Here is a 72,089-nt window from a genome sequence, read left to right as displayed (position 1 = left end):
GTAATTTTATTAGCGTAATAATCACGTGGCTCGAAAATTATCGACCAAATTTTTATAATTTTTAAACGTGCTTCAACGTGGCTCAAATAGTGGCCGTGTCTCTAAAATGTTTAATAAAATTATGAAATGTATGTAAAACACATTAAGAAACAATGAACATTATAGTACACGATAAACAACGGAGGTTACGCGACGACACAGTTATTGGTGCAGATGTTGATACAACCAGTTGTGGGCCACTGTTCATAATATATTATTATCTCACCACTGCAAAATATTATTATCGCCGACCGTTCCGATAAACAAACGTATCAAAAAAGGTGCCGTGGCTTCGAGAGTGATGATATCCGCCGGGTGGTTATGGTACGTAATTTTATGTGACGAGACCGCAGCGGTGATGGTGACGATGACAAAAAAATAAATAACAAAACGCGGATCCCTGAATAACTGATACTCTCTATATTATGGTTTTCGCTCTGCATAATATACTGTCGGTGGGTTAGGTGAAGGAGGTTAGGTTAACCTAACCTAGGTGAGTGAGCGACTTACCACCGAACTACGTAACCTGCAGTCACGTATCTCCGCAAGGCATTACGTCGCTATTATTTGCCTGGCAATAAAAGGTAAGGACTGCGCAACGCCTTGTCCGACCGCGTGGGGCGTTTTGCGCAGATCGAGTGTTGCTTCCGGATCAGGTCATAATCGAACGCGTTGCTCACTTTTATACACATCATCCGGTATTGCATCTTTTAAACTACTTTTACGTCTTTTACGTATATCGTCTGTTTAACTGCATCAAATTATCGTACATCAAATGCACGTCAATATTCCGAACAATAGAATGGTATTACAGATGTACATTGTACACTATTATATAGATAATAAATAATTTTAACTTAAAATAATAAACTCACATAAACATTTAAAGTTCAAATTTTCTCGAAAAAAAAATCAAAAAAATCTCGAACATGTAAATCTACAAAATTACATTTGCATACTTGGTACATTGTGATGTCTCATTATACCCATATGATATTTGAAAATATTTAACATTATAGATGAGTAAATTAAGAAATGAGCAGATTTTAAGACCAAAGTTAGAAAACAACTATTGTGGTTTTGCAGGTACACCTTTTTTTTTCATTTATATTATTAAATAATATTGATGCGCAAATTATGTATGACCTATTAAAACAGTCGATGCGTAAACGATGTATTACCTAAAAATAGAACGATCGAAATGTCTTACAAAAAAGGTCAAAATTAACAATAGTAATGCGCAATCGACCATCGTAGCGTTCTACACGCCGTTCGGTGTGTTTATGACAGTCGATTATTGTTTCACAGTAATTTCACCAAGCACACTTCACAACAAAGACAGTGCTTTCACATTTTGTGTCAGTATATTATTCTAAACTTTGATTTTTAAAATTCAAAAACATTAAGTTTATATTATATTTAATATGACGTACCAAGGATTTATTTATAAGATATAGCAATAGCTATATTACCAGACATCAAGGAGTTTCCCGCGCGTGGTTAAATAAAATCGAGACAGGCAATCCTCCTACCGGACCTACATAACTATAATATTATCATTTCGTATAGTCGTGTGTAATAACAAATAGGATTTTTGAAAAGGAAATTAAATTATAAATTGTGCAAAGGATACCTATGTATAAATTAACAAATAAAATATGTGGTATTAAAAACATTCGGCCAAGGGTATATTTTGTTTAGTAAAAATAAAAAATAAAAATTCGAGTCCGAATCATCATCATGCATCCATTATAATAGCGATAGGATCGTTTTACATTGTGTAAAACAATGAATTATTATTATTTATATGTACAACAAAAAATTTGATCGATAATAATATTTTTATTCTACGGCTAAACAGCCGTTTTAAAAACATTGCAATGGTATACGTGTACGTTTAAAACCATACTCACACATAAAAAAAATTGTAACGAATGTATATAGTTATTGAGTAGTGTAGTATGTATAGTATGTATAGTGAATCCGATAACTCATGTAAAATATAGATAAATAGATATACGAATACAAAAAGCCAACGCCGTTTGCCCGCGTTATATATGGTAAAGGGTTTTTAAGGGAGCTTTTGATCTGTAAAAAAATCAAACATGTTATTTCAAAGTGCTATTGTTAAAAATATGCATCAGACAAATATCGAATTAAAAATATTTAGTGTTTAGTTGTAGCCTTGCAGGTATAGTATTATAAAAATATAATGGAGCACTGCACAGTTGTCTGGAAAAATCTGCGCACTGCCAAATTGTACCAGGTTAAATATATATTATACCGTGGTTATTGGTTGAATAATTTTTTTTTTTTTGACATTGTATCGTGTTATATATTTGAAAACAATTTAGATAACATTTCATTTGTACCATCAGCACGCATCTCTAAATGTTCAATTTTTATAGCAAAAGTTGTTCTGTCAAAAATAAGGAGAATATACATATACTATTATGCAGGATTACATTAAATCTTGTTTTCATTCTTAATTTATTCAAAATATTATGATAGCACGTTGTAATGAATTTTTAAAGCTAACAGATATGAATTTCAACTAAATACATTTTTATAGAATTATCGCGCCGTGCGTTTAATTGTGTTTTTTTAAGTACTAGTCGATTGAATCAACAAGTGTTTTATAAATGTATATATATTAGAATTATGCATGAAACAAATAATTATGCACCTAATCATGAAATATTCCGTAGTACCTAACACACTTTAAAAATCCATAAATTTGTGACATTTTCCTAAACTTATACAGCATACATATTTTGACTTTTAATGTACAAATTTAAATGTGTACAGCCGTAGATGGCTGTTGTATATCCAACACGTTTCTAATACACAATTGTAGGGATATACCTTCCTTTCTTCTCATTTCTTCAGGAGGCTTTGTATTTTAATTGGCGTAGACTTTGCTGCCATCACCGGCCAATACCAGCGTCCAAAGTTCGACTACATTTTGCCGCCGAGGGAATAATGTTGGCATCATTACGTTTAAAGATCGCAATATACGGCTGCTTCTCGTAAAACATTGGCGATTAAAACCAACAGGCAACAACTGGAGTTAAGCCTCCAAGACAATAACAATTTTGATTTAAATGTCTATATAAATATAGCTCAAAAGTTTCAAAATATTTTAAAATGTTATCATAATATACGGAAGCGAAAAATAAATAAAACAAACGACCACACTAAAATAAACTTGTGGTGAAAATGCAGTGTTTACGGATATTCGTTTTTGAGAAAAAAAAACAAAAACGAAACTAATTTTGTCAAAAAATGGTTTTGTGTAGTTCTTAATTATTTTCCTCGGGAAATTTTCAATTTTGACCTCTCTCAGAATTCGAAACATACATGTCAAAATCCTAGTATAATATAGTATATACTATACCTATACCAGTTTATATTGACGATCGAAAAATGATTTACAATCAATCTCTTTCGCGTTACTCTATTTCTCTCAATCTCAACGGGCAATTATCAACGTGTCGTTATATTCGTTAGTTATATTATACTGTACAGTCGTGTAGATGTACGATCCGATTTATTTTTTCGAAGGTTCACTCTCTCGGGAATACCCATCAATAAACGGTAGCGTCGTACAGACAGTAACCGTAGTAGTTTTACTATATAAACGCTTAATAAAAACTGTCAGAGGGATAACGCACTACTTTTGTGAACTTATCGAATGTATCTACAACGATTGTAAATTTGTAGCTGTGATACATTTGCTTATTGTGTATATATATGGGCAGACAACGCCGATTCATCATATACTCATATATTATATTATACCACGGTTGCAGAATTAATGTGAAAAACGACACGGGACGCATTATATATTATTATTATTTATCAGATACACCGAACAATTTTTTTTTAACAGAATTCTTTTCATCATTATTTGAAATAGCAACCGATTATTTTGAAAATCTGGTTACCGGTATTTTTCCCGATTCGAAATTTCTGAATAAACTTTTTCTCGAACGGTATTTTTTTCCGAAAGCCCGTATATCCTAAATCTTTTTTATAATAATAATTCTTGTTTTGCACTCTTTCCTACGTAATTTTTGACATTCCCAGTACCTATGTTTTTCCGTTGACTGGTAATTTAGAACGCACGTAAATAAAACCACCGTAAATTAATTTTGTTTCACCCAAAATTTTAATTTCAGCCATAATGGTAATCGGTAAAATAAAAATAAAACTCACTAGTTCGAAGATGGAAGTAGAACGACTGCCGATAGTACGCGAATAACGCGAGTACGCGACTACGATTACAATGTAATTATGATATCGGTGTAAAATAGCGTAAAAATACAAATCAGATGAATGTCCATGTACCTTTTCATAAATACAATCTTTATCGCCGCACATGTCGGCCCGGGCGGTGGTAAACTCTCCCGATTTTTAAAACTAGTAAACTTTCCCGATGGTAAATATTATGTTTACCCGAAAGAAATGTGTAAACTCTCCCGGGTCAATATTATGTTTACCTGAAAGAAATGTGCGAACTCTCCCGAGTTATTTTAAATGTTATTGCTACTCTATCAATTGGTAGAGATTGTGATTATAATTTTTATTATGAATTGTATTACCGTATTTAATCTGTATTTATCTTCTGTTAACCTGTATTTGTCATTTAAATATTTAATTACCGTTAGGGTATTTTTAATTTAAATATTTAAAACGATATCGACTATAATGGCTCAATCAATTCTAACTGTGTAAAACGAATAATACCCCATGCGCCCCAGCTAGCTTAGTAGTACTAAAGTAGACCCGGGAGAGTTTACATGTTTTCTTCAGGTAGTACTGAACTAGACCCGGGAGAGTTTACATGTTCCCGTCAGGTAGTATTGGACTAAACCCGGGATAGAGTTTACAATCGCCCGCCCGCGACAATATGCTATTAATTAAATTTTGAAATTTTTTATTTCGGGACCACAATAACCCTCGGGAAAAAAGGTTTCGGGTTTTTGGATTTTCGGGTAAAATACCATTCGGTATTTTTTGGATAGTTTATTAAGGATTCAACAACACAGGTTTTTAAACTAAAAATGGAATATTATTCTGATAATAATTTAGTTTTACATAAAGTTAAATGTCAAACGAGTTAATTATCTAGTCATAATAACATAACTTATAAGGATTTCTATAGTTTAACCATTTATTTTCAAATCAGTGGTTTAACTAAATAGAATGGAGCGTAACACTGCTAGAGTTTGACGTGAGGCCTTTATAAATAACGTACGACCTGGACGGTAACGACAACAGCTTACTGCTTGCTGTGGTGGCACCTCGCTGAAAAGGGCGACAGCGGACAAGTATCGTTTTGCCTCTAATGCACTACGGTGGGCGAGAGGAAACCAATACTCGACGATAGCGTGTATATACCATTGTCACGCAAGTCGAGGACACTTCCAGCATACCATGTACTTCGACGATGACCAAAACCGCACGCTATGACCCGCACAACAGTCGACGAATAAATGTCTGAAAAATTAAGCATGTCCACTGATCACACGAATGACACATACGAAATTTTAACTCGTGATCACACGAAACGTTGCGCAACGCTGCGTTGCGGTTCACCGTAATTAAAACGGAAAACATAAACTCGATATTCGATATCTCGCTTATAGGAGTCAATTCTAACGTTGGAGCACTGCAGCAACGACAAAAATACAAATCTCTAGTTCACATCATGAGGTTTTCACGGTGGTATACACAGACGGTAAACGAACGCGAAGTTTCGTTCTGTTCAACCGTAGAGTGGGGGGGGGGGGTGGCCCATGATACGGCCGACGGCACAACCACTAGTGAACTTTCTGTGGTGGAACGACAGAGGAGGTAACAAATCCATTTGTTCGTTTCTGCGCCCACCATCGTGGCTTGTAGCGAGCCGAGTTTGGCGGAAAAACTGTTCCGCGTTTAAGCAAAAAAGTTGAAATCGCAACACACATATTCTTAACAAAATATGGTTTTTGGTATATTATGTTTAAGAATTCCAAAAACCAGATCATGAATAAACAATCCATTGTTAGGTACAGGAAAAATAATGACATGCTTGCACGTGAATCACTCGGTACATTAATTATAAGGTGTGAGAAATAATGGAATAAGAGTGTTTGACGAATGAGTAAGATTTATATAAATCATAATCTCGGATCAAAAGAACAAAATGAAAGGTTCCGAAATAATTATTTCATACAATTTCGTAATGTAAATTTTAAGTGAAAAATAAGTATTTTTAATGTAGTGAGTTCATGGATGGAAAGGACCGCTAAGCTGATAAAACAAAAATGTAGCAATGGTGAATTTATTATGAGGTATCGTAACTGCAGTTATTATATAGTGAAATGTTTTACATCTTACGAAGGGAATTGAAACGTGCCATCTGAAGAAGTTCTAGTTGGATAAAAAATATTTATGCTAAATTTATATAAATTGTTATCACTTCATACCGATAGGATCGATGATAAGATTTTAATTTTCAAAAAGGATTTTAATGTTTTATAAATCTGTTTACTTTGGAATCTATTATACTAATTATTTTTTTTCTTTAATTTATCTGAAGAAGATTCACTGTGTAATATATTTTATTACTTTTTTTTTTATTAATTAACCCGTACAACATAAGCCATTGAGTGGATATTTTTATTAATTATTTTTAACAGTTTTGTAGAGTATGGTTGGTTTAGAACACGTGTATGTTTGGCAAGATTCTTACCCCTTAGAACCTGATTAGCTTAATAACCATCCGAGAACTAATGACAGCGGGTAATGCGTATACTCAATCACGTTGTATGAATAATTGCAGCAAGCAAACCACGCCAAATTAAATTTTATAATTTATATTGGTAAGTGCGAGTACATTAATATGTAACTTCCCTCACAATGTATTGTGTGGGTTGATGTTGTTAATAACTACTGAACTTTTAAAGAGAAACATTTAGCTCCATAAAATATTTTTTCCTTAACAAATTATATACCTATATAACAATATTATAATTAATATTCAATGAAATTTTCAAAAAAAAAATAATAATAGCAATAATAAAGAACACTGTCATAGTAAAAAGTTGGAAAAGCTTCTTATTTTTGATAGGTATTTGTAATCAAAATATATAGTGTAAATAATGCAATTTACAAGACCTAATATTTTCAAGATGATAATATCAAACTTCTCTTTTGACAAGCAAATATTAACAATACAGGCACATCGTGAAATAATATGTAAAGTGACGTTACCAATCTACTTTGTAAATGTCGTTCAAATAGGTATATAGTTTCTATACATTAGAGAAGAAGTGATTTGCTTTCACAGAATTTCATATCCTCACAGAATCAGTTTATTTGTCAAGAAATAGTGATGAGATAAGATTACATGTTTTGAATATTTCATACACGTATTACATAATAGTAAGAAACTGATATAACAACACTGCCTAACACTAACATCTAGACAAATAGTATTACTTGGTGAAATGAGCTGTACAACAACTACAACATAACTAGCTGACTAATAGGAATTAGTTGAATAATATTAGAGCTTTAATATAGGAGTGACTGGGCGAACTTGGGGGGGGCTAATCCCTCAATGTGAATTTAACCCCTCTCCCTATGTCATAATTCTTAGTCCCACCAAAGATAGCTATAGATATTAACATTTTAAATTAAAATATCGTTTTATTTTTTTTATTAATATCTTGGAAAAAAGCTTATTTTTTTTTGGCCAGCCAACTATTTTATTGTTTGTAATGACCTAGTATAAAACGTATCGTGTCATGTATTTGTCACTACATTTTAAATGCAAATACTACTTAGAAGTTGTTAATAAACTAAACACAAGAATAGTAGTAAATGATGGATGATTTTATTTTTGTTACATAAATTATTGATAAATGGCGATAACGATTAACGAGAAAATTTAACTGATATATAAAATAATACATAATAATATTTCAAAAACTTTTTATATTGGTATTTTATCTTCTGTGATACTTAATATAATACTAATACGTTTAGTTTAACTAATAACTTGTGATTTGTGTCATAAATATATTTTAACCCCCCCACCCCCAGAAAAAAATCGTATCTACGCCGTATTAAGCCTATATAGTATATACTTGTATTATTTTTACTTTTCTACCTCTAAGTTTATATAATATAAGCTAACTTTTTTAGTTGAACCATTTTATCAAAAAAAAATGATAAACGCATTGTGTTTTAAATATTGCAGTAATCAACCTGTTTATTTCCAACTGTATTCGACAAATTGTCTGTTCATAATAAATAAAATGTATAAATAATAAAAAAGTATTTTTTTCTGCTTATTGTTTTTTTAAATTTATTCTTTCTAATTGTGCAATCTGCAGGCTTAAACGATATTGAATAATATAATCGGGATGTTAAAATCGTTATACACACGACGAGTACGAATCGTAATTTTATAACGCAGATTTCTGTTTTTAAAAGTCCCATTAATTGCATCGAAAACACAGCAGCCGTCATGCGAATTACACGATTACACAGAACAAGCCCATTAGCACATAACATATTGTTTTATATTAAAATAATTATAATACGGCATAGCCATCGTTAAAGACGAAAATCATATATAATTTTATTGCTGTGCGGTTTGAATTGAATTTAGGGACCTCCGCTGTGGCCTACGGCGTGTTCGTTTTGTATGTCGGTTAACTTCAATGCAATCGGCCGACAGTATAAAATGACGATTAGAGTATTGGACTTTAATATTATTAAACTCATACGGTGCCGGCTTTTGCGAGAATTGTTAATCGAGTACGATAGTATTAGGTATGTCAGTCGAAAGCAACTAAAAGTAGGTATTGTGTCGAAGTGCGGCAGTTTAAATTATTACGGAACTCTGTCGGGGTACAAAGACAAAAATTACGTCGATAATGATTAGAAGTGGTCAGAGGAAGGGCTATAAAAATATTATGTCCCGTGCAGGATTTGACTGTGCGTGTGTTTTGGTTACGGCCGGTGAAACGTTTAAAAACTAAAAAATGAGGAAAACAATAAAAAACGTAAAACGTGTTATGCTTAGGGCTGCCATACCTTTGAAAATAGCAGACTACATAGAGGCAGGCCCAACAAGCAGCAACAATATATCGCCAAAATGTCTTTTTGTTGGCCATAGATTAGACTGCACCGTTCCTAGACTATAATATTATCAGGTGAATTGAACGCGGTACGGGTTCTACGAGGATTGTCAATCGGGTACGATATATCGGCCGAAACCAAAATCAGAAGTAGGTACCTGTTATGTATTGTTGTGTCGTAGTTTGGTGGTGAAAATTATTTATAAGGAACACTTTCAAGACGCAGAGAAAAAAATTATACCGATAGGAGGAGTACCTAACATTACGTCGATAGTGGTAGAGGGACACCTATACGTCTATAGTATTATAACGTCCCATATTGGACTTTACCATGTGTTTAAATTTAGAAACTAAAAAAATGTGAAAAAATAAATAGACGTAAAACATGTTATGCCGAGCTGGTGAGAATGACAACAGCAGTAGTGGTGGAAGAGGGTATATAAATAATAATAATAATAATAATAATTAATAATAATATATTATTATACATAATATAACAACCATGTAAAATGTGTTATCCCGCTGTTTTATGCACATAATGTACGTTAAACACTAATGACGGTCAGTCTGCGACAGCTGCGCAGTTGGAAGTGTGCGTGCCATTATAATATATTATTATTGCTATTATTATAACTGCGAGTCGTCATTTTTGAAATACAATCCCGGAGTTAGCGACCGGGTAAAAAAAATAAATAATGATTTACACTTTTGATTAGTTCAGAAAAAGTCTCGGAAAAGTCTACGGTAAATATACACAAAGAGAACGGTGACGGTTGAGTTTTTCCAGCCGAGGGAAAAAAATTCAGTCTCTCTATAGAATTGACAGTTGCAATTAGCGTATCTTTTTTGTCCCTGCTATTACAAATTTATAGTTATCCGTACCTACTAAGTCCTTTTCCGCTTGTAATGATGCTTTATAGCCGTGCAGTAGGATATTTAATGACGATCCTAGTTATCTAGAAGGTTGGATTTTTCTTCAACATTCCAGTCCAACATATTTATATATTATGATGTAATAAATAGGTCACTCGTGCATCCTTCGTAAAGCCATAACTACTACATAAAACGAATGAAACACAAACGTCACAAGAATAAAATTGTGATTTAGACTTGTAATAATAATTATTATTGTTATTAATTCTTTTTCTTAGATACATTAAAAATAGTCCAATATACTCAGAAGTATATAACATTATATTAATATTATTAAAAATATTAAAAATATATAATAATTTATCATATAAATGTTTTAGCCTGAAAATAAAATTTTGAACTCATGGGTAAATTTTTATTGTGAAGATCTAAACGCTAAGTACTCATTCAAATTTTAAGATTTTTATAAAGTAAAAAATATATTTTAGAAAAATTAAAAGCATATATATGTAAACACATTTAAATACTAATTCAAATTAAATTACAAGTAAGTTTTAGGTACCTACGTAAATACAAAAACAAGAAACAACAATTCATATGTCCGCCATAATAAGAAAGAAACTTAGATCATTAATACAATTTTTATGTTTTTAATATAAAGTTTACTAGAAGATTTATTCAATACATACAAACAATGAATTTAAAAACAAAATTATTTGTATCATAGATATCAAAAAAATAAAATTGACACTAATACTTATCTTTTCACGATAAACATTTAGTTTTTTTAATTAGGTGATTATCAACCTATCGAAAATTAAAAAACAACTCATAAATGAGTGGGAAGTTTTCGATTGTAATCCAATTGAATAATGTTATAACACAATTGATAAGTAAGAATGTAGAAATAATTTTATTCAATTAAAATTATGATCACTATTTTTGTTAAACCATTTCACTATCAAAAACGAAAGTGTCGGGGAAAAAAATGTAGGAAAAAAATGTAGGAAAAAAATGTATTGAGCGTCGAGCGTGTGTCCTACATTTCCTAAACAACAAAAAGGCGGTTCACCCTGATTGTGTATACGAATACTGGGATGCCTGCTGGTCGACTCTGATTTGTATTTTTTATTTTTTCATCACGATCAATAATTAATTACCCGTCTAATTAGATAAAAGCTTAAGTTCAATGAAAAACAAAATTAACTGTTGTGCATATATTTTATATATGAAGACAAGTCACTAAATATATTATAATAGATCCCTTTTTTAGATTCTGAGCGGAGTGGTATAATATATATTTTTTTTTCTTAAATTATCTCCATCGTGGAATCTTCGACGTCATTCACCATAATATCACGGTATGTTAAAATAAAATGAAAAAATAGTTCGGTGAAATACCTTATATAGGGTCGGTACAAGCAATCGACTCCAAAAATATTACACGTTTTCTTGAAGATTTCAATTTATATACAACTTTATATCATGAATATTTTCACGATATTTCAACAGAAATTTCAATTTAAATTAGCACGTCTTGTATTTTCACAACACACAAAGTTTAATAATACTATCAAAGTTTTTAAAAATATTTACTTCGAATAAGATTTTTCAGAAAATCGTGACGACCGACGGATATCATAAGTAATATTTAATTTATGTTTTCTTCTCTCATGTTGAATTGAAACATACCAAACATAATATAATATTATAATAGGTTCTAATGTGATTATATCATATATTATATAATTGATATACATTACTAACGTTGCTCCCTTTCTCATGTAGGTATATTATGTTTATTTGTTTCTATTTATAAATATCTTGTTCTAATCCATTTGATTTACATATTTTGTTTTAAAATAAATATAATTAATAATAATTGTATTATTTACTAATATAATATAATATTAATGTTATTACTATATTATTAACTTGCTGCAGCAGATATTTATAATTATTCGTATTCAACAAGTTCATATACAATTTAATAATTAACTATATATAAATATATAATTATAAGTAATGAACTGTTTTAAAACTAAAAATTTGTAATAATTATGAATACTAAACTTTGACATATGAGTAGTGTGTACATCGCAGGAAATTAAATAGGTACCATTATATTCTACCTATAAATGATTTTTGCCGTATTTTGTGTTACTCGCCCGTTAAAACTAAATAATTTTTTTCCAATCTCGTAGTTGTTCAATATCACAAAATACATGACGATTTAATTCATCCAAGTTATTAAAGAATCACTTTTTAATGTAAACTACCTAATATAGGTACTAAATATCCGAAAACGCTCATGTTATATATAATATTAGTAAATTATTGAAATTAGTCGACTCCATCAACTACTAAACTACTTACATCATATAGTAGGTATATTATACTATATGGTTCATTTTTTTTAATTGAGAAAATAATAATTGTCATATACATTTATCTGGCATTAATAATACCTATTTATATTATATAAAATAACTATACATATAGTATGTCACTTCTCTCCAATAATTTTTCTCAGTTATGAATACATTTGGAATCAAATTTTGACACTCTCACATAATCACACAATTAAAATACTATACTTATACCGATCGTATTTATTAAATTTTACGCTTTTTTTTTTATACATTCAACCATCACAATTTGTACTTATCTATATCAAGATATTTAATTGAATACATGATAATTTATAATACTGGAGATATAATATTGGTCGTTTATAATTGTTTTGAAATTTAAATTGTAATAACCATGCACAATGCAAAATACAATAATTAATGCATTTAATATAATATATAATATTGTAACATAATAATTCTGACCACAGTATCTTTGGCTGGCGGCTGCCATATTATTATACATACCTATTATATAAGGTCTTATAAGTACATCACAATGAGTTTTAAAATCTTAAAGTTTAGAATGATTTATCGTCATATCTATTTAAGCGGTCTGTGTAACATTTTTTACGTCCAAAGTGGGGTGGTGGTAATCATTCACTATGTTTGTTTCTGTTTTGATTTCTATAGTTGCGTGATTTTGAGGTAGCGGCTGATCTCCATTGTTCAATACCTGCACAAAGAAAATAAATTCAATAAATTTTCTTTCTTTATAATTATTACTTACATTACCCTCCTCCATATGAATTTTGCATTTTTTTTGTTGCACCAATGATTAGTACCTACTTAATTCCTGTGAATCTCTGATCAGTTTATTATAATTCCTAATTTGGTAGATTTCCCGGAAAATCCCTGGGTGGGGCAGAAATTATAAAAAGCTGGCCAGGAATTCACAGGAATTGAGTACTAATTATTGGTTTAAAACAAAATTGCAAAAAGTTAAATTTGGATGGTGGGTGGGACTGGAATAACGTTACCCCAGTTCTACCCAGGGAAAAATGGATTTTCCAGAAAATCTATTAGAGCAGGAATTACAAAGAGCTAATTAGGAATTCACATGAATTGAGTACTAATCATTGGTACAAAAAAATCTCGAAATTTAGATTTGGGGGGGGGGAGGTGGTGTAATGTACGTGTAATTATTAATATTAAATAAATTATCGTTTATGAATGCATTTTGAGTACTTACGTTTTGATTATCGTTAACTGTGGCTGTTGAAGTCTCATCCATGTAAAATTGATAGACGACGTATAATTTATATGATTTTGCAACTATAGGCAATCAAATGAAAAAAAAGGTACTTACAAAATATTAATTCAAGCTCGTCATGGTCATATTATACGTTAGTCGATTAATATGAAAATTTATTATCTCTTAAGTATACTTACAGCATCCAATCAAGCCTGTAAAAAATATTGCAAATTTTCCAATTCTCCATGCAGCAAGTATGATAAACGCGACTGATGTGAGGAAATTTAGACAGTTGAGAATCATCCAAAAATTGATGTGCATTAAGTTGTGCTGAAAAAAATAAATATTATATTTTAATGATATCCATACCTACATGATGATTTTATTACCAATTAATCTACAATATTAACTAAAAGGAAAATAAAAAAACCATAATATATTATATTATAACTGACCTAACCTAGCTGGTGCTTGCCGTGCAGTATAGATATTGATTTATGTTACAAGTAAATTATTGCCATTTTGCCAATAATAATTTATTGTAGCTGGATTTTAAATTTTTACACAATGTGAAGGTACAGATCTGATTGATCATCAATTATTATATAATATATTATGTAATTTGTGTGCAACTCGATTAAAACTTATTTACCTATGAACAATATTATACAAAATACATTCAGTAGACAGTAGGTCACCTCCAACGAATGATTTGACGTTCATTTAAGTCGTACAGCACTTTATTTAGATAAAACTATCAAGTAAATGGGTCTATAAATTAGGATCGAATTTATTATAATTTATAATAATGTTTTACTGTATATATTGTTGAATTATGCTGCTTTTTAATTATTAGGTATCAAGTGTTTTATTGTTTGGTTTTAAAACGTTTTTAAAATATGTTGAAATCTTATCACTATATTTTATTTATTTTTATTAGTTTAAGTACCTTCCTATTTTTAACAATTTATTATTGAAATAAATCAATTATATCAAAAACCAATTGAGAATTTTCGCGTTGTTGGAAATAATTTACTTGAAAAACTAGCTCTTACTATGAATTGCTGCGTATAAATCATATAACTACTGTGGATATTGTACAAATATATTTTTAGTGACGTTTACAGAGGTACACGTATATTATATCGTTTCAATGCCATTTCGGACATTTCGTATGACATAACATTATTTTATACATCGCTATAGTCTGATTTAAGAAGTTTGTATTTTATTTTTATAAAACTCACATACCCGACGAAAATAAAAGACCAATTATTGTTAAAACTATAATAACTCATATTAGTCTAGTTGCTCTATTTCTTTCCATCTCTACACGCCTTTTAAGAATCCTTACCTAAATATAATGATGATTTAATGATAATTACTCTATGGCTACATTTTAGAAATAAATAAACAAGATAACATTCTTTTCAGCAGGTTTGATAACAATAATAATAATAGCAAATATTTAGCATTAATTTTTATATTTATTTCTCTTATCTTATCGGTTGATATGTACAAACACTATATCCTCGTCTTATTTACTTAAAATTGAGATACTTAGTATGTAAGTGTGTCAAATTATGATAAAGCATCAGTCTCGATACCGAAAAAACTTCAAAGTAATCTTTTTATGATTTCTCGACTGAATTAACAAACAACGGCGTCGTTTAATCGTGATAAAGCTATATAATATATAATAGTTTTTTTTTACTTTTGATTGTTACATACAATATAAAATTAACATAATTTGATATTACAATAAGAGTATAGGATAAAATCAACAGATATGACTGGGCTATATTATTTTTATGAAAGAAGTCTACCATTGATGACACTTCCTATGGCTACTAAGTACTTAATTATAATAATATGAACATTTTTTTATTCATTATTATAACAGGTCACGACACTATACGTACTTGCGTTTTAGGCGTCTTGGGAGATTACCAGGTATAGTAGCTGAGGCCAAGCTTTTAATGAGGGGATTTGAATGAGTACTTAGGTGATACTGGAATCTTTTGTATAAACATTTAGCCTATATAATATTCTATACATATAATTATACCATCGATTTTCCTATTTTATGAAACACATTCATACGTAGGCGCACATGGGCAAGGAGCTTGGGGAGGAGAGAAAATATTTTTTCATGTATTATATATTTATATCATTAATGTAATAACTTTTTATGATTATTGTTTAGCTACTTATTGAGTATTGACTGTTAATTATAAATAATTAGACTTATTAAAACATGTTTTAAAATCGTTGCAATTTAAATTAAAATTAATATTTTACCTGCTCCATAAAAATGTTACCTTATTACTTCAAGTAAATTTACTTCATCACACTAGTAGCCTGTGTAGTCGAAGAGGAAATTTATTTATGTAAATTTCAAGATCAATAAAAAAAAAAAATTTACTTAAATAATATTCTTATAAGTTATTAAATAGTTTATACTCATTTTCGTTTTTTTTTTTTTTTAAATACGTTGAGAATAAAATCAATACATTTTGTCAGTCAAGCGTTTAAGCTCCTCGTGAATATTTGGCCGCTAAAGTACATTATATATCTATGCAATTAATCTTATGAGTTATGACTATAAACAAATTATTACCGTTTGACGAAATTATAAAAAACGACCGGTGGGGCAACGAGTGCCTAGGTATAGATTGTTAAACAGTCCTTGGAGCAGACGTTGTTGCTTTGGTGTGACGAGGAACGATTGTGGTGCAAGTTTCCAGAAAACTGACTTTCCGAGCGATTTAATAATACTGCAGTATATTGTGATATATTATTATTTATTGTATTGTGCGACGCGTTTCATAATTTCACACGACAAAATGCGTATGATTTAAAATATAATAACGAGAAAAACACGCACTTTAATATTATTAATATATTGCTGAAGAGAATTTTTTATTTTAAAATGGGGGTTTCACGTTTACATATAAAAAGAGCCAACAGCCAATACGACTTTGGAAGAGTAATAAAGGTCGATTCGAAAATATTATTTGAGATACACTTCTGGTTTTTAGATTCGGCCGTGTGTAGTTATGGTCATATACGGTAGTTGTTATTTATTATTATCATAATTATCATGTTTCTTCTTGGTATACGTCGTTCCAGATAAATTTAAATTGGATTAGATTATTTATGCTCCAGCGCGGTTATACTGCACTAAATTATTTTCAATCTATCGACGTTTGATAAGTGTTAAAAACTTTTAATAGTGGGGTCGGCAACTCGTAGCTCACGGATTGCATGTGATCTTCATAGCTGTTTTATGTGGTCTGTGATTAAAATTTATAATTTTTTACAAAAATTACGAACAAAAATAGGATGGACCGGAAACTATGTGGTGGATTAAAACGTTGTTTGTTTGTTAATATTATCGTGTTAAATTAATAAAAAATTATTGAATCATAGATAAACTAAATTCAATATGTCCTTACATTTTTGTTTAAAATAAAATACGGTATATTCTCATTATTGCGGTCCGTGAAATATGTTTAAGTATAATATATACATTGTACTTCGGCAGTTAATCCATAGATATCAAGAAAGTTGCCTACCTCTAGCTGTTATAACACAATGTTTTAATGGAAATCCATTTCATATTACAATATTGTCTTCGGCCAAAAGTACAAAAGTGCCGCCGACAATAATATTTTTGTATATCGATGGTTATAATATCAAATTATTATCTACATAACTGACATAGCTAATTTTTAATTTTTTTGAAAATATGTATTTGTTTACTCACTGTGTACGTGGCTATTCTTAAATAGTAACTAGTGTACATAATCAGAAGTGAACCCGACAGTTGTGAAAAGATCGCGGTGTCGAAATCCAGTTCGTTATAATATACTGTGAACGTAAAATAAGGTATTATGGGTGTACTTCAGGCAAAGATATGAGAGGAGGGGAATATATTTTTCAACGCAAACACAATTACAATGTATAATTTATTCTTAATTTAAATTGTTTTCTCCATGATCTTTAGAATTATAAGAAAAATTGGATAAATAGTAAGGTAGATCTGGACCCTTAGGCCCCTAGATCTATTCATCGTGATTGTGCTCAATATGTAAAATATATACTTAGTAGGTAGAAATCATTAATAATAATAATATGATAAAATGTTATTGTATAAAACATCTGAGTCGTAATGGTAAACACTATATTACTATATTATTATTGACGTTGCCGTTAGTAATAATTAGTCTTTTAGTTTTTACAGACAATCGTATTCTCTCTCTCGTCAAACATCGCTCGAAAACGAAGGGAAAAGTAAAAAATAACATAATTATTAAAGTTTTCAAATTATATTAAATGTTATATCAAGAGGTGGCGATGAATATCTTATGCAATATTTCATTCGTGCAAGCGTAACTTGTTAGCTAGTTGTTACTGGGGTGAAGTAAATAATTATAAGTATGCGTGGCGTGCGCGCGCGCGCGCGCGTGTGTGTGTGTGTGTGTGTGTGTGTGTGTGTGTGTGTGTGTGTGTGTGTGTGTGTGTGTGTGTGTGTGTGTGTGTGTGTGTGTGTGTGTGTGTGTGTGTGTGTGTGTGTGTGTGTGTGTGTGTGTGTGTGTGTGTGTGTGTGTGTGTGTGTGTGTGTGTGTGTGTGTGTGTGTGTGTGTGTGTGTGTGTGTGTGTGTGTGTGTGTGTGTGTGTGTGTGTGTGTGTGTGTGTGTGTGTGTGTGTGTGTGTGTGTGTGTGTGTGTGTGTGTGTGTGTGTGTGTGTGTGTGTGTGTGTGTGTGTGTGTGTGTGTGAACACACGACCGTCACTATGTAATTAGCATTTACTGAAAATTAGTGACAGTGAAATTTTAGAACGAGTTGTTTTTTTGATAAATTTTCTTAAACCTACCGATCGACGGCTAATATATAATGCGTTTTACCTAATATTATACTTCAGATAGAGGAACTGAATTCGCTACATTTAATATCTATCATACGATTAGATTGGTATATTTTGGTTGAAACAACTTCTTTTTTAAACCAATTCCATTTATATAATAATAATATAATGTGTTACTTATGATTGCAGTCGACGAAGTCTCGTTCGCGGCAGTCGCATTCGTGTTCGTAGAAGTAGGACTATTATCCGTGTCCAACCAATAATTGAAATAACTGAATATCAACAGTATGACAACGAACAATTGAGACCACTTGAGGGTGAAAAAAAAACATATAAACAGGTTAGTATTTAATATAAAAATTTAGTGTAACAGTTTTAATATTTACAAAATAATGCATTTTTGTTAAAAATCTATCATATATATATATATATAAAATATAAATAATATACATATACCTATATTTCAACATGGACTCTCTCTCTTCGAGTTCATTAAAGTAACACGCAACATGATATTATTCTCCAAATTATTATTTAAAGTTAAATTATTGTACATGTAAGGTACTATAGACTTATCAAACCGATCTATTTGAAACCTAATGGTTAAAAATTATCAATTTAGGAGATGTTGAGAAAAGCTGCAGAGTCTATAGCAACAATCAACCATTTTGTAGGTATGCATGTGAAGTACCTCGCTATTTTAAGATTATATTATTTATTTTTTCATTATTCTGTCTTATGTGAGGTATATATACTCGTATATGTCGAAGACGATAACGAAACAAGATATACAATATGTTTAGGTATTTATTTTTTGATACCTAAAATACAATAAAACTATAATAATATATGAGCACGGTTAAACACCTGTTAAGAAGCTTATTTTTTATGAAATTACTCTTAAAAAATAAACATATAAGACACAAACGTAATAATAAAAAATGTATATAATATTTTAAAAACGTTGTGTGAAGTGGCTTACTGGCAATTTACTCTTATACACGTGCAGATAATTACGATGGGTCGTAAAGTATGACGTAACGTGGATTTTATTCAATTCCTTATGAGTCGTTAGTCATTAACTCATAACTAGGGTTCAGAAGTTATAGGAGATGCATATTGTTCTGTATGCTGTCGATTTATAGCAGACCAAGCTAGAAATCTGAACTATACAATGTTGAGTTTAAAAATTGAAAATTAAGAATGCATATTTTGTATATTTCGACAATTTTAGAGAAAAAGTGCATATATTTCGTCGATTTTCGCATATTTATATGCATATTTAATATTTTCAACAAAAATTAATTTTTTTTTCATTCTTCACCAATTAATTTTAAATAATGTTACAAACACAACGCTAGTAAAGCGAAAAACAACTTAACGGGTATTATTCAACATATATCAATTTCGTATTTCACAAATTATGAAAAAATATTTATTTAACTATTCTTTCAGTTCAATAAAATCTCAAACGCCAACCGGTAACGCGCCTTATTTTTTATATTTAACTTATATAATCATTTTAAATAATACAATAATTTTTAAATATATGTCTTCAGAATTTTTTTCGTGTATATTAATAAATAAGTAACACACTTGTAATAGGTAAATAAATAAATATTTTTGCATATTTTACATTTTTTCATGTATATTTTATAATTTTTTCTTGCATATTTGCCTTATTTTGTTCCTATAACTTCCGAACCCTACTCATAACTAATTGAATAATGTGAGAAGAAACTTAACGCCTAATTATAGGATTTGCCATTTTCTTAGAATCGAATATATTTTCAAACTTAAACAGTTTATTTTTGTGTCTTGTGTTTCTGTAGAAAATACACCAAGCACACAGATCGCAGTGTTCGTGTAAAACTACAGTGGTACTACGGTAACTCGAACGTCTTAAAGATGAATTTTTGATAACTCTAAGAGTGCCTTGACCTCTGATATGCACATACACATTTATCTATAAGTTAAATTTCTTTTTGCCCCGACCGACTCGAGTTATTACCGAGGTTCCACTATATTATGGGACTAAGATCGGATCGATCAACAGGTTTTCGGTCTGTTGATGATTAAATTAGTGTTACTCTGCAATACTATTGTAGGTACTAAATCGTAGTGGTTCAGAAAAAAAAGAATTATCAATTTACACGTCCAGAAAAAACTTCATTATGTCAATATCATAATATAAAATACTCACGAATTGTAAATAAGCCACAACGCGTGCGCCGATGCGGACAGTTGTTAGTCCGAAGAAACATGGTGTTTCGGCCATCGTGGTGGTGGTAAGCTCTTACAATAACTATTACTGTATGTTATAAAACAATATTATCTCAGTGAAGAAGAGTGATCCGCAGAGGAGATACTCAGCTGGTCTTGCAGCTATATAGACACCAGAAAGGTACGCGCGGATAGAATAATATATTTAATTATTATTGTATAATTTAGTTATCTATTGTATACGCGTGCGATTCACATTCGGTTGTGAATAGTATCTAACAGAAAAATTACTATTCTACACGATATTAGTAGGTACTTATGAGTATCGTGTACTTTGGCAACGTTGTCGTACGTGCGTGTGTTGGAGGTGTATATGAATCGAGTGACGACGAACGACGATTCGAACCGTTTCTGTTGACACGTACCTATATTAATATAATATTATTATATTTTATATTAGTAGGTACAAATACAGTGTGTTGCTTAATTTAAAATAGCGTGCCCACTCAAATTTAAAACTAATAACAATATGGAGTAATTGCAAATAGGCACACTGGCAGACGTTATATATTATGCAATTCAAGGTATCGCATCACTATCGCGGCATAATATTATTTTGCGTGTAACTATGTTTAAGTATATTTTGTTGTGAATTATGATATATTATTAGGTTTATTGTTATGAAAAATTGTGATTTGTAAAAACTTGTGATGTATAATTTTAACTGAATTTAATTTAATTTTACGTCCCACATTTATAGTATAAAATAATAAAAATATGTTTATTTTTGAAAAATAATTGATATTACTCAAGGTACTTTTTCTTAATGCAGGCAAAGTTGTTTCTCTTACGTCTTTCTTAGTCGAGTGCTAATCAACTACTTATATATATAAAATATATATGACATATATAATTATATAGACTGTCGGACATTTTAAATTCTTTGCATTTACGTGACGTGAAAAATATTTATACCTTTAATACAATATACAGGGTAATTTTGTTTGTCGAGAACCAGGTTAGGTTAGAATGGTTAGATATCATCAATATGTCAATATCCCAGAAAATAGATACATGAAAATTTGTTTTTATAAATATTTAGCAAAAATACTGTTTATGGTAAATTAAAATTAAAAATATTGCGTTTTTCTTGATTGTATGCCTAAGCTATTCCACGATAAAATAATCATTCTGTATAATATAAGTAAATTATATTTATGCGTGTGTATACATCGGAGATGAACAATAATGATTACAATATTTACATATAAAATATAATTTAATATTATCGTAATGGCATTGGAACAATAAATAAGGAATTATTATCTTTGCGTGGTTTTTTGCCGTCTGCTTTGGAATACTGTGAAAACCACGAGGCTGACCTAATTCATATATGAACCATGGAGAATGGTAAACTACTACAAAAGTACCTAGGTAATCTCCTACATGAGATAACTTTAAGTCGTTAACTTCTAAGTGATACAGTGTAAGCTATTTAACTACTACACGAGATATTAGATAGTGTTAACTGTTAAACTTTTATTAAAAACAAAGATGAAAGAAAAATAACTTTTATTTTTATTAACAAATCAGTTTTTTTTAGTTATGATATTATCAATATCACATACTATTTGATAATTAAATCAGTTACTTATAAAAAACAAAACCAAAATTCGTCGGGTGATTAAAGAATTACTGATATGATCGTGATATAAGCCTTTTATCTTCAGCAGTGAAGAGAGAGGGGAACTGGGAAATAGATTGTCAAATAACAAATCTTCGAAAATCTTTGACGTTCATATATATTTTCAGGTAATATATAAAAACTAGGCTTGAATAATCCTATGTTTACTTATATAATTTAAAATTTGACAAATAAATATTTTGAAATCTCTTCATTAGTATAAACGTCATGTAATGTGAGTTGTATTTTTTATATTTATGACCGAGCTTCTTAATACGTTCAATATAATGGGTACGTTAGCATGGTATGAAAAATATTATAATATATATATATATTATTATATTATTATTGTAATGATTTATATGGTGGAAGACGAGATGAAGTGTCCGATTATCTAGTGTTTGATCTTTAAATTATGTTCGAAAATGTAAAAAGAACGTTTAAATAAAACAGAACATTTCGTTACAAATAATATAAATTGTTGTTAATATACGTCATACACTGCAATTGTGTGTCATTGTAAAATTCAAACAAATTTTACAGCTTAATAACGATTTAATATTATAATATACATTACAGATCCATGTCATTTCGAGTTGTAATTATAATTCTTCTTATTTTTTTTATCATTTTTTTTATAAAAGTATATAATATATAAATAAGCCATACAGATTTACACTCAACGAATACACAAGGTGTAACAGATAAAACTGACTTTTGGAAAAACTTTTGTTTAAATTAATATTTTTTATTTATTTATTTTTATTCATTAAGTGGCACAGCGCTACATGTATGATAATTTTTTTCATATTTAGTTTTTAGTACTGAAAAAAAAATAATTTAATAACAAATTTTGAATTAATTCAAAATAGCCTATTTGAAAATCTAATTATAAGAACAATTTCGATGGTAAAAAGATTTATCTAAATCAAGTAGTTTATTTTTTGGAATTTTTTTAAATTCAAAATTTGGTTAAATTAATTTGAAACGTAATAACTTTTAAAAAAAATTTTAAGAATTTTCTGATATGAGTATATTTCTTAAATTATTTACTCATCATATGTATAATATTGACAATTTTTTCATATGTTTAATTATCATAATTTTTTTCTCAGGTTTTTCTGTTACATCCTGTATATATATTGTGATAATGGGGAATAAAAAATATAAAATATAGCAGTTAAGTGAATAAGAAGCCTCTGCATTAGTGGCACTTAGGTTGGGATTAAAAGGTTGAAGAGAATTAATTGAAAAGATCACGTACCACTTTATTTTAAGTCTGCACTCAACAGTGATAAGAATTTCCAAGAAGCAAAATGGGTATAGAAGTCATTTTACGAGTGGCCGAGTGGGATGTGGTAGTTTTATCGTCTAGAAAAAAAAACCGTTTGTAAAATAGTGCAACTTTATCCCCGACCGATTTAATACCAAGGTCTTTGTGAAGAGGCAAAGGGAGGAGCGTTTGTGATTTTGTGGAGTGCGATGTCTCGAAACACTTGAATTTTATTTAAGTTTGATTTTTTTTAACCGACTTTCATAGCAGTTGTATCTCGTATGTCCACATTAAATATATTGGTTTTAAGAGCTTAAAAGTTTAGCTTTTAGGCTATTGAATTTGTTTTTTTTTCCAGTATTTTTTTAAAGTGTACTTGAGTATATGACTAAAATTAATCACTGTAACTTAATTAATATGATTGTTTCAGATAACTATTTAGATTGAAGTTAAGTATATTATCGACTACCATGTATGGTTAATAATAATATGGTAAAATAATTTTAATCGAAGAACTTTTTGTAATAGACAACATATTGTTTTTTTTTTTATTTGCTTCGTATTATACGAGTTCAAGTATTTTATATTATTACAGTTTGTTCGTAAATACAAACACTGCTGTTTAGGAAAAATTAAATTAAAAAAAAATGTCAATCGATTCTATTTTTTAAATTAATTGTCATGACAGTGAGTATAATATGTCACTATACTTTGTTCAAAAGAAAGAAAAATAGTATGACGATTCGATAATTTGAAAACTGTGCACGACGTTCTGTAATTCTTTACGGATATGTACGATGTACCGTCAGATAAGCGTAAGTTTACTATATTTTAAATTTTTACACTAAAATTAAATATTGAAAAAGAAAAAAAAATGAATTTTCATGTCGTTTAAACAGCCCAAAAGCCTAACACGTTAGCACATGTCACATGCGCAGATGGTATACGAATTATGGTGCAAGTATAATGATATATTATTTTAAGCATTACTGTTAAACGTTAAACGTAAGACAATCATCGTTAGTAATTTATTTTTCGCTTTACTTATCTAGGCGACGGTGTTGCTTTTAACAAGGCGTTTTTGTAGAAAACAATTTATACTCGGGAGTTTTTTTTTTACTTTTTCCATAATGGCAACCTACATTTTTATTTCATATTCTCAATGGTTTTTTTTTTTTTAAATTTTTGTATACAAAACGTCTCCAAGGTGCAAAATATTATAATAGGTCTTCATTAAATTAAATTAAATAGATATAATACAATATAATATTGATATTATAATACGTATTTATACATGTAATAAATATCAAACATTGTTTTTATTAAAAAAATTAAAACTAAAAAATACATTTCACACATGCCTGTATCTTATGAAAAAAATGCCACTAAAAGTAAATCCTAAGCTATCCTAAATCTATCACAAATATGAATGCTACCAGAATGCTAAAATCCCGTGGCTTTAATTTGGGTACATACCTTCTACCATTCACTTGCAAGTTCCGAGTAAGATAATAAACAAATAAGTATTATTATTCATTAAACATAATATTGACTTGTACAAATTAGTTTAAATTTCATTCAATAGTAAATTATTCATAAACATCCACTGACCAAAACGTATACTTAACTATTATGCCATTTATGTAGAAAAATACCCTCGGTTAAACACACATCATTTACTTTTGCGAGAATACAACGATATCCGAATCAACCTCAAATTAGCTGACTGTCTTTATTAAGCACTAATCGGAAAAAATTTTCAGTTTCCTAAAATTAAATAAGTTATCGGTACAACTTAATTTAATTACTTTCATATAGTTTGAAATTTCATTTATAAAACTGTTTCCTCTTTCTTTATTTCTGTGAAAAATATAAAACTTTATATTAAACATCATCTCTATAATATAAACACATTGTTAACACCGATAATAAATATTCTGCGTTTATGTGGCTTATAATAAAAATAAATAGTATAATAATTAGATAATTATGAAAACAAAAAAATTTAAAACCTGTATTGATTAAGGAAATAATCCACCAACCAAATTACAAAGGCTTTTATATTAAAGACAATAAAAAACTCAAACAGAAATATTATATTGATAAAAATAATTGATTTTATCATAAGAATATGTGTTATGTACATTATTATAAAAATTTAATATATTATAACACATAAAAATATAAAATATTTTTTTAAAACATTAAACATTCAACGCAAATTGCGTTACGCAATGCAGTTTCAACAGAGCTTTGTATTTTGTTGCGGAAGTTAAACGGTATGCGTTTGAAGGAACAAAACGTTATTGATTATTGGAAACGCCAATAGCAATAACAAAAATAATTTAATATTAATACTATAATTTGTTACTGATACAAATACTTTCTTAATACGGCGCTCAGTGTATGCAATTTTACTACAGCCCATCACGAGGTTCCTTGTATTTTATTTCATGAGAATTATTTGTATAATTTATATTGTTATTATTATTTTTAAACCGTTCACGATAAGCTACTATGGATTATTAAGAACATATAATAACAAATCTTTTCTCAACCCTAATAATAATTAATAACAAATGTTAAGGAATTGGCAGGTTGCAGATGAATTCTAACCGACAATAGACATGATTACAGCAGTAACAGTCTCCGAACAAGTCGCAATTGTCGCAGTCGTCGTTGCAGTTGTTATTTTTTTAAGTCAATTAACGACGGAAAGCAGCTTACTTTATTTTTGGGTCGTTTCACATTTTCTTTTGCTTTTTTATCAAAGGACCGTCGACAGTGCCGTTTTATGTTCGAACATAAAAAAAAAGTTGACTGGGATGTGTCCGATTCCTGTGCACTGGACTAAAAAAAAGAATGGTACTACATGCTACAGTTTAAGATCGATGTATGCTGGAAAACAACACCATTTTAAGAGACAGTTTTACCTTCTCCCTCCCCCCAGACATCGACGTGGACAGGGTTTACTTCTTCGTAAAAATAGCGGTTTCGAAGACACCTGAGCCCGCAGATATGGACGTCATTATTTCTGTGGAAAACGATCGTGACGTCGTGTCATCCGTACTCGTCATTGAACGAACGTTACATAAACTAATACAAATTTCTGTCGCCGCACTGGTGTAATTTTAGTGTAGCAATTCAACTTGTGTCACCAAAACATTTTAAGGTGTATTAGAATTATTGTTTTGCAATATCAAAAAAAAATTCTAGTACATCATTTTTTAATTATGAGATTTAATTTTTTTCATCGTATTAAATCTATATTGATATTTATCCGTACTTAATTATATAAGTATTAGTATGGTAATAATAAGTGATTAAGGATAAATATACCTGTTATATATTATATTTTATATTCAGTTCAGAATTGGTTTTTGATTTTAATTCAACCATTGTATGAGTAAGTATAAGCAATATTTTTTTGAAATATTTGTTAAAATGCTTAAAATATTTAGTGACTTGTTAACATACTTTTTTTTATCAGAGCTAGTATAAATGTAATTTAGAAGCTATTTTCAAGGCGACAGTGGATAATATTTTAAACTGAATTCAATATGCCAGTTTAGATGAGGGTGTAAAATCTTTAGCCTTAGTTTATTTTGTTGAAGATTAATAACGACGCGGGATTTTCAAATTCCAAATATATGGTTTTGGTTTGGAGTAACACACAATAACATAGAATCTATATATTTAAATATTGGAGACCATTGGACCAGTTTATATATATATTATGAAGAGTAGAACATGTAAGATCGAAAGTCATCAAAGTGTAAACTATATTTAAGATGTCTTTTTCAATAATATGAAATTATGTTTATAACTTACAACTTACAAAACACAAGGCTTATAGTATCATATCGTTATCAGATCATCAATGAAAATAAATAAATTTATCATATAATAATATAATCTTTTAAAACCATATATTAACATTGAAACATTATTTTAATATCAATATATTTATATATACATATTATATATGTATATTGTTTATATATTTGTAATATTTCGACAACCATCTAGACCTTCTAGATATAATCGTCCACAAGGCGCATGCCCTCTATTTTTTTAGCCAATATGAATGTTTTATCACTTGTAAAAAAAATATGGTAATACTGTTTTATCAAAAAGTTTTTACTTTGCCTTCCCTACATGGCTTACATTTCTGCGACCATCCTTGACCATCTAGATATGTATATTATCTGCAGTTATTGATTCACCGTATAGGGAAGTGATCCGAAGGTGAATTTTTCAGACGATTCCACTTCAAATTCCACGGTGTCGTAATTCTGAGAATACAGATCGTATCCGTCGACAGACTGGTGTAAAAAAATGGAAAAATATAGGTAGTTAATTTTGTATAACTTCACATGTCCAATATGCATACGGCCTACTTACTTTTTGTGAATTAGGTATTGGCGATTGACCTTGTTCTAAAAAAATGTATGACGATTTTTCGTCTTTGTATATCTTATGAACGATGTATATCTTGTAATTGGCAAACGCTATAAACACATCAATTATTATAAGTGACGAAATTACGATAGACAGATATGGGAAAATAAGGATAGTAATAAATTAATTGCAATTCATACATCAATGACACAAAAAAAACCACCGTTGTGACAAATTTACGTTTTTGAGGTGTTGGAGTCAATAGTTTCAGAAAAAAAGCTTTGATTTGAAAATATTATCTAATAAATGTGTTAACGCCTCTTTTCATCAAAGATTTAATGAAAAATAATAAATAATCCTTTTGTGTGTTATTAATTATAAATTGTTCATGAAATTCCTTCAATGTGATATAAAACATTTTATAATATGTTATCAACTATTATTCAAAAACCTTCTATGCTACTAGTAAAACTTCATATTTATTATACGTCAAAATATATACTTTATTTTTTAAACGTTTTTGGTCTCTTGTGGAAAGTTAAGTTTAACCCATAAAAGATTTTTTCATGCCAACAACGATAATCTTCATATTGTTATACTTATAAAATTATCATATGTCTTACTCAATATGATCATCGATTTAATGCATATTACGATACTCCCAACTTTGAACCATACGAATAGAAAACACGCTACCGTCGACAAAATATAAAGATTGTTGACGATTATCCATATCCTGACGTCTTGTATGTTATTGTACTGAAATAAAAGCGTAGCAAAAGAACTTTACAATATGTTATAGAGGTAATGTCGGGTAGGTATAAATAATTATTTAAAAAAACACACACACACTGTTCAATAGAAATATTTTATGAATAATTACGGTGTCGGTAGAAAAACAAAATGCAATCCAGTTATAGGTAGTATCTGGGTTTGTGGTTTATCTTAAATTATATTACACCTAATATGAAGATTACTATATGATAGTTAGAACGTGGATTTATATGTATTTAAAAACCAACAAAATATGCGCTAAAAAATCTTAAATATGCACAAATATATCCACCAAAATGTTAAAATGTGCACGAAAAAAAAATATGCATAAAAAATGTATCAGAAATAAATTCGTTTTTTAAACATTTAATTGATACAGTATATTTAAAAATATTTCTTATTTTAGTATACATATTTTATTTCCCCGATTATTGATCTAAAGTCATACTTGGGAAGACTGTTTATATCTACAAGTATACGTATTAATTTATTTTGATATTAATCGAAACTATAAAAATATAGAATTGTTTTCTTATATTATAATACTATATTTTTCAAGAATGTTTGAAAAAAAAAACATCGAAATATGTACTAAAAGATTAAAATTGTAAAATAAGCCCTCAAAATAGAAAAATATCGAAATATGCAAAAAGTTTTATTTTTTTAAATCTTTATGTTATAAAACAAATTTTGTCCTCGTTTTTGCATATTATACGATCAGCCAGAATAAATAATATGCAAGTGCATACAAATCCACGTTTTAGTGATAGCAGAAATTGTTTGTTTATCTCCTAGATACGAGTCGAAATTAATTCGTTCTACTGATTAAGATAAAGCAATGACTATAAGAAAACGGCAAAAATAAAATATTAATTAGGTGTATTGATATTAGATATTAATAGTAAATGAATTTTAGAACACCAGATTGCTATGAGATTTGAGATTTTCGTTAGAAGCTTATAAATATTATATTATGGTAACATGCTAACGACCACTATAACATTTTGAAGACCGTTCGGCACGACTGCACGAGTAAAATAATACTCTCCAGTTATTATTTAGGTATCTTATATAAATATAATAACTAGAGAAACGTGAAAACAAAATATTTAAAACGCGAAGAAAAATATTTTATACATTTCCACCATATAGGTATACGCGTATACATTTTAAATTAAAACTTGAATTATTGAATATAATAATTAATAATATTTACTATTTTAAAATGTGTTGATTTTAAACGGTTCGTGCAACAAAAACTCGTCGAAAGACACACTCAAAGTCGGCATATCTTATATTGTTTTACATAATACACATTAATAATACTCAAGGAAAACATTATTGAGACCGTAATCTGTCGTATAAATTTAAGTTAGAATATTATTATTAAATGTAGACATTTCACGCTGATAAAGGGTAGTATAGGATTATAACAGTGTATAATTTTATAATATTATATTTTGAGATCACTATTGATTAAGTTTCCGACGTTTGTAATATCGTAGAAATATCCATAATATGTTATGAACATAAGCCGCAACCGATATCATATAGTTCCTGAAAAATGTTTGACGGGCCACATACTTATAGCTACCTCCGGTATAATGAACCCAAGTATAATAATAATTAGTGTCTGACCGTTCTCGGCGGCGATGTATATACGATCGATGTCTCACTTCTCGCATGGTCGCTATATTTCAAGCGAAAGCCAACTTTATTATTTGAATATCGTATAACTACATAATAAAAGCGAACTCGTGGTAAAAATATGTTGATGATTTTGATTTTCAATAATTATTATAGTTTATTGTTAAATTTTAGTTGAAATCGTTTTATTTTTCACCAACGTGCATAAATGTAGAATTTCGTTTGGAAAAAAAACGATATAATATTGAATGCGTTTGTAAACTTGGCCAGTGAGCAAGGTTTTTTCAATCCGGCAAGTATAATATTATTGTTATTCGGCAGAGTGCAGACAGTAAAATGGTTTCAGCTATATAGGAATAATATAATACGTATATTATGTAAACTCGGTACCGATCCTTTTTTTACGGCCAAAACGATAATGTATAATACGGTATATTGCATCGTACCTATCTCTAATCGCCTAAACACTCCAAGTACTTATAGGTATAAATTACGCGTTTATTTTACGTTCAGCATCCTTCCTCCACACCGATATAATTCGTAGGCCGACTTTGATAGGGATTTTGTATTTTATTCAATTTTCAAACGTCAACACCTACTGTAATTGATTATATTATATTCTTTTAATCAGGTATTTATCGATTTTAAACTCTCTTGTAGTATAGGTATTATAGCGCTTATATTATTAGCTATTGCGTACAATAATTTTATCCAAAAAAGTTTATAGTGAATCAATTAAAATTTCTAAAAAAAAATAGAAATTAAAAATATTAAAATTAGTTTTAGTAATAATTAGTTATAGACTATTATGGTAACTAAATAAAAATATAATCTAATGTATTCGTACGTAACAACATGTTCTTAAACGCTTTAGAAAAAAATTAATTTTTGGAAAATCCCTCCGTATCACATGACTAAATAATAAACATCATAATAGCATACGAAATATTATGACATTATAAGTATACGTGTTATTGCATGGTACATGTTGGTAAAATGTTAGCTGAGTGTGTTATATTATGTTAGGACACTGTAGCCTCTCAGTGGTGACGATCAAACGGAGATGCCTGATCATATTTGTGTTTTGGAGTCGATTAAAATCATCATAACATGCGTAGTAGACTGAAAACTCGATGCATTTGGTGTAAAACAAACGATGATGACGTGTTAATATCATATTATTATATTGATGAATACCATATAATTAGGTACCTATAAGTACTCCGTCTTAAAATAATAATAAATTATTATCTATTTATCGCGTACCAACATGACAATAATAAGAAGTATTTTCCCATTCATGCATATATATATATAGGACATTAACTAATTGAATTTCTAAAATACGTCAAAAGTAATAATGGAAAGATTTTTATCTCGCCAATCATAACATTTTACAAATTCTATAGATACTCACGATGTCACGTGAAACCTTCGCCATACATTATACAATATTAATAAGAAATATAACTTCATAAAAATAAGCAGCAGGTATAGTGCAGTGTATTTAGTTTTACGTGGTGGTGCTTACTCGGGTCGTGGCATTCCATAGAAAATGATAACTCGCGTACATCGACAATATGACGTCACATATTTGGAATAGCAGCGAGGTATTAAAGTATAACTGATCATAACCTGTGAAACATCACAAGTAATATTAGCAGAGAAATAATTATTATAATAATAATTTATGCACACACATTCAAACATTACGCGTCAGTACGATATTTCTGTCAAGTATTTTTAAACGGACGTAATATTAAATGAAAAAAAAATGCTTACCTAGGTATAGGTATACCTATTGTTATAAATTTATAATCATTTCGTGATATTTGCTTACAAATGTCGTCATATTAATCGTACCTACATTAATTATTAATATATTATTATTTATTGTGATGATAGATTTCTTGGAGACTGGACAAATGCAATGTGATGGCATAAATCTATACTTCTTATAATTGAGAAAATACAACACGATTGCACACAAAATCGCATCCTTGCGATGAGTAATAATAACATGTACCGTGGAACAATCAGTTGAATGATTTTTTCAACACACTTATATTTTTTAAATAACTGATATTGCGGTCACTCTAATAATGAGATTATAACATTGTCCTTAAATAATGAATCAAAAATATAATAAATATAATTCTAAGTCATATATTATAACGAAAAAAAAATCCTTTGCGTTATGAACTATATTAGAAGTAAAATAAAATATGTAATAGGTACCTACGTTCCTATCTTAATTTCGATTCAAAGTTACGATGTTACGATGTAATCGACTGTGATAAATTGTCTCTTTATAATATGGTAGGTACGTACAACACTGGTGCCGGCTAAAATATCGAATAAATATTATAATATATGGATGTAAATGGATATAATTTTAGTCCAAAAAAAAAAATGTTTGAGAAAAACGGTAGGTAATGAACCTTTTTTGTGGAGGAAAACAGTTTCTCATTCTTGAAGGAAAATGGATGCTCTTGCGACATATAATGTTGCGCCGTTTACCGAACGTATGTGAATGTTATTATTGGTCTGGTGAAACCATAACGTCAATATTTGTTAAAGCACATATTATGTATATCTCAAAACACATTTCAAGGAATCTTCCACAGGCTTAGCCAACAAAAACCAATAATATAATAATATACTGTATGACTATTCGGATATAATATCTACGTATAGGTATACGTTAACTGCAATAATGGACGTGACAATTTTCAATTACTCACCGATCCATTGATGATCCGAAGTCTTGCCGTCTTTTTTGATATACCATTCTAATACGCTGCTGATGACCAACAGTATAATAGAAAACAATTGAAACCACTAAAATAAAAACCAACACATAAATTACAACATTACGAGTCAGTACTCAGTACAACGATCGACTGCAGGCCGATCGTTCGGGGGAACCACTTCGGAGCAATCTGTTTTTACTCTTAAAACTATAATATAATTCTTATTTTGTTATAAAATTATTAACATATAATACATATATTAATAATACAATGAATTTAAGATTTACATTATTTACACTGAACAACATTTTTAGTTAAAATTAAATTATACACTTTTTTATTAACACCGAGCAAACATTTAACCAATATTAATAACAATCGAGAATTCTGAAATTACATTGAACAAATTTAGATTTTACTGAATAATATAAAATTACTAGTAAGTTTGTCCAAATATAAAGTATTGTATTTATTATTATTTTTTTTTTATCATAAGTAAATCAAAAATATATATAAATTAAAAACTATAAAATACGAGTATATCACAATAATATTGGTTTTCTTATTCGAATATTATGAATTATGATACATTGATACATATACCATGTTATAGCATACTAATATTGAATCATCTATTTTATATTGTACAATGTACAATATGTTATTAATATTGATTTATGATTATCATAATAATAATCTCGTTCTATATTAATGTGTTTCAACTCAGAGTTAAAATTAGTCAGGATACAAGTTTCAAACAATAATAATCTTATATTACACATTTAACTTACCGTGATTTATGATAATATTATATGTTATTGAAAAAAAACAAGCAAACAAAGTACCATTTTAGAAAAAATAAAGTTATTAGTATTTACCTCCATACTTGCCTATTTTTTATTTTAATACAGTTCATATTACAGAATTCAACATTATATATCATTATTTCTTTTAAATTAACTTTTCTAAAATGTTTATAGAATGAATATAACAATGTAGTACTATAGTAAAAAATGAATAGTCGTGATGGCTATATTTATCTACTGCAATACAAAAAACGTCAACCAATATTGATGCTTCCCTATACAAATATGACGCTCCTAAATTAATATCTTGCTGCTGAAGAGAGCAAACAATAATAATATATTTTAGTCATCTCGCGCATATTTATATAAATATAAGTAGGTATTACGTTAGTCTGGGCCTGCTATTTGGCTGCGACCAAGTGCTTGGCGTCGTTAACTGGCTGGCTAACTAACCCAAACAATATCATAATATTATTACATAAAACAATATTATACTCACCAACTGCAAAGCCGTCAACGTGTACAGAGTTTTGCGGAGATCCGGGTTCGTCACTCTAAACGACGAGATTCCGAACGCGGGAAAGTCCGACCATTGTTTTTTGAAATATTTTAAATTGACAATCATTTGTACGATTTTCGTGTATGGGACTCGCGTGGTTTTCAAACGAAAGCTTTCGTTGCGACAGACGTGCTCGCGATCGGCACGGCGTCACGTAAAAAATGTGACTGCAGCGACCGCGGCTTAACGATATAACTTAATATGATATTAATTTTATATTTATTTATCTCACCATTATTAAATTATATTATGATTATAGGCTAGAGTTGCGCGCCAACGAAATCGAAATAATATATTATTATCTGCAGACTAAAATATGTGCTTAAACCGTCGTCGATATATCTGCGTCTGTATACGCACGTACTGCGTACGGCTTGATATAGATAACTACTGCAATATAATATTATATTATTATAAATTGCTGATAAGGGAAAAAAGAGAGAAATATAAAAAAAAAAACGGGTGACGAGCTAAGAAATTCGAGAAGCATATTAGGTACCAATATATTATACTTACGTACTATATATGTACGGTGTGATCCGTTTAGCATAGGACATTATGAATATCGTTTCTTACTTCAGATATATTAATATAATAATATATATATATTAAAATATATTAATATCAAACGTTTTTGAAAATATTTATATGATTTTTGTATGATTACAACACAAACAAAATACAATTTTTACATTTTTAAACAACAATACATATATCTTTAATTTCATGTTCCAGAGCAGAATGTTATTGATATATTTTTGGTCTACAAAAATCGATCCTCATTCGAATATTTCATTAGCGTATTATAATTATTTAAAGTTTAAATGAGCGGAGGGAGGAACAATAATTCGCAAGGTTAATTTTTCAGTTGTCATAAAAAAAATAACACTAAGGCAATAAAGATTAAAAATATATTATTTTTTTTTTTTAAGAAAAATATTGTTTTTAACGAATTATTTAAAAAAAAAAAAAACATTAAAAGATTTTAAATGATTTGCGTTAAATGAATCACTCGGTATATGTACACTATGTCAGGTTGCTAACGTGATGGTTCTTTACCATTTGAAATATTACACACAGTGTTTTAGTGAGTGAATATTCTGATTATAATATTATATAAATATATACCTATTTTGTTGGTTATTCTACTGGGAGGCTTTTTCATACTATTTCATGTAATAATTTATTTTATTTATTATTATCATGAAATAGGCTTATTTTTAAAATTATTTTAACAGATAGCCCAGTAAAAAAAATTGAGAAAAAAAAAGGAATTTATTTTCATTTCGTCATACGATCATTATTATACAAAATATATAATAAAAATAAAAATAAATTTTTCACTGGCCTCGGCCATAATATTACCTGCTTAACTGAGTTCAATGATTGGCGTTGTATCTACATTTGAAAAGTTAAAGTGAGAAAATTTTCATAAAAATAATAAGTTACTTGTTTCCAAAATAAATTTTATCCAGTTGACTATTTAAAATTTTAAAATCTATTTATATTATACATCAAATATGTATAATAATGTATAAAGAGATATCTACAGTTGGTTGTTATTAAATATTATACGGCACGACGAATGTTGATGATCATCACAAAAAATAATAATGATAAAAATATGATGTATGTTTATGAATTTTATGCCGAAAACGTAGTTTTTATTTTTTGTTATTCTTAATTCTCCTTAATATCGCATGATAAATGATTCAAAAAAATCATAAGCAAAAAATAATAATGAATAATCTTTAATATTATTACTTACTTATCTAATGTTTACGTCATTTCAAACACTAATTGTTAATAAATTATGATATGCAATAAAAAAAATAAATAGCAGATGGTAAAACTGTGCAATGGTGATATTATATGATCCATATTTTGAATTCGATGGTAATTGGTTTTCTTACTCCATATAGACTATTATTTAAAATCTAATTGCAATAGAAATAATTGTAAAATGTATGAGTGATTTTATTCTGAAAACAAATTTTGTAGCAGTCGAGAGGTTAGTTATTATGAACTATTGTAACTGATTGCTATTTTTTCTATCATTGATTGGAAACCTAACAAAAATGTCCAAGTGGTAAATTGTAAAATGTTCTAATAAAGTACTTATATAAGAATAATATTTATGAAATTTATTTTTATTAAGAATAAGCCCTCGGCGACATCGGCCATATTTATGAAATTGGTGGGTACTTACCTAATTGTATTCATTTTAAATATACATTACATATTATTATTAATGACATGTACTTATCTATTTCTTATATACATTATTTATATATTGAACATTCTATAAATAGTACTCTCAATTATTAAATATTGAAATTCGGTACGTAATTTGATTTCAATGTTTTTATTTCTCACTGAGATTATTGTTTATTATGTAGGTATATTGTATATATTAACTAAAATGTGTGCACAAATGCATTCAGAATATTGCAAAAAATATCATGCTAGTGGCTGCGTAGTAGATATAATCAAATTATTTAAAGTGCTAAGTACATTTACGATGGTAAAAAATTCAATATCTATTTAATTTTTGTTATTTTCCTAAACACGTTTCTCAACTTGCTATTATATTTTAAATTTGTTATTTATTCAATGTTAAATAATCTGCCCTAAAGATAAATGTATTAATTAAAATAAAATAATAAAAGTTAAATCATTGGTGAATAATCAATAATAAATAATTGAACTTTACATAAGAATTAATGTTATAAATTTACCTCTATTTAAAAATGAAAACAAATTAATAAAAAATTTAATTAATTCAGACAGTTAGACAAGACAAATATAATATAATGCAAAACAATTTTGGTTATCCCAAAACTGATATTAACAATTGAAAGATATATTATAATTATACGAGCGTTAAAGTCCATAAAAAATTATTATTAATTGAATGCACCGATCACTGGGACATTTGTAAGGCGTAGAAAATGACAACATAATGTGCGCGGGTTGTGGATATAATGACTCTTAAAAATGTTCAAATTTTAAAAATAATATAGTAACCTCGTATAATAAACTCGTGGCTTAAGATGTGCTGGTTATCCTGGTAATCATCAAAAACAAAAAATACCTACAATCCTAAACCAACTATTAATTATTATGTTGTATAGTATTATTTCTTATTGGCTCGTCACGTGATGTATATCGTATATGTGTCGCAATAATAATATTATGGATGTGCAGAGGTGGATTTAACATTTTCCCGCTTCTAAGTAAGTTTACTAAAACAAAATCGCTTCTGTACAACAAAACCTAAAAATATTCTGCATTTACTTATTCATACTTTTACATATAAATTATATTTTCAAAATTTACCAATTTAAATAAAGTTCACATTTATCTTTATAAAATATAAATTTAAAATCTCATATTTTTTCATTTAAAATAAAACCTCATATTATTAATTAGCATTTGTAAACTTGTAATACTGGATATTTTTATTTTATATATTACATTATTGCAAGGGCGTCAATAATATCTTTATAATGTAATAATGACGTTACGTTGAATTCTATTGTTAATTAATTTAACTTTTTTTATAACATAGGCATAGTTCATCATAAATAATTTTTCATTGTTTTTAAACAGAACACAAAATTTTCAACAATATTGAGTGGCTGGTATAGACGCACATATTCGAAGGACACTATTACTTCAATGATTGATTAATAGACCTTTCATACAGGTATTTGAAATACGTTTTTTAATGATGTAAAATAAAATTTTTATTTTTGTCCATAAAAAAGTATATAAATTATTCAATAGAAATTTACCACCACATCATACGGTTGAAAATTTTGCAGTGCCATAAATTATATAGATTTCACTTTAGGTGTGACTGTCGGTTTCCAATCCGACAGTAAACAATTTTTTGTTGCTACAATCCAGATGGTTGTACCTATACTAGACAATGTATATGATAATAATATATATATATACATACGATTTTACGACCGTCATTCATCGGGTAAATAAAAAGTATCGTATATAGGTACCTATTATTAAATGTATTGTGATTTTTGGGCACATTAAATTAAAATTTAGTAAGTCCAAAATGAATTGAAATAAGGCAATATTCTCGTTTTAAATATTATCCTTTTTCATATTGTTGTTCTGTCCAAACACATTATGTAGTAAAATAATAAAATGTTTAAGTATAAATATATTATAAAATAAACGTGTAGCTGTCCATGCGACGAGCAATTTTCTATTTCGCAAGACACGTTTTTTATTGTTTTCTGGAGTACTTACAATACTCACGAACCATAAAAAAAATAATATAATATAGTGAGTGCCCAACAGAAGTGATGTACATTCAGAACTTATACTCTCTGACTCTCATATTGTTTCTCTTGGCTATCGTTATATTTATATTTATATTATTATTATTTAAAATCAGTTTAGTACAAACTGTTCAACTGCGATGCTTACTTTAGTAAAATTTGCATATTTTGTAAAATATCATTTTTGGTATAAAAATTATAATTTATACACTGGTAAATATACTTATCTTAAAAACAGTATTGAGACTTATCTAGGTAAAAAAATAACTCATCTATTATTTTACCTAGATAGATATTGTGAATATTCATCTGTTATTGATATTCTTAAATAGATACATTTTTATCAATACATTTTACTTAGATCATATTAATTTTTTTTTTACTAAAACAGTTTTATCTAAACACTAGCCAATTAGTGCATTACCTTATGTACTATTACCTATGAACCATTAGTTACATAATGCTTATGTAAGTGTGAAGTAAATTTGTTATATAATAATAATTAGTTTTATCTACCATATTATTTAGGTAAGTAGTAGTTAGATTATCTTTATCTTATCTAGATAAATATGAAATATATTTATTTATCTTTATCTATATTTAGATAAATGTATGTAAAATTATCTTTATCTTTAATAATTTTCAATATCTATTCTCAACTCGTCAACACTGCTTAAAAACGATTACCCATCTGTGCTTATATTTAACTGGGGATTAAAAATGTACTACAAAATAACTACAACATCATATAAAAAAATAAATAGTATAGAAAAATGATCAAGAACTCTAATGATATACAATATATTAATATGTTTTTAAATTTAAAAACAAAATTATTTAGATAATAATTTATTTTAGGAAAGCAATACCTAATCGTTTTATTTAAACAGATAGATGTTTTTTCTTATAAAGCATATGTATACAAATATTTTATTTTTATCTAGAAATTATTATAACACTAATACAAAATAAATCAAGTTGTGTAATCCCGTTTTTGCCTAGAAAAATGTCTATATAGTTGTGTATTGAAGTGGAAAACAACGCACAAAGCTAATTATATTATTATATATACACGAGAGTGTCCTTGTAGTTAGTAATAATCATATCATAACTTTCGGTTAATAATTTCTCTTTCAAGCTAAATTGAAAACATTTTAATCTATATTGGAATATGTATCGTTGAACATAATTCTATAATAATATGTAATATACATATATATGCTACATGCACAGGAATTCGTTAAGAGGGAACAAAAAATTTTCAATTTTTTCAATTTTTGTTGGACTATCAGTTTATTGATAAAATATTGTTTGTAACATGTTTTTTTTCATATACCTAGATACAAAAATATTATAAATGAATTAAATTAGTGTATCAAAACTAACTTGTAAAGCGTTAATTTTAATAAATTAACATGAAAAATACTAACTGATTAATTTTTTTTATAATTAAAATATGAACAATAATTTTATAACTTTAGGTTATTTATAAAATTAAATGTTTTTAGCTTATTTAACCATTAATATCATAAATTTAAAGCTATAATTGTATGCAATTTTATAAACGTAAAAAAAACTTGGTTGGCTTTTCATTTATCTCTACAACACCCATGCCATACTTGAAACATCAAAGCAAAGTTCATACAGTTCTGATGTTTATAGTTGAGTATAGTAAGTCATTCAGAAAAAATCGTTTTATATTGGATAATAATTAGGGCTGTGTTTTCGATTCACTGTTTATTATTTTCAGAATCCCACTAGTAGATGTTCATTTTATATTTTAATTTACTATTGTCACTTTTTCCAATCAATCGGTTTAAAAAATTTTGCAGATGCAGCACATGAACCTTCTACTGCAATGTCTATTGAAAAACTCAATTCACACCAAATTTTCGATGAATGATAGATAAGTATTAAAGGTAGAAATAACATGTTCACGTAATTTTATTGTAAATATAGGTAAATATAATCAATTTCTTTAACTTACTTTATCTTTACAATTTAAATAATAAAAAGTGATAAAATATTTTTTAACAGGGATAAATTGTTTTCATTTATTTAGTTTTTTTTTCTAATAAAATATGAATAACAGACTTACTATTAGATTCAATATAGTGGTACTATATAATTACTAAATTATCACGCGACAGAGGTTTGGTCCTGAAAAAGTTTTTGTAAAATTAAAATCCTCCACCCCCGCGATTATTAATTCAACTGCGCTCTTCGTGCGAAATTATTCGCGTGTTTACCGTTCTACATATTATTATATTATTATGTAAAAAGGGCCGAGAGCATTATTTTATATATACTTTTATTATTGTTACAATTACAAACGCATTTCCGTCTCATATACCACTAGACGTGTGTGCATGACTTTTCAAACACGCTTTGCTATAGTCGTTTCTGAACTATTTTTTAACATTTTTTTTTTTATTTCCTAGGGCGGTTTATTCTGTACGTTTTTTGCGCTAATTCCACTACTCGCGTCGCCGCTAAGACCACAAAGCTACACTTCTGCCCTATGTTTATATAGAGAATAGAGATTAAACGAGTTAGGAAAGCTGACTATGTGAGCGTGTTAAATTACCGGTTTCTAAACGTATTTGAATACAACAAACGTAAATGATCCATATTATTAAAACGTTAAAAAAAATAATACATTTATCCATCAACAATTGTAACTATGTATACTGGTAACTAACGGATGGATGTACGGACATAGCAAAGATAATAAATATTTGAAGGTATTCTGAACTTGTGTTTAAAAACGTAAAAAGGTAGACAAATGGGTATTGCACTCTGCTGTCGAGTGGGTCACTGTAATGGATATTATAATGAATATTATGTTCAATTTTAATTCAATAATAGGTTATTGTACACAAAAAACTTGAGTCTGAGCGAGGACATGTATAAAGTGTATTTCATAATATCATTGTCCATTACTATAAAGCACGATTTAAGATATTTATACTATCTTAAATCGTACTATAAAGTAATTTATTTCACTATTATAGTATTACGATAGGTTGATTTAATTTTTGCCGAAAACATATTGCATTCACAAATTAACTAATATTTAATTATCTAATATGAATTTATTATGATTAGGTATTATAATTGTGTACATAATGTTATTATATATTTCTTGTTCTTGCCATTTTATACCAAGTCGTTTAACAAATACATGTATTTGATACATAAAAATACACGTCATATATATACTATATATTCAAATTATGTATGATAATGATAATTTATTATTCATTTATTCATATATTTTGTTTATTTTAACATAAATATTTTTTTTGGACTGGCGCATAGACCTCATATTAATTTTAAGAGACAGAAAATTCCTGGTTGTTGGAATAGAATGATACGGTATAAATAATTAGTTAATATTAGATAATGTAAGTAATGAAACAACAATATTGTATAATATTAAATATGCGCTTTAAATATGCGACCCAACATGTCTAGCATACCTACAATCTAACGCGCGTTTGTGCTTCGGTAATTCGTAAGACATGATCTGTGTTCATCACAATATGTAATTTATTGTATTATTAATGTTTTGTATTACATTTATATCATGTCTGTGGATGGTTACAACTTTTTAAAAATTTGTTACGATGAGTTAAGCATTTATTGCTTCAAAAAAAAAAAATATATATATATATATATACATATATGTATGGGTAAGCTAAACAAAATATAGCTTCGGTATCACGGTATCAGAGATTCAAAGCTAAAGCTAACTGTATTGGAAAACCATTTTTGTGGAATGAATAAATTATTCACCGAGAGCCCAAGCCGTAGTTTTAATTTGGCAGCACCTCCGACATTCTAAATTCAATTATATTACTTTTATATTAAAAACGATATAAATATTTAAAGGCTGCTCCTATATAAATCAACAACATTTAACTCAATGACCGCAATCGATTGAACTCTTAGCAACACATAAAAAACGAGCGAGAATCAAGCTGCTTGACGTATAAGGTTTAAATTCTTTTCGTTCAATTACGTAAATTAAATTATAGACAAACAATTTATAATATAAGTACAGCTGGTTAGGAAAATGCAGTTTTTAAAATGTTTTTTTCTCGATGATCGTTTAAGATAGGAATACATATTTGCATAAATATGCATAAAATATTATTAGTTTTAAAATAATATCTACCTACGCCATTTTTTAGTATGCACTATTATATGGTTATATAAATAACACAGTTTTCCAATAAATAATTGTTTTACAAAAATGTAACGAAAAGGTACCTAGTTATATATGTCTGCTTGGAACCTAACGTTTTCAGACTGTCGTTAATTTTAAGCATGCATTTGTAATGGATGTATTATATTTTAATTAAATTATAAATTATTGTATAGGAAAAATGAATCACAGCAGATACGTTTTGCCATCCTACTGTACTTGTATTATAAATGATTAATTTTAATAAAAAAAAATATATATATATAAAAATTTAAAATAACCCATGACTATAAATTTAATAGCGTAACTTTCTGGTAAACTTTTGATTTATAGAAGTGAAAACTTCTTTGGAATCTATTATTAAAATGTTTAATATTAGCTATGAGGATAAAAAATTCAATGCATTCATTCACTACGATCAGAATCTAAAATACATTTATTAAAAATTAAATTAAAAGCCATGTTTTATAATAATGAATAGGGATAATATTGTTAAACTTTTGTTCATAAAACTATGTAAGCAATTTATATAGTTTAAATAACTTACTATAATCATTTGTCTTATACATAATGAGTAAAATTTATGTATATGTATACTGTAATTGTCCATATTATGTATTTTCGTTAAAATTCAAAATATGGATGAATTTTAATATATTTGGACATATTGATTACTTAAAGATTGATTTCTCTAATAATGGGTGTGACATATAAAATATATCATGTTTGAATTTTTCTACACAAAAAAAAAATATATATATTAAACTCACCTCCATTTAGTCACGTACTCGAGATATTTAAAATAATAATTCATGAATTCTGTACTATAATTTTTCATATATAACTGTCTACGTATACCTAATATAAATTTTCTTTAAGACTTATGATTTTAATCTGTTATTATTTTTTGTTAAGATTAAATTTGATATTGGATTTTAATATAAGTTAAAATTTTATTTTTCAAGCGTGAACAAGTCTTTTTAATAATTTAGTAGAAATTATTTAAAATTAACGGTAACTATTTCATTAACTTTATATTATAATATTATACTGAGTATAAAATTCACTAATACCTATATATCTTGTTGGTATTCAGGTGAGTTAATGGCTCTCGTGTAACACATTTTCGTTCTTACGGTTTTTTGAAATGTTATTTATTGTATATAGCACAGATATTGTTTTTTACTCTACATTCAAGGATGGTAGGAGATTAGTACTTATTTAAAGGTTATGTTCAGGCAATTTTGTGGTGATTTGATAAAACGTATAGTTTGTATGAGTAGTGTTTTTTTACGAAAAAGTTAATATGAAGTCAATTCTGTACAAAATTCAAATCTGTATACAATGTTTAAATTTTATGTGAGATATATATATATATAATTGATTATATCTAAATAAATAATGAGAACTTAAAAAAATAGTACAACATCTAATTTATAGTCTATTTGAGCAATTTTATATTCCTAGTGCTTTAAGAATTATCACAGTTTAACTTGTTTGTTAGTACTTACCAAAATTTATAGTTTTTATATATAATGTTTATCGAAGAATTAAGGCAAATTTAATTACCTTTATCATGCGTTTCAAAGATTCTGAGCTTTTTTCTTAATTACTAAAAGCTTAATTTTTCAATTTAAGCTTAAGAGTCAACCAAGACTTTTTTAAAGATTAATTAAATAAAATTTGTTTTAGGAGTACGATGTTATTAGTTTAAAGAACATTAAAAAAAATGTAGAAACGTACAAACATTTTCTTTAGTTTACTGTTCCTTTGCAATGTCAATAATAAAAGTGATACAATATTTTTAATCAGGACAATAAATGGTTTTTAATTTATTTAGTTTAGTTTAATTAATTTAATTGACAAAATATACTTAAGCATAAACTTCGTTTTATACTCTATTTTTTCGTGAGCATGCTTATGTTGTTTAACTTTTCAACTTTCAAACGACAATCGTTTCACCATTGATTTTAGAAATATTTAGAATACACTTTTTTCTACCCAAAAATCAATGGTTTTGTAATAAAAAAAAAAATATAATAATACTAGAGATAAGTTTATACTTGTATATTATACATATATGATAGTAGTGCCTATATATTATTATTATTTTTTATAGCGTAGGATATGTTTGCAGGCCAGTATGACTCTCGATTGGTTTTATAGCTCTGAATGTTTATATGTGTTTGCGTGTGCGTGTGCGCGCGCGCATGTGTGTGGTATTTTTATACTTATACACATATAAGTACTTATCAATCGTATTTGCATGTGCGTACACTGCCGTTTGAATTTTATACGTTTGTCGGTGAATAGTTTGTACGATAATCTGCTGTTATTTATATTCCACATCCGTTTTACCGGGTGTTCGTAATGTACAGTGTAAAAAATGATATAATATATAAACGTGTGTATTCCCTAATATCAGATACCTAGTCTATATAACAATATATCTTCAAGATATTACGCAAAAATATTACCAGCTACATGCATGTCATTATTTTATTGTTTTATACGATTTGTATAATAGAAGGTTTCCTCAATGCGCGTCAATGTTTAATATTTGGACGCGATGCAGTGTACCTTGTTTTTTTTTTTTTAATTTTAAATCGACAGCTAGATAATTTTACTCCTTGCAGCTATCGTTTGCAGTGTACCTAGAAATATTTATACTTTCAACCACATGAACACATAGAATTGATGTAAGTTTGCTTGTACGTAAAATATTTTTTTTAAACATTTTAAAAGTTTTCGTTGTAGGCGATGATAGATTACACGATTTTAAAAGAAATATCAGGTACGTTAGGCTTGTAGATATTGAGGTACAGAGAAAACAGGTGAAAATCGGTTGCACAAAATGTTATGTTTATAATTCTACATTCTTCAAGTATATATTATACATTTTTTTTAGTATTGAATTAATAAGGCTTCAACTTCTGAGGTAATTAGCCTGTAGTAATCATAAAACATTGGTCTTAAAACTTTGAGCATTCATTATATTTCACTGTAGAGAGAGTTAGTGAAGTATATGCATATTGTTTATATATATTTCTTTTAAAAGAAATTTTGCTAAACCTATGTTAGTGAAAAAAATTATTTACATTTTTGAATTTTTCGAATTTTTCTTGAAAAGTGCTTCTTGCATTGTTAATGGAATTCTGAAAATTTATCTGGAGCTGTTGAACTTGGGGAATTCTAAAGTGATGTGTTTGATTGTCAGTTTTTTTATTTTTTGTCATGAGTTTACAGATAGGATACTCCTCTTTGTTTATAAGGTGCATGTGTGTTAAACGGAAAAATCCAATTCAAGTCCTTGTGATAACAACTTCTTCATGTCAGCCATCAGGCTGTGGGTTGCAAGTATATACTATATTGTATTATAGAAAACAAGAATATGAAATGTGCAGATCCTATAGGAGTTAAGAGGTACAGTGTGTATTGTTCTTTTTTGTTTGTTTGCTTATTCATTATGATATGTTATCTTTACAACAGTTTTTAAACATTAATGTATATAATATTTTATAAATTTTATAAATTTTATGTACTTGCATAAAAATCATATGATGACATGTTTTAGTAAATCATTATAAGCTTATACACATTAACAACGAGTATATCACTCAATAATCTCACAGGTCCGTTACCCTAGTACTGTCATGTTCGAAATTGTATTTGTACAATTTTATAAACCAATCTTTATAATTTTTTGGACCATAATGTAAGAATGAATTATTTCAGCTGGTTTAAGGATGATAAAGCTGCAAATGTAAAATAGCTATAACGGCGGATAAATTAATACAATCTCTAAAAAGTGAAAAGGATTAAACCATACACAATATTACAACAATACACATACTGCCATTTCGACGAACTTCACTGAAAAAAACAATAAGTACATTTTTTTAAATGAAAAAACGTGAATTTTCATTAAAAATCAAAAGATGAAGTTTGTATAAAAAAAAATGTTGGAAAATTAAAGCGTTATTAAAAAAGAAGAATGTTGTATATTTTAACTTTACGAAAAAAATAATGAGAACGCATACTAGGAAAGCATACAATAGCTGCTTACGCACATATTAAATATTTATAAAATAATAATTTATAATATTACACATGTAACTAGGTTATGATAGTGATGTGATTTAAATCAAAATCAAAATCAAATGTTCCAAATAATAATAAAAAGGAATGTTTTTTATTTTGACCATTAATAATACATACTCCTATTTTTTATTATACATTTTAAATATCTAGATGATTCACTAAACATACTTAGACATTTTTTTTAACTTCATAATAAAATTATTAAAATTCTGATTTTTGACATTTTTAAGTAGGGACTTAACTAAGTGTTATTTTTTAAAATTCTTGAGAACTTTGTATAACCATTTAACAAGTTCAGTCACCACCCCTTATCATTTTACACCAAACAGCTATTATTGATTTAGTGTGTTATAAACAATTATGAAATAATATTGGTTTTGAAATTTAATTCGTTATATCATCATACTTTGATATTAAATATTTAATTATAACTAAAAATAATTTAAAAAGATTTTGATTTTAATATTTTTAATTTAAATTAATTTTGGGACAAATTTGATATTTTTATGTATTAATTTACTTATTTTAATAATTTATATGGATTTAAAAAATATATTATCATCTGTTTAACAAAAAAATTTTATTAAGCTTAATATAATATAGAATCTGTTCAATGGTTTATTAAATAGAAAGTAGAAATATTATAACTTTGCAAAAGGTAACATAATTATATTAGTCTTTTGATTGATTACTTTTACTAAAGATTTGATGATAAATACACTTTATATCTATAAGAAAAAAAAAAGCAAAATCGGCAGATTTTAGCACAGTTTTCACTAAAAAATTGAAATGTTCATGACTACTGTTACCTTCTTACCACCATGAAGATAATATATACTAAGAAAGGATTGTCTGAAATTTGTATCTCAAAGAGGTGTACATGCCATTTTTATACTTAATTAAAGTTTATTGTTTACTTTTTAAATACCTATGTATAAATACCACTGAAAAAATATAGGCCGAATTATTATATAAGCCAATTCGGTGGCGGTCAAGTGGTGGGCAGTTCAACGCCTCAATGACTAAAAAATGTACTCTCAGAGTGCGTTTATGGGAGAATTATATTATTCGAATTTTATACATTTACGTATGCAGTTTGTACATGAATTCACTATTACAATACGCGACTTCACAACGGCGGCGGCGACGATTTCTATTGTGTCGGGTGCCTCGCACTGTCGCTTGTGCCGAAAACGCCATATCGCGTTTACCCGACCCTCAACTCTTTTCTTTCGGAATGTTCCATGTCGCACGTGTTTACGCGCGTGTGCGTAATCCGACGACGGAAAATGGTCGCGGGGGCCGGGCGGGATGGTCGGCGGTGAAGAAGACCGGATGACAATGAAAACTTCTGACCTTCCGGTCTTGCCTCCTTTATATACTATTGTGCTGCAGTGTATACCCAAACGCCCACCGCAATCTCACGCACATTGTACGCGGTTTTATTCCACCATCGGCCTTTGTGCCCCGCGGGAGTCCAATTGGGCGGCGGATCGGCGGACCGTTGATGATTTACGGTCTGGCGCAACGAATCTGAACAATTTCTCAAAACTTATCCGACGGCCACACGACTATAACGCGGACGACAGTATAGTCTTGGACCGCAAACACACACGCGCTCACACATATATACCCGTGTGTGTTTCTTCGGGTATACATATATATATATATATATACATATATATATACCGTAGTGAACCACCTGCAGTAAGTTGTCGTCCAACCGATTTACTGGCATCAGATAAATATTATTATTATATACTTGGCCACAGGACAAAAACTTAAGTCTTGCTATCGATGTGATGGTTATATACCTTCCTCGTTTCGAACGTATTATCCACACAAAAATCTTTCTACGATGATTTCAAGAAAAACATAACGAAATCTGTTTTCAGTACCGTTGCACGCGTGCAGATGCTTTAGATCCGATTCGTGTTCCGAGGTTATATATAGTGTCTGGATAGCCGTGGATTATTAATAACGCATGCAATGTATTTTATAAATAAGGCAGGTTGTGTCTTACGTATAACGTAACCTTACTGCACAGTACGTGACAATGGAGCCTTTGTCGAGACTTCAAAAGGAGCTGACGGCTTTTGTGCTCTTGTTACAGTGTATAATGATAATAATAACAATAATAATAATAATAATAATAATAATAATAGTTATAATATAATACATTAATACTACAGTTCAGACCAATGCGGCAGCTGATGATCGATAGCCGAACGACTGTCGACCGGCCATTTAGCATCATTTCCACTTTCATACGCAAGACCTCGGATCACTTCTGTCATAAATAGATCTGAAAAAATAACCGTAAAAAGAATAATATAATATAATACAATACATGGTTGGTATTTATACCAACATTTAAAATAAGATAGGATGAGATAACTACGAATACATGTAAACAACTTAAAAAAAAAATTAACACTGTAGTCTATAGGATGTGCCATCATTTGGGAAGTTCGATCACTGGATGGTTTCTTCCCTCACCCTATTTATATTTCTCTAAATAATGAAGACCATATTCTTATTATGCCTTTGTATATAGATTGTATATTCTCTAATAAAAATTTAAAAAAAATAAACATTGTGATCTATAATTATTATTAATTTAGCTAGTTAAATATCCATATTAATTTAATATAATAAACTAATAATATTAATACATATCATTGAAGGTTAATGCCTAATTACCTATCTTTTGAAGCCTTTTTCTCGATAAAAATATACATGCATATTGTTAACGTAGCAGTATAGCATTTTATAGTTATTTAATATTCTGTCTTATTTTTCAACATATCGATTAATTAGTGGTATTATAACATGTGATCAGGGGTGTCGAGTACAGCGGGGTTCGGGGGCTGCAGCCCTTCATGAGCTCGATAAAGTGCAGTTCAGCCCCCCTACCGTTCTCAAATTGTAAAATGCCCTCAAAATATTAAATTTATTCATAATAAAGTTATTTGGTAAAACTGTACGTGTGTTTATAAAATTGCGAGCCCCCCCCCCCCCCATGACATTTTCTAAACCTGATAACCCTGCATATGATCAAAGGATTTTATCAATTTTATTTTATCATAATATTATTTAAAATAAGAACCTAGTAAAATCTTACAAATATAATGAGAATAGCGAGATTTAATAAATTTTACACATAACTACTCTAATTTGTCTCCACTATGTGACGTTTCAATTTATCTTCGAATTAAAGATTTTATATTTTAACTGACGTTTTTTTTTAGGAAGTATAAATATTTTACATCGGATAATAATACAATATGTATAGCCAACAGATGTATAAAAGCATAATATTTAATATTTATGGCCATCTATATAGACACAGAAATAATTTATTTAACTTTTTTTTCGTCGGTTCTCAGAAAGTTTAAAATCGAAAACAATACACCCCGGGGGCGTACTATATAAGAGCGGAGCGAACAGAGAATATATTTTATATGATTATATTTATATCATAATTGACTTTACAGGATCATAAGTACTAACGAATATTAAATTAAAACTCAAAGGCGGCGTATTCTCGATTATCGCCCAAAAACAGTCGGATTAAATACTGCAGAATTTTTCTTTTCATTTTAGATACTGATGCAGTCGTTTCTTTGATATATTATACTATGCGATGATAACAATAGTATGGTTGTAATTAAACAAATTAGATAACAAATCATGTGGAAAATTAATGTAATTTACCATCAATGAAAGTAAATGATATCCGGATGACTGATGAACGAGATTCCTTTTAATCGTTAAATCGTCAAAGATTCAACGATTACAGCTATTTTTCATGAATCACGATGAAGTAATTTTCTCAGCCGACTTCTCTAACTGTATGCAGATTTTATTAATCATTATTACATATATATTATATATATTTTTTATTTATTCGAATGAATCTTCACGATTTGGTGTAAAAATAATGTTCGTAACCATTAATTATAATCACGAAATAAAATCATAGTCCTGCAATATAAATTATAGAATTTATATTATTTATATTCAAAATTATTGAAGAATTTTAATTTGAGAAATTTTAAATTTTAAAATAGTTATGATTTTTCAATGAATCAACGATTGGGATTATGTTTTTATAATCATATATAGTATATTGTATAACAACATACGTGACATATATTTCTGAACGTGATTACAAATAAAATGCATAAATATTTATTTATATAATTAGGTATATTACATATTTATTTATTGCTACTATTACTTATTATCATTTATAATAATCAACGAACTCGAGGAGGGTTACGATTAAAAAAATCAAATCAGAAGAAAAGAGTACAGATTCTGAAGATAGTTAATTAAATGTAGGTATGTACTTTGGAGTATTAGGAGTTTGTAATTAGTAAGTACATTTAGTATTTATAGTATTATAATTTATAATGATGATATTCTAAAGTTGTGTCACTTTTTATATTCAATAAGTACTATATTAATTGTTTTCATGTGTTAATTAATTTTGTTTTTAAAATACTTACACGTTTTGCTAAAAATATGTTTTATTGATCATTACATTGATTTGTTTAAATAAATAACTACTACTACAAAAATATTGTATATGAGTATATGATAACTATAGGATAAAGTTATAAATAATATATAAATTTATTATGAATACAGAGAAGCATATAAGCAATAAATTACTAACTATTATATTATTAGATTCTGTAATATTTATATACCATTTTGATAATTAATGAAATACTTTCTCAGGAGTTTCATCAATACTATCTTATTCAAGGACATGTATACACATATGATATATGAAACGTTTATTAACCGTCATATTAACGTTTTGTTAATGATGAGACTAGCAAAAAGTTTGGAAAAGCACTTCGAGTTGAACGCTGTTTTATCATTTACTGAGTTGGGTGCCTACCGATTTCGTTCACAAATTTTGATTATCCAACCATTAAATAGTATTTAAAACGACGGGAGTTTAAGCTCCTCATCGGAAATGTCAAATAAAATGATAGATTATGTTCGTGTAAACGTTGCACCTACTATATAATACATACGTGTCAGATCATCAATCAAGTTCTGAACATTTTGCTTAATACTCGTTATTATATTCGGATAAATAGGTGTGTAAAAATTGCCCATCTCGTTAATTAAATACGAAAACCAAATACCAATAATCTGTGATTTACTTATAGACATTATATGCTGAATTAATATACGAAAATGTTACTAAGTCTAGGAAAACTTTATAAAATGTCATGCAATTAAATTAAAGTTATAAAAAAATTTTAAACTAAAAAACTAGCTTACCTACATATATTATTTCCATAGAGGCAAATCTCGTACATGCCATGAATGATCAGTACCCTAAATTCAGTGTCAGTTTTAAAGGGGGAAATCGAATGAACAATTGCCCAGGAGTGAAAATATTATCTCAGATAAAATTAACAAACAATTTAATTTTTCGTAGTAAAGTAACATAAATTTGAAAAATTTTGTGCTTGACAAATACCAAAAATATTTATATAATACATATATAATATTATCTGAATGTTCAGTATAAATTATATTTTTACTGAACTTATCAAGTTTGAATTGAATACAATATACGCTTATTTTATTTTCACTGTTCATTATTACGAAGTGTATCTTTCTTTTTCTATTGAATTATTATGGAAGTATTTAATTTTTGATTAAAAATGATAATATTATAATTTATTATAAACTAATGTTTATTTTGTTGGAACGGATTCAATTTACCTACAAACCGATTTTAGGTATATTTTTTAAATGTGTGTCTTTCATGCTAAATACTATGGCACTTTCAATAAAAATTGATCCTATTTTTTTCTGAAGTTATGATAAAAAAACTTCAAAACTTCAAAATCATGTTTTCAAGTTTGAAATACCAAAAAGAAACATTTTTGATTTATTTTTTTGTACGAGTTTTTCTATCTTAACATTTTGATGGAATCAAATATTAACTATTGTACTTAGGTACTTTAATGTTATTGTTGATAAAGTATTTTTATTTATTTATTTGCAATAAATAATCTATACCTTTTGGGCACAATTAAATTATTTAATTAGAGTATAGAAAACATACTTATTTTTTTTTATCTCATACACAATTAATAACAAAACTAAAATACATACTGGTGGTACATTGATGTAAGCAATTGTTCATTAATGACGTTCACTGTTGACTATATATATATTTTTTAAATTTACTCTATACTGACAGAGAATCTATCCTCATTCAGAAGGAGGAGGTGGGAGTTATTGTGACGAGAAGTCCACGAAGAAACTATTAATTTTTTTAGACGACTGATGGGTGGGTTTCTATGACTATAAAGGACTGCAAGTTTTCATATTAATTGGTTAGGTACTGTTTGAGGTAAGACGGTTGTGGAAGCATTGATAGTGAATTTTAGCTTTTTCATGTAATGAAATCTAAGTTCTGATGTATACAGTGTAATTCAAGACGTAAATAGGAGCATTTAAAATTTCTAAGCGCAATATTTAAAAAAAACATTGCATTTTATTTAGGTTTGAGTTTTTTGCATTGCTCCATATCTATATTTCTCATCCAGACTGATTTGATTAGCTATTAATATATAAACAGTATGGTGTTATTGCTTATGTGTTTATTATTGTTAACAATTCTTTTAAAAAGGCATAATCTATAATTAAATTAAGTCATTTAGATTTTATATGCTGGGCTAAAGGTTAGTATACGGTGCTATGTTAATTTAAAATAGTTTACTGTATTACTGTTTAAGGGATTTGAAATTGAGTATGATTAATGGAGACGAGTGAACAAGGCGCAAATCTAATGGTAAATTTGGTATTTATTGATTTAGATTGGTTTATTTTTAGATTCCATTTTTGTGTCCCAGTCCACCTATGATTAGTCGAGATATGCGAGAAGCAGTAATAGAATAAAGTAATTTAAATTTAATAAATAACGATTGTTTGGTGTGGCCGAACATCTACACTAGGTTACGTACGCACTCTGACTGTACTCACACGCCGACGTTGCTAGCTCCCGGATGGGTGACCAGTGACCACCCGTCAAATTTGGCAACGAATTCCTTATACATTACGTGTTTTAAACCAACCGTTCCTCCTCCCCCTTACAAATCGCTAATGGCTACAGTTGCCGGGATCAATAAAATAAAAACGGTTGACTATGTGCAAAATTATAAACTCTAAATGGCTATAACTTTTAAAGTCCCACCTACAAATTCTGATTGTTCTATTGTTCTTAACATAGATATCCGAAGTTTTTCCAAAATTGCTTATATATATATACCTATAATATATACACCAAAACAATACATATCCATTAAAAATCATGTAACATACAATGTACAGTATTCTATTTAAATAATACCTACTTGGAATTTTTTTAATCAATTAATGGGTACCTACTTCTTCAACCATGCCGGAAACGTTTAAACGGTTCGCCGGATATTACAATATGCATTTTTATTGTTTTTATTTACCAAAAGGATAATCGTATTGCGTATTATACGCAGTGTAATATTTATGTAATAATATTTATCTTAATGTATTAATAAAGTAAATTATTATTTACAGATAAAATCAGCTGTACCTATATATTTTGTTAACTTTGAGATTTTTTTAATTTCATCATTTGTTTCCGATTTGGACTTTTTTTTAAAAAAAAAGTCAATCATCAATGACGTTTGTAAACCGTATAACGGGAAACGAACGAAATCACTAAACCAAAAGCGTTTCAAATCATCGGAAGCAATATATATTTAAATTACCAAAATACGAATAACATTACCACCCAGTGCTCACAGAAGCCTTCTTTTTCCATTATTTATTTACACTTTATTTTTATTTTTTACAAAACGTTCTAAAACAGAAAAATAATTACTAGGCTTAGAGTATAGAAAATCCGTTTAAATTGATTTAATATAAATAATAAAAGTTCATAGAATTATTTTAATATTAGTGTTGTTATTACGTCCGGCTATAACTTGTTTGTTTTGTTTTTTAAATGTTATATAATAATAATTAAATTAACAAATACTAGTGAGCATAAAAATAAAATTATTTAATATTCGATAAATCATAATTTATAATTATTCTAAATTTTATTTAAATATGGTTAAATTCATTGTATAAATGGTTTTAATTGCAACGTATAGCCTCTTTAACAAGCCACAATTTAATATTATTACGCACTACATAATATTTTTAAAAAATTGTATAATGTGTGTGATAGTCACTAAAAATTAAAATATTAAAGATTTATACAAAAAACAAATTAAAGAATTAAGAAAGTATATACAAGCTAAATGATGCCGATTTCTTCGAACATATTATACATATCAGTTTAAGATTCATATTATGTATATCAAGTGTTCCTTTTAATATTGAATATTCATTAATTCAAAAAGTATAAATGAAATTTTACATGGTTTCTAGTCGTTTTTAAAATAAAATGAAATATATTTTTAAAATACATTAATTTTTTTATTATTAAGAATTGTAAGTATTTTACATTTTAGAATGATTCATTACACCAAACAATTTTGGTCTACTTCTTCAAAACTTTAAATACTTAATAATTTTTATAATTTGTTTATACTTAATTCGATTTTCATGTATCTAAACAAACAGAAAAATATTCCGCTTTCGAAGAAAAAATTAAAACTGTACTTATATGTTCTAAATTGTAGGTAATTAAAAAATAAAAACTTAAATAGAATGTAAAATATTTTTTTTTTTTCATAAAAGCATTGTCTATTACATGTCTTATGTTCAAAAACATTAATACTTATTACATAAAGTGTGTCCTGCGTTAAATGCATCACCCAGTATTTTATTTTCTGGTTAGGATATTTTGATTATTAACAAATACAAAATAACAATTTTAATTATTACTATTATTACGATCTAGTGAATTATTTTCAACAATTATTCTATTCAATAAATTAAGAATTAATAAAATATTCAACAAACTTAAAATTCGACGTTCTTTATTGTTGATGTATATCTTTGTTTATTTTTTCTTAAATGTTTTGTTGTGTATCAATAAATCGAGATTTTAGTTAACAATAAGATGAACTTCATCATCAATTTAATTTAATTTAATTCTTTATCAATAGATGTAATGTATTTAGTTCTTAAACTTGATGCTACTGAATTGTTTTAAATTCTTTAAGAAATGCGCATACCTACTTTATATTGAAATGTAAACAGAAAAGTCTTTAAATACTATGGAAAGCAACTTTCGCCATGAAATAATATATTTCCGTCTCTGGCTTTTGTTTAACTTGAGAAATGGAAATGCCTCCAGGCATTTGGAAAAATGTCTTATCGCTTGTAAGCATACAATATAATTTATTATATTGAAATACTAAACTAAAATATTTAACTTCGGTTACAATGTTACAAAACGAAAAAAACAGTCAGCATCCTTTTTGAAATATTTCATGAACATTATCCGCCTTGTTCATTCATATAAATGTACAACACTCTCAATTTCCTTGTATTATAATTATTATTTAATATATAACTCGCACTACTTAAGTAAATCTAGGTAGGTACATCTATTAAAATGTTTATAAACAACTGCAGGATACTATTATCACAGGCATGCTAACATTGCCATAATTATTTAGATGGATTTAGTTTTTAAATTAGGTTTTATTTAATATAACCATTAATTAAAAGCAAATCAAATAAACAAAATTCAATTACAACACATAAGTTCAGATATACAATCAATTTGAGTTATAAAATTTCACATGCAAACCAAAATTTAATTAACACTTTGGTTTAGTAATTACACAAATATATAATTTATTATTTTCGCTGTAAGCCCAATAGCCCATGTTGCCAAGAGTATATATATATAATGGAAAAAAAATTACATTACAGTTATAACTATAATAAATGCATTAAAAAAAATAATTCAATGCACATTTCAGGATATAATATTACATAGGTATATAGGTATTATATTGTAGTTAAATATTTTTTTTTTACTCTTCAAAACAGGTTAAAGTTGGAAAATATGGTAATCTATTAAAGGAAAAATAATATTAACTTGATACTGACATAATAATATGTTATATTATGCATTATTAATATTAGAGGTACATAGAATATATCTCGTGTGACATAATACTCATCAATGCGTTTCTTTTTCGATATTCACACATGACTGAAAGTCTAAAAACATCAAAATATTTTTATCCAAATCGAGTGGAGCTGCAATATAATAGAAAATAATATCCGTTACTTTAATATTCGATTTGGACGAAAATCCAAATATTTATAGGTAATAATACAGTTATATACCTAATACTTATACATAATATATATTATATTATACACCTATATTACATGGAAGGTAAACGAAATAAAAGATAAGTTCCTGGAAAAATTCGTTGGTATAATATTATAATAATATCGTACACGATAGCTGGTATACATTTCATTATATTATTAATACTATAACATAAACCGACAAACGTTGGATTCAGTTCATTTTTCACGTATACCAAGTTAAGTGAAATTCTTTTGGTGAATGAGTGTGATGATGAAAATGTGTTCTTCGAAAACATCAAAGTTTGAAATTCGAATTGTGATTAATAGATGAAATTATTAAAATTAAATAAAACATAAATGATATAGTTATAGTACTTCAAAGCTGTTGAAGACGAAAAAAGAAAAATAATACAAAAAAATGAGCAGAAGATGCACGAAAAAAATGTTAAATACCTATGCGAAAAATATTTTGTAAATATTCGCCAAAATAAAAAATTAAATAAAAAATATCGGGTCAGTGGATGTTACTCTACTGTACAGGAAGTTACAAGTGGGTTATTGTAATGGGTGATATTAAATTTGAATTCAATGATTCTGAGCGGAGACGGTTTGTCAGTCTAGGATATTATATACTATATTAATCATATTATTGCTATTATTTAAAAAAAAAAAAAAATAATAATAATAATGCAGATAGCTATGAAATAAATCTCAAATTAATCAAATCAGGTTCATTATGTACCAGATTCAACCAGTCATTCATAGTATTTACAATTCATTATAAAGTATTAAATTTAATGTCATTAACACTTACAATAAGAACACAAAATAAACTCTAGACATTTTAAGCATAAACAAATAATATATGCAAATTACAACACTATAGGTAACTAAAATCGTTATTATTGGTTAATCAATACGTAATTTCATCCAAATTTGAACTTAAAACTAGTATGAAAAAAACTGTTCATAGTTTAGAATTTTTCGTTGCAAAATTAACGACTTACGTGAAACTTTGTTTTGAGTTTTCATTCCTAGCTATGAAAGTTGAACTTTTTAACAATGTTTAAGCAACTAAATAATTTGTAAATTTTCAGTTTACTACAAAGATAATAAAAATTATTAATAGTTAGAGCGGGCAGACCCTTTCTATAGTTTTGGTGGAACAAATACGAGTATCAGAGGGAATCTACAGAAAGAATCCAAGAAAAAAATCAAACTCAGAAATACCTAATAAACACCGAGATTTGTAAAAAGGCCTACCTGAAATAAGCCCGTGCGAGTATGGATACTTTTACTACCTATTATAAATGTATTACTTATATAGCCATCCCGGTGTACTGTAGGGATTTTAGATTAGATTGTGATTGTTTGATTGTATACGTCTTTTGTATTACGTTGTATTGGTCTTCGTCACATAACGAGTGTTTCTATGAACCATTTGAGCTCGGAGTGGATTGAAAGTTGAAACTGTTTGGTTGCGTTCGCATGGTCCCAGTTATTGATCGATGTTGATCATTGTTTAGTCATGAGTGTACTGATATGTTTTGTGATCACACAAAACGTCGTATCACACATTACGTCGATGTGTTGCGCAGGTGCCGCCCATAGTCACCTGTGATTGGGCGTTGCGCGCTGTAGATACCGCCAACAGTTATCTGCGATTGGGTGTTGCGCTCATTTTAACAGGACGTCAAGACTCGAGGACGTTGCCTGTTGCCATATGGTGTTATCGTTATCAGTTTCTACGCCCCAACATCTACAGGGCTATTCTTTTATCAAACAACACTCATTATTTCAAAAACTATTGACTTTTTCTATTTTTTTTTTTTTTCAAAATTTTAGATCCATCTTGTTCTAGAACTATATATTTTTTTAACTACCTAACTATATATTTTCACCCTTATATTTATCAGGTAAACCATTATCAAATTTTGGTTTTCAAATAACAACCTATACTTAAAATGGCATAAACTAAAAAGGCTATTTTTTAAATGAATTTTCACGTTTAAATTTTCAATTTTCGTTAATCCGTTTACAAGATATAGCCTCCCAAAGTTGGGTAGTTTTGGGTGGTGTTTGTGTGTTATAGGTGTATGTTAGGTGGTATTTACACACGAACACCATATAAGTGTTGTTTGATAAAGAATCATCCTGTATAAAGAGCCTAACCTTATTCAACTAGGTATAAAGTCTCGTTGAAATTTTTCCATGCGTTTACGGATAGCTATAATTTAATACATTTTTTTATTTATAGAGTTGTGCCGTTGATCTGTAAGACTTGAGTTGTAAGCGTATATACAGGATATCCCACCAGGATTTACTAATTAATTTCAAGTTTTCACAGTTATTCACTTTTGAATAACAACAAAATAAGAATATCGGTACAAGAAAAATTGAGTGAATATCCAATGTTGTAAAAATTTAAAATTCAAACTCTCATAAAAATGTAATTATTGACTTTCTGGTAGACATTTTTTATTTGATAAAAGTAGACAATATTATGGAGAATCTTGTATTTAATTTTCAAATCTTAGATTTAAAAATATACATTCTTCTGAATTTCTAACTCAAAATTATTTGTACGTAATTTTAGAAATTTTTACGCATTTTGTCAAAATTTGAACTTTAAATGCTTATTAAAAAAAAAAAAATGTGACCATGTATTTTGATATTTTTTAACTATCATTGTAACAATATATTAAGTCATCCATTAAATTTAGAATCTTTTTCAACCAACAAATAAAACGAAATCTACATTTATAGAAAAAAAAATGAAAAATTGAAAATGTCCATAAATAACTTAAAAATAATTTAAATATTTTGAAAATTATATCAAGTATAGAAAATATCAATATAAACATTTAGGGAGAATTTAGGGCATTAACGAGTTAAAAATTAAAATTAAGTTAAAACGTTAAGTTAATATTAACTAAGTTAACTAACTCGTTACTTTTTTTTTGAAACTAACTTTTAATTTAATAAGTTAAATTTTTAACATATTTAACGTGTTAACTTCAAGTTAATTATATACAGAGATTTTAAAATTAAGTTACATTTTAAATTTGATATAACCCATTGATTTATAATTTTGTTGGTTTAAGAAATATTAGATAATAATATATATCATATAAAATAAATAGGAAAATGTATAATTAATAATTATTATTACCGGTTGTTTGATATATACACAATATACATATAGACATTTAGGTATTTACAATTTTGTAGATAGCCTGTATCCAGTGAAATACCACTAATACCCACCCGCATGTATTATTAATTAATAGTTTTAAATTAAAAAATGTCAATAATTGACAATTGTATAGACGTATACAGTCGCGCGTATAGGTAGGTACTAGGTTATAGCCGTTCTAGGTACTACGGGTAGAGACGTCTGTGTACTTAATTAGTTTTGTCGTAAACTATAACTCATTACCTAGTGACATTTTACGAATACGCCACACATCCCGAAAAATACGTTATTACTTGAAATTATTAAAATAACTCATAAATTTATTTTACTAATTCAAACATAATAATATGTTTATGTATCTCATATACTCTTATATCTCATTATGCTGAATGTGTTTATTCTTTATATGGATTTCCCAAATATTGACATGTAGCAGCTAATAGTAGAACTTGTATAATTTGTGTATTTATACCATTTTAACTCCCCCCTTCTCTTTAATGAGTGGGACAGTGGGAGAGAGTTGGAGTCTCCAACTTGGAGAGTCAACTGCCACCCTGAATCCTCGGTAAATACTGCTAAGCAAACTACATGGTTGGGCACATCGGTACAGAAATCTGAGCTTGACACTAATTCCAAATTAATTTTTCTTACAGATTCGAAAATAATTAAATTTTTAATTAAGTTAATCTTAACTTAGTTACATTTTTTTATCCATTAATTTTCAAATTAACGAAGTTATTTTAAAAACATTAGTTAACTTTTAACTTAACTTACTTTTTCTTATTTTAACTTAACTTAACGAGTTAAAAAAAAACGTTAACTTGCCCAGCCTTGCAAATATTATTATTTAAACCCAGTTTATCAGTACAATAAAATATATATAATAATTTGATAAGTAATATAAATGGTTCAATTTTATCGGCTGCCGAAAATAGATATAATAGAAAATCCACCAATCTATGGGGGGGGGGCATGGCCCCTTGCCCCCCCTTGGATCCACACCTGGTTTTAGACCTATGTCGATCTACCAGTCGGGACACGTCCGATATATATATTATTACTAGATTATTTTTTTTTTACCATCAATACTTTAGAAATATGCAATTCAATTATAGTTTATTTATTTTTATGATCTGTATTTTATAAGTCTTTATCTATTCTTTAAATAATTATTATGAATAGTACTCGTACTTTTATACAAAAAATATATATTTTAATTATATACGAATAAATATTCTCAATTTCGTGTGCATTCTATAATAAAGCATATACTCTCCACAATATAAAGTTAAAAATATGTTCAATGTGTCAGTTATTTTTCACGACTCAACCTACCTATAGGTACTAATTAGCTATATTGATAGTGTTCTACACATTATGTTGAAATGCATGTCTATAGCTAGATATAATAAAATTATGCATAAAATATTTCGTTAAAAAACGATATTATACATTCATAAATTCTACATGTAGGGGGAAAACCACCAAATTCTAATAAGCTATATTGTAAAATCAAATCTGAATACCTAATGTCTATTAAAATTTAAAACGACATATTTTATAAGCACATATAATTTACTGAAACACATAGTTTGATCATAGTAGGTATTATTTAAATGTGAGACTCAGTGAGAGTACGTTATAACTTTATAAGAATAAATCATAATACTATACCTCTATAGCTGAAGTGCAGTAAGTATATCATATTGTATTAAATTGACGAAATAGTCAGTTGAGCTTGACATATATGTTTTATCATTTTAAACGTCATAATTTTATATTATTATACTATGTCCATCATTTATTTTTTATAAAAATGAGTATTGATTTAAAATATCCATATTATGTTATTGTATAAAATGGAATTCTCACCGGTCAGTAGAACCGTATAAGAATAACAACTTATTCAACGTGCAAAGCATCACAACTTTTATATAGAATTACCAATACATGATATGACGGTGATCCGTATTTTTCTTTTGTGTTTAAATTTATTGTGTAAACTAGAAAAAAATGTCTGAAATTATTTTGTGAATCGTTTGGCCCCACTTTAAACGTGTAGGCACTGTAGGGTATTAATATATTTAGAATAAAAACCAAAAAACCTCCCACATTATAATTTAATTAGGACTTTAATTAACCTCACACTTTTTGAAAAAAAAACTTGTTGGGTTTACCAAATTATATAAAAATCAAATTACTTAAAGCGCGATCACCTCAAACGAAATATTTATATTCAATTTTCATACATATTATACAAACTTCTAATATAAAGTACAAGGACACAGGGTGATTCAACAAGCATGCCACGCCCACACGTTTTTTCTTTAATAATGTAATTTTTAAAAATCTAATTTTTGGAATTTTTAATATATACCTAGTATACCTAGATAATAGATATACATTCTTAAAATACTGGTTATCAAATTATTGAGATTTTTCTTATTTATTTTTTTTATTATTAAGTTTGTCGTGTGGAGATACAAACTTCTGTTTTCAATTGTCTTTTGATAATTCCCCTTTTCTACTGTGAATTATTAGAGGCTAATTATCAGAAAATGTCGACTTATTAGAATTAAAATTCAAACAATTAGTATAATTTTTGAGTTTGTTAACTTTTTGCACTAAGAATAAATAAAAATCTATGATAATGATAGGCTTATTAGATATTGTAATTTGAAAAATGTTGATGATTAATTAATATTAATTTATCTACATCAATATTTAAAAAAAATTATAATACGTATTTATTTTGATCCAATATTTTTTTAATTTTAATTTCTATGAAATAACTTTTAAGTGCTAGTGTTTTTCTTAATCATTTTAATAACTATAAGCACATAAAAATGTTCAAACAAATTATCCATTAACAAAATACTGTAAAAAATGGAATTTTCATTTGAAAAACAGAATTTTTTATTACCACAGCACACTCCTTTTAGGTGGCACAAGCAAATTTAATAATTAGAATATTCTTTGGTTTTTGAATATATTTAAAAGTTCCAAAAATATATTGTATTGAAGAAAAAGGGGGTAAGCAAGCTTATGGTGAATTACCATAAATGTATTATATATGAATAACCGTAATCAGTTCTCTACCATTGGCCACACCGGCACTGTTGGTGGTACTAATAATAGCATTGGCAGACGGCAAAGGTTAGGTGGCGGACGAGTGGGTGGATAGATTGGTGTATTACAGCGATGGAGTTTCCATAGCATTTGCGTGCTCGCAAAAGGTTTCAAAATTAAATTAGCCACAACAACTATATATGGCGACAAGGTAGCTGTTATTATGAAAAGGGAGATGATGATACATGTGGGGGGGGGGTGTGAACGGGTTGCGATAGAGGCAGAAATGAGGCTTCGTCATTAATTAACGACCGTGTTTACAGCACTAATGGGATGAGAAGGTCACGATCCCGACTTATTACCCGACCGATCTTCTTAGAACTCGAATCGCACCTATATCTATACTATTATCTCGTTGTATATACTGACCTTATTATTCTCCGGGACGTCCGTCCCTTAATTACGTTGTTCGGCTCGCAAATAGAATCATCATAAACGTAATTGACTTTCCATGGATATACACAGTACACACTCCTGCATTAATTGTATTTTGTATGCCACATAACGTATATTATAACAACGACCGATGCACACATCCCTTCCCACTCCACTCCAAAAGTCGCTATACTCGTCCAGCAGTGAGTACTGATTTTACGATATAATTTCCTTCAATCCTGCGTCGGTATCCTACGATGGCGAAAATTAACGACGAAAATCACGACGTGATAGGTTTTTATTCGAAAAATAATCATAAAATCTTTTAAATATTTATCTAAGCGGGTTATTAGAGAATTGCGTCTTTAACATCGAAGTGTGTCGTGAGAAAAAACAAGTAGGTAGTTAATAATATCGAACATACTATACTTACACGTTTAATCGCGTTTGACACTTTTGACCACCATCATCGTCTTTTTGTCGATTTATGTCCAGTTGAATTATAAAACACTATTGAATTACAGTTGGTCCACCCGGTGACTTTAGAAATATTATTACCAAAGAAAAGTGCGAGGTTAATTGGTATATAGATTTATGAGTCTAATAGTAAACCGTATACCATCACTAAAAATTAAAATATATAGTAAGCGCTTTAAAAATATTTTATCACTTAATAATGATTTATTATCGCTACGCTTCAAAGAATAAAAGTGTGTTTGTTAATACATAATATAAAAAATTATTCTTTAAATACACAATTATATAGTGAAGTCAACTACAGTTACTTAAACTGTTACCTAGTTATACCTATGATAAGAAAGCTATTTGTAATTCAAAAAGGTAGTAAATTAGGCAGGCCCCTAGTCATAAAACCCCATTAATTAAAAAATAAAATGCAACGTTATTATTTAATTATGATTCAGAATGCATTTTCTTTTTATTCAGCTGATTGTGTAATAATATTTCTGACCATGTATGGTTGTAAAAATTGTATATTATAAAATTTATCAACATCAACCAAATAGGAAACACTGCAATGCTGTATGGTCAATAGGTGTCAAGTGTATACTTTGTTACCCTCTCGACGGGAATAAAAATTGTAGGTCACTGTTATAGATGTAATAAATTTATTAAATATTATATATTCTGCCATATTATTATTTATGACCTTGTTTTGCACGGTGCTTTAGAAAACTTCTGGGAATTCGGATCTACCGAATGCACCAACTAGATTCATTTACCCACCGGAAAATATACTGAAGTTGAAAATCCAAACATTACTTCGACTGCTCATTGGGTAAACATGTCTGCAGACACGAAAAACACATAATTAAAACTAATCTATTCATCAATTCAAAATCATAAATTAATCTACATATTTTTTTAAATTTCACTGTGTATAGTAAAATATAATAATAGGTATATTACAATATTTTTGAACCATAACAAAATTAATAATTATTAAAATAGTTTTTCTGAAAGTGGAACTTCAAAAATGTGTGAATATATCGTGCTTATATATATATTTAAAACTCTTAAGGTTTAGTTAGAACTAATTATGATAAACTTTATTCATATCTACCTATTATGCAAGGAACTGAAATATTTATCAAAACTAAAATTTAATTTACGAGCATTAGTCATATGTTTACCCAAACATTTTTATTTAAATAATAAAAAAGGTGTTTTAACATAAATCATTTAAATATTTAATTATACATTTATAAAAATAAAACATATTTAGAGAAAAACGAGCGCAATTATTTCAAAATATAATATTATTCAAATAAAAAAAAATTAAAAAGGTGTATAAAACCCTTAATTTAGACAGTAGCTGATTTTCAAGGTTCAACTATTGCAATAATTATAAAATGTAAAATTATTTAAACAAAAAACATTTTACAATAAAATAAAATATATGTTTATGTGTGTCTAATAAAAAGGTTTAATTTAGAATTTATAATCTGTATTTTATAAATTATAAAAATTCACTTTTTATATTTAAAACATGATTCTTTTTAACGTTTAAAATTTTAAAGAATAAAATACTCACGAAATTCATTAAGTAGTCAATAATTATAGTTTTGTACAACTGCAGACAAGAGTGGAAAATCATATTATGGTACGATTTAATACAATTATAAATTTTGAACTGTGAGGAAATCGTGTTTTTTGATAGATAGGTACGTCAAAAAATATCAACTTGAAAAACAATAAATTGTCATAAATTATACATCCAATTAGATATGTACTGTAAGAACTATTGCATCCTTAACGACATAAAAAAGTGCATTATTATATTATATTACTATTGTTGATTGGGAAAAAAAAGTACAATCGAATTATAATTTGGAAAAATTCATACTTGAACATTTAAACCACGGGTATATATTATTTACCAGGTTTTTTTTTTTTTTGATAATCTAAAATTCTATTACGTACAGAAGTAATTATGTAATTTGTTCACAAATGTCAATCGCCCATAGTTGGCGATGTTAGTATTCAACCTGTCAACTAGTGGTAAGCATTAGGTACCTACTATAGTTGTAAAAGTTATGATTGCCCTTGCAATGCGTTTCGCGTGTATAATGTATACTATTCTTACAGATGCATAAACTTTAGATTTTAAATTTTGGTGGTGCTAAAATTATACAAATCTTACAATACAAACGATACAGTCGATACAGATTACTTTATTTCCTTATTTACAATAATCAATGACCTACTTTTGATAAATTATTAATATTACTGTCTATATTCTATATAAAAGCAATAATTCTACGGGTTTCAATTTCAAATTTATAAATAATAACTTCAGTATTCCAATATTTAACAGTAATACATTCGAACATTGTTCTTGTATCGAGCAGATCAATAGCCAATTTTTTGTTCTTTGCATTATAGAAATATATACATTAGCTTATATTACACGTAAAATAGCTATAAGTAGGAACCTACTTGATTGGGTCCTGAAATGCATCTAAATAAGTAGGTATATAGGTTGAACTATTTGATATTATCAGTGTGCATAATACTTTATTTGGTATAATAGATAGGTACGATGGTAAATATTCATTTTTTGAGAGTTATTATGCTTAATATTTATCTTAGCGGTTCGTTGTGTTCACGTATCTGACAAATTAAATAATAAAAACAATAAAATACGAAAGTAAAAACAAATAAAAAATGATAAAAGCTAAAATGAACATTTTCTTTTAGGTAGGTACACGTAAATAACGTACATCAATAACCTACACACACTTGTGTGTAATATATTATATTATATTTTATAATATTGTATGTTTCTTTCTGTTTTGACAAATATTTACCATGCGTACGTTTATTTAAAAGTTTTTTTTTTTAAATATGTTATGGCAACATTCGGCATCGATGCTTTGCTCTTGTTCCGTAATTTCCGACGAGGCTTGGATTTTTATTATTTTTATTCTTCCATGTCGTCGGTAGGCTGTAGAAAAACATTATTCGTTTGCTAACCATTATACATATTGTAGGTGCGTGTATTTTAAGAGAGTGGTGAAGAACTGAGGAGACTATTATTATTATAATACTTTTAAAATAATATTTCATGTGAAAAAACAATTTTAACGTGTTTATGATTCACGTGGGACCAAAGTAACTCTCGCTAATGCCCATGATGTACAGGCTATATTTGCCTTCGTTATTATATTTTGTATTGAACGGAAATTTTTTACTTTTTTGGGTAATCCAATTTACGTGAAATTATACCATTTAGATTGTGAATGAATTCATTAATTTTACTGCGGTGTGCGTGTTTTTTTTTTTTTTTAATCTACATTCATCATCTTTTGAGGCTGCAGTAAAGATGCTCAAGTTCTCTACTTCATATATTTCCTCAGGTATGAAAGTGAATCAGTTTGGTAATTTAAGAGGGGGGGAGGGGTTAAAAGTAAAAAAGTTTTTGAAAAAAAATGATATATTTTTTTAGCGTAAAGATACCTCAAATAATATTCGTAGATACTTAACATTTTTATCAAACTAATGTGTGACCCATTTTATAAATATTCTAAAATTTTCAAAATTGTTTAATTCTGGGTTAGGTATTATATAAATTATAAAAATTGTTTTTTCAATTATTATCGATAAATAAATTTATTCTCGATCAAAACACTTTAAAATGTAATGCAAGGTTCCTCGTAAGTTGTTATTATTATATTATTAAAAAAAAGTTAACAATCGGATAGGTAGGTACTTCTGATGGATTCTGCTGTACAGAAGATGTCAATTGAGTTACTCTAATTAATATGTTAAATTTGAATTCAATGATAAATCATTTCAAATACAAATGAAAAATATTTTAAAAATAAACAAAACCGTTACTCTTTGATGGAACGTCTAATTTAGGATTATTTATTTAACATATTTAATATCTAATAAAAAAAAGAAATTTTGTTTATATTTTTTGATAATAGTTCATATTATGTTTTAGGTATTATAGATTTTAATTTAAGTACTTTGAATATTTTCTATACCTAGTTCTTCGAATCGCCTTTAGATCATAAAATATAAATAACTATAATTTTTATACCAATTGATTTCATGGCATTTATTTAAAATGAGGTACGTAAAACTCTGAGCAACGACAAACTTGTTAAGTCTATTTATTTATGGATACACAATAATCTGTGATTACTTGAAACCCCCCTATTTCTCGCACGATCGTCCTTTGTATTTCAATTTACCATGATTGAATATGGACGATAAATGGGATTAAAGGGGTGTTGGAAATGACGAACAACGTACAACTTGTTATGTGTCCGTGAATAAGTTAACTTATATCACAGTAACAAGTTTATCAATGTTCAGGGTCTGTGTACCTTTTAAACAGAACCTCATTAATCGACTAGTGTAAGTGCTATTACTCGGTGCACAATGATATGATGTTGTATTTATTAAGTATCCGCTTTTTGAGTATATTAATAGTTATTCTGATATTTTTATTTTTCACATACATTTTTTAATTAATTCGATGTAGTAATAATTTAATTAACTAATTATTCATTTATAAATAATAAAAAATAAAATTTAAAAAATAAGTAATGTGGCACTTTTAATCGCATTGCCGGTGAGCGCTATCTATGAAGAATAATTTGTATGTGTTTTTTAATATAATTATTTATATCGTTATTCATTATAATATTTTCTCTTTTAAATTTAACACATAATATTAGAAATACATAGGTACTACACTATATTATATCCAGCACATTCAATTTGTGATTCTATCCCCAGAAAACCATGAACATTATTTTCTTAAATCGGTCGTATAGTCGCGCGATTAATTATCGATAATAATATTATCTATTACTTATTATGTTCTTAACTGCGTACACTGCCATATATTAAAGGTACACTTCATGATAAAATAGTATACACACTAACAATACCACTACCAGTAATATAAAATGATAATTATTACAATATTAACAATTATTTCCTATTCAAAAACGTGATGATGAGATTTAGTTAAGAATTTTACTACTAAGGAGTTCAACAGATTATAACTACTATCGTGACGGATAGCAATAAAGTAATAGGCAACTTTACTGACGTTTTTTTTTTTTTTTTGCTTGATCGATTATGTGCAGAAATAAACTTATAATGTTATGTGGTTATGGGTTTACTATTATTATTAGCAGCTAAGCCACCCTAAAATAACTGGTTCAATCTATTTAATACTTAAGTAATTGATTAAATTAATTTGAGAGTTAGGGCCATTGAACTATTTGAAATTGTGCATCTACATTTAACACATAATGGAAGGGGTTTTTTCAATTCCTGTCAAAAAAAAAAAAAAAATCGAATTATAAATTATTTTTAATGTACATTGCATATAACCTTAAGTTTTTTACTGAATTAATATTTATTTATATTGGAATTTTCGACATTATTATCTTCAATTCCACGCTTTTTAAAAGATGTATCCATTTTATTGAATGTGTGTTATTTAAATTATATGATACTATAACCATGACAGTTATAAATTTATAATACATCGAAATCTAACGGCTAATAGTTGTTCAAAGCATTTCAATACATTTTAAACACTAAAGAATGAGTATAATTATCATTATTGATAAATGGTAACGAATAACGATCATTAAGTACTGAGAAATTTCTATTTTTAATAATAACTGCAATAATGTATCACGATCGTTGCTGTACACTATAGCTAGTCGACACAGTTAAATGTAGAGAACCACTGAAATGTATTTAGTATTTTCTAAAATTCCCTCAAATCGTAAATATTGATATAGTATTTTTTGATTCCATAAGCATCAGCCAATGTGCCTTTTGTGTAATATAATAATTATGGATATTCTTATCTAAATATCTAATACTCTGTCTATTAATGTGTTGCAAAATTTGGGATTAGTTGGACAAAAATTCGACTAATAATATTTGTATTATAGTCAATTGTGTATTGTAATTTATAATAAATTATATATATCTACCTATATTGTTTGCATTTTGCTTTAGTTGAAAATATTCTGAATAATTTTTTGTCAAAAAGGGTCGAGTATTTTTGTAGCATAAAAACTTCAACACTGCCTCTAATATTTACAGTATGTAATCAACTTATTGAACTCACTTAAGGGCTAAACTAAAAGTGTTAATTAACCGAAAGAGTCAATTAAGTAAAACTCCAAAAATTAAATTATATACCTACCTACTTATACACATTTCAATAAAATATTAATTAATTTGGCTACAAATATATATGAATCAATATTCATTATTATGTATTTAAAATGTAAGTTTATTCATAAAAAAAAAAACCAACATGAAAAATGATAATGATAATAATTTAAAATATAATATGCCGGTCATCTAGGCTCTACTGGAAACATTGTATCATATACATATCTCTCGATAGTACACATAGATTACAATTCATAATTCACACTATTTGAATTACTTTTATAATTAAGAAACTAAAGAAACAAACAAACACAAAAATACCTGTACGAGTCTCTATCAAACATACGGGCCTCACTGGTGAACTGTGTTCTTCCACGGTGCTTATATATTCTTTAATATTATTTTGAGCCAAGGCTCATGTACTGTATTGGACTATTATTATGAATATTATTCTATCTATTATTTAATTTAATATTTGTATACGCTGAATTGGTTATCACTTATAGCGATTGGGACTGCAAATAGAACTAGAATATTAGATTTAGTAGACGAATTGGACTTGATATTATTGACAGATTATATTATATTACATTATATTTTATAGGCCTTGCTAAAAGAATTATGCCCTGCAAATTGTAAGGATCGACCTAACCGGCAGCAGAAAAGGCTCAAATTCTGCTTTTCTAATTTGTGGCTGTGACTATACTCTAATAACTTAATAACATTTACTCAATTATAATTTTTATAGAGAATAACTTTATTAGTCTAACTTAAAAAATATAATATAATACAGACAATTATATTAAATTTTAATAACTATTTTATTATTTGTAACCAATGGCAATCATTTAAATAAAAATGTTTGATTCCCGTGAGTTTAAACTAAATTCATGTATCAGCTACCTTATACCTACACATAGGGCCAGAAAATATAAAGTTTAAGTACTTCTCGAATCTTTAGAAATCTATTGATTTAACATTGTAACTTTTACTTCAATTGATCAAGTCATTCGAAAGTTACGTAAACAATAACAGAATACACTTAATAATTATATTACAATGACAATTATTATAAATACGAGTATATAGAATTTTGTTAAAACATTTTTCTTATAGTGATGCGTATTTGATGT

General features: G+C 27.8%; 2 protein-coding genes across 2 annotated transcripts; both read right to left on the bottom strand.

Moving 5' to 3' along the window:
- Positions 1–12,766: 12,766 nt before the first annotated feature.
- On the bottom strand, positions 12,767–21,139 carry LOC107167906 (uncharacterized). The gene is made up of 6 exons (XM_015517119.2): positions 20,730–21,139; positions 18,704–18,836; positions 17,425–17,528; positions 13,853–13,985; positions 13,653–13,735; positions 12,767–13,136 (listed from the first exon to the last, which is right to left on the bottom strand). The coding sequence occupies exons 1-6, from the start codon at positions 20,802–20,804 to the stop codon at positions 13,008–13,010; spliced, it is 657 nt and encodes a 218-aa protein (XP_015372605.2). The 5' UTR covers positions 20,805–21,139; the 3' UTR covers positions 12,767–13,007.
- Positions 21,140–27,618: 6,479 nt separating this feature from the next.
- On the bottom strand, positions 27,619–34,873 carry LOC107167907 (uncharacterized). The gene is made up of 6 exons (XM_015517120.2): positions 34,587–34,873; positions 33,273–33,369; positions 32,060–32,163; positions 28,731–28,866; positions 28,111–28,217; positions 27,619–28,031 (listed from the first exon to the last, which is right to left on the bottom strand). The coding sequence occupies exons 1-6, from the start codon at positions 34,710–34,712 to the stop codon at positions 27,921–27,923; spliced, it is 681 nt and encodes a 226-aa protein (XP_015372606.1). The 5' UTR covers positions 34,713–34,873; the 3' UTR covers positions 27,619–27,920.
- Between the last annotated feature and the right edge of the window lie 37,216 nt (positions 34,874–72,089).

Source organism: Diuraphis noxia, unplaced genomic scaffold (assembly GCF_037042655.1).
Source record: "Diuraphis noxia isolate RWA-SAM2 unplaced genomic scaffold, SU_Dnox_SAM2 contig0002, whole genome shotgun sequence".
NCBI classification, from domain to species: domain Eukaryota; kingdom Metazoa; phylum Arthropoda; class Insecta; order Hemiptera; family Aphididae; genus Diuraphis; species Diuraphis noxia.
The sequence above is the reverse complement of the archived record's forward strand: the minus strand, read 5'-3'. Positions and strand labels throughout refer to the sequence as shown.

Bases quoted from the DNA above. Each gene is read 5' to 3' on its own strand.
- LOC107167906 (XM_015517119.2), bottom strand. From the start codon at position 20,804: ATGGCCGAAACACCATGTTTCTTCGGACTAACAACTGTCCGCATCGGC. The intron at 18,837-20,729 runs GTGAGTATTTTA...TTCACCCTCAAG, and splicing joins TTGTGGCTTATTTACAATTC to TGGTCTCAATTGTTCGTTGT. The intron at 13,137-13,652 runs GTAAGTACTCAA...TTCTTTGTGCAG, and splicing joins CAGTTAACGATAATCAAAAC to GTATTGAACAATGGAGATCA.
- LOC107167907 (XM_015517120.2), bottom strand. From the start codon at position 34,712: ATGATTGTCAATTTAAAATATTTCAAAAAACAATGGTCGGACTTTCCC. The intron at 33,370-34,586 runs GTGAGTATAATA...TTTTTATTTTAG, and splicing joins CGTTGACGGCTTTGCAGTTG to TGGTTTCAATTGTTTTCTAT. The intron at 28,032-28,110 runs GTAAGTAGGCCG...TTTTTACACCAG, and splicing joins CAATACCTAATTCACAAAAA to TCTGTCGACGGATACGATCT.